The following is a 67392-nucleotide window of genomic DNA, read 5'->3' as shown; positions in this document are numbered from 1 at the left end:
GGGCCGTGAGCAATATGATAAGGGTTAGTTACCCTAATCCTATATACCCTTGGTTTGACTTGTGAGTGTTGAACTGGTGTGCTACAGCATTACTTAAATACGAACATACGATAGTCAGATATCCCCGCTTAATGACATAGAATTTAAGTGGTTAGATACTTCGGGATAGTCGGTTATACCCGCTTTGTGAAATTAGGAATAGAACAGGTTTGATATAGCATTAACAGTACTTACATGGGGTTATAGGAAATACCCGCTATATGACTATCCTGTACATAACTAAATGACATAAAGAATACAACTGATGTGATACGGCATTTCTTATACGAGCATGGGGTAGTACGGTATATCTCGCCTACAAAAATGACCTAACCCGTGTTGCTTAGAGCGGTCACGTGCCATGGTGTATTTTCCATACATCCCGAGTAATTTCCATACACCCCGATTAATCGAGGAGTCGGTTTCTAAGAGATATAATTGTTACACAGTTAGTAACTGATTGTGTATGGGATATACACCCTCAGTTCCCTACTCGAGCTTCGCTCTCATTCACCATCAGTAACAGTGTAACTAATACGGCATTACTTATATACGAGCATGGGGTAGTAGGATATACCCGCTAAGACTCGCTAGTATAGTACCGGCTTGACATGGCATTACTTATACGAGCATGGGATAGTAGGATATACCCGGTATATGACTCGCTAGTATAGTACTAGCGTGATACGGCATTACTAATACGAGCATTTGGGTAGTAGGATATATCCGGTGTATGACTCGCTAGTATAGTACCGGCTTGACACGGCATTACTTATACGAGCATGGGATAGTAGGATATACCCGACCGGCTTGACACGGCATTACTTATACGAGCATGTTATAGTAGGATATACCCGGTATTAACTCGCTAGTATAGTACCGGCTTGACACGGCATTACTTATACGAACATGGGATAGTAGGATATACCCGACCGGCTTGAAACGGCATTACTTTTACGAGCATGTTATAGTAGGATATACCCGGTATTAACTCGCTAGTATAGTACCGGCTTGATACGGCATTACTTATACGAGCATGGGATAGTAGGATATACCCGACCGGCTTGACACGGCATTACTTATACGAGCATGGGGTAGTAGGATATACCCGGTATATGACTCGCTAGTATAGTACCGGATTGACACGGCACTACTTATACGAGCATGGGATAATAGGATATACCCGGTATATGACTCAGTACTAGCGTGATACGGCATTACTAATACGAGCATGGGGTAGTAGGATATACCCGGTATATGACTCGCTAATATATTACCGGCTTGACACGGCACTACTTATATACGAGCATGGGATAGTAGGATATACCCGGTATATGACTCGCTAGTATAGTACTAGCGTGATACGGCATTACTTATATACGAGCATGGGGTAGTAGGATATACCCGGTATATGACTCGCTTGTATAGTACCGACTTGACACGGCATTACTTATACGAGCATGGGGTAGTAGGATATACCCGGTATATGACTCGCTAGTATAGTACCGGATTGACACGGCACTACTTATACGAGCATGGGATAGTAGGATATTCCCGACCGGCTGGACACGGCATTACTTATACGAGCATGGGGTAGTAGGATATACCCGGTATATAACTCGCTAGTATAGTACTAGCGCGATACGGCATTACTAATACGAGCATGGGGTAGTAGGATATACCCGGTATATGACTCGCTAGTATAGTACCGGCTTGACACGGCATTACTTATACGAGCATGGGATAGTAGGATATACCCGACCGGCTTGACACGGCATTACTTATACGAGCATGGGGTAGTAGGATATACCCGGTATATGACTCGCTAGAATATTACCGACTTGACACGGCATTACTTATATACGAGCATGGGATAGTAGGATATACCCGGTATATGACTCGCTAGTATAGTACTGGCTTGATACGGCATTACAAATACGAGCATTGGGTAGTAGGATATACCCGGTATATGACTCGCTAGTATAAGTTATAGCGTGATACGGCATTACTTATATACGAGCATGGGGTAGTAGGATATACCCGCTATATAACTCGCTAGTATAGTACTAGCGCGATACGGCATTACTTATATACGAGCATACGGTAGTAGGATATGCCCGGTATATGACTCGCTTGTATAGTACCGGCTTGACACGGCATTACTTATACGAGCATGGGGTAGTAGGATATACCCGGTATATTACTCGCTAGTATAAGTTATAGCGTGATACGGCATTACTTATATACGAGCATGGGGTAGTAGGATATACCCGCTATATAACTCGCTAGTATAGTACTAGCGCGATACGGCATTACTTATATACGAGCATACGGTAGTAGGATATACCCGGTATATGACTCGCTTGTATAGTACCGGCTTGACAAGGCATTACTTATACGAGCAAGGGGTAGTAGGATATACCCGGTATATTACTCGCTAGTATAGTACCGGATTGACACGGCACTACTTATACGAGCATGGGATAGTAGGATACCCGGTGTATGACTCGCTAGTATAGTTATAGCGTGCTACGGCATTACTATTACGAGCATTGGGTAGTAGGATATACCCGGTATATGACTCGCTAGTATATTACCGGCTTAACACGGCATTACTTATATACGAGCATGGGATAGTAGGATTTACCCGCTATATGACTCGCTAGTATTGTACTAGCGTGACACGGCATTACTTATATACGAGCATGGGGTAGTAGGATATACCCGGTATATGACTCGCTAGTATAGTACTAGCGTGACACGGCATTACTTATATACGAGCATGGGATAGTAGGATATACCCGCTATGACTCGCTAGTATAGTACTAGCGTGACACGGCATTACTTATATACGAGCATGGGATAGTAGGATATTCCCGGTATATGACTCGCTAGTATATTACCGGCTTGACACGGCATTACTTATATACGAGCATGGGATAGTAGGATATACCCGGTATATGACTCGCTAGTATAGTACAAGCGTGACACGGCATTACTTATACGAGCATGGGATAGAAGGGTATATGGCTTTCTTGTGATATATCGTTACTAATACGAACATTAGGTTTTAGGGGCTGCATTGGTATCAAACTACTAGATGATCATGCCCGTACAGTGACTTATGCTGGACGTTGACAATAAAACGGGTTTGCGTTGGTATCTAACTACTAGGTTATCATGTCCCAATAGACCCACGTGATTGGTGTTCATAATTATATGGGACTACCAGTGTTTCAATGTACATGTACTAGATAATCATGTCCGTATAGTGAATCTATGACTGGCGTTCTCAATAAATTGCCCAATATGGTTATCTATGATTTCATTGATAAACACTAGACTTGCCAATCTCGTTTTACAAGCTGTTAAACACTATTAGTCATATAAACCCTCTGCAATGTACCAGTGGTGAACTATAAACAGGCAAATGTGGTAGTTATCTTTCCTAGCAGACGCTCTATATAGCATTTGTCGTCTGCTGCAACAGGCAGTGGTTGTCTTTCCATACCGTAACTAAGGCTTCTAAGCACATAATGATTTGCAAAATATGGTCTGTAAAATTGGTTAGTTAAACCGTGTTTTAGTTATCATAAATAGCAAAATACGAACATGATGTGATCGTTTCTTGATATACAGAAATTATTATACCATTAAATTAGAGTGATGGTAAATTCGGATAGGGTGAATTTCAGATACACGTATATTGTGTCTGTAGTAATGAACCAAAACAGATGTTGCAGAATGCTATCGCATGTTGATTTGTTTCTATACACCACACACACGCACGCGAGCACACACACACACAAGTAAGTAAATATCATTAGTCATAACTGTGTTATTGTTGTACAATACTTGTCATTATAATCAGACAACATTTAACAAAAGTTCGTTGTATATACACGTGTGAAGGCGAAAGTCTTTTGGAGGGACTTGCCAGTGTGTGGATACTTATAATAATATTGCCACAGTTATATTAATTGAAATCACTGACGAACACATTTTTGAGGATGTTTATTAGTGTCAATACTTATACCACACAATAAATGTCATTTGAGATAACATTAATACATGTAATAACTTTTAAATTAAATAAATGCTCTAACGCTCAAAATCAACGAAAATTTCGTGAGGTATTTCGTAAAATAGAGATAACACCTAAACAATCGGTGTTCCTTATAGCAATAGCCACAATTTCAACGCTAGATGTGGTTTGATTACGTAGATTTTTGTATATACAAAATGCTCGTTTTTATTTATTTGTGAGACAATTAATTTCATTTTAGTTTCCCGCGAATATCTATTCATTTGACACACGAATACAATGTTAGTGTTTAAATCTAAGGTCTGTTATGATAATGCCAAAAATGTATTAATAATGATACTGGTAATTTATTTCTTTGTATTTTAGTTTTATATACAACATGTATAGTTTCTAATAAGTGCATTCTTTCAATTTACTATTCATGACACTAACTTAGAACTACGTTATAAACAACTACTTTCAGATTAATTGCTGTTATGTGTAACTGAAAGAGCAAAGAAAAAAATCTTTGTGTTGAATATAATAAATCCTTCAAACAATATGCATTTTTCCTTGTGATTTCACTCTCACTGGGAATCAAACCCAGATCTCCTACTTACTCAGTAAGTCGGCATGTTTTCTTTACACCATGAAAGCGTTATGTCGAAGGAAAAAGCTAATCATTTTGTACACAAAATATATTTAACGGATTCAATTTTCAAGTCTTTTTGCTACAAGTCTATATTTGACCCCATGGTATGGCTAGTTTTATGATGACAACATTGTGTTTAGTTCTACTACATGTACACAATGCTATACTGAATACCAAATATATATGCAGTCAGATTCATAGATAATTTTCCACATTATAATTTTATACATTTAAGGAAAACATGATACCACAAAGCAGGGTTAATTAAATTTGGACTTGCTCACAATTCACAGTCAAACTATAGAACAAGAGCCCTAAGGTGCTCAACTGTGACCAGAAAGAACTATTCTGAGAGGGTGGAATTAAGAATAATAAATGCTCTTGATGAACAAGAAATGTGTTTGTCAGAAACACTATGTCCCCTTCTGTGCCACTTTGATTTTTTAATATTTTTTTTTTACCTTTGACCTTGATGATGAACTTTACCTTTCACCACTCAAAATGTGTTTGTCAGAGACCCTTATGTGCCGCTTTGATTTTTTTGTTGTTGACCTTGAAGGATGATCTTGACCTTTCACCACTCAAAATGTGCAGCTCCATGAGATACACATGCATTCCAAATATCAAGTTGCTATCTTCAATATTGCAAAAGTTATGGCAAATTTTAAAGTTGGAGAAAACAAACACACAAACCAACCGACAGGGCAAAAACAATACTATAACACTATACGTGGTGGGGGACATAAAAAAATGTAATTTGTAGGCAAATAATCAATTTTAAACTTGACTTGCATTACATTACAGCAAATGTTTTGACAAACTTTTTAAAAAAGCACAAAATTTCAAATGCAACTTTCAGTGTTTACAAGCTTTTTTTAATTTGACATTTTGACCCACTTTTTGACCTTATGTGACCTTATGTGATCCAGTTTCAAAGTCAGCTGAGATTACATTGGGCCAAATGCTCTTATCGTCTTTCATGAAGAATGCACATAAAAGGGCCAATTGTGTGTTAAAAATGTTCTACTCTAGCAATGTAAGAAAAACTGCTGTGTCCAATGGCAGCCATGTTATTCTACAAACCGGAACCAGTTACAAACTTGACAACTGAGCTATCATTAGAATATTCCGACCAAAATTTATGAAGATTGGGCTAAAAATGTGACTTCTACAGAGTTTACAAGGTTTCATTATAGCCATAAAAAGAAAATTGCCTAGCGCTCTGGTGGATATGTTTTTTGAATAGACACAACAATTTCAAAACTGGATTGAGCAGTCATTAGAACAAATATTCGCCCAAAATGCATAAAGAGTGGAAAAAAAAATTGACTTCACTAGTGTTCAAAGGGTGTCACTATAGCTATATAAGGAAAACTGCCCTGCCCTGTTATATACAGTCATTTATGAAGTTCCATAACTGTTGTCCAAGGTTTAACAGTTTTCTCAATAGTAATTCCCACTATTTTTTCCACCAGTGTAGCTTATGATCAACAGTTAACTAGTCACTTCCACTGCACTTAGTTTAAACCTCTGAAACACATGGTTTACTGTTTTTCTTCATTTTTATACTTTTTATTACTTATTGCTTTTGAAATATCATCTTATATATAATGTTAGAATGTTCACATTGTATCTCCAATTATATTCTACAACACCAGTTCAAGACATGATTGAGCTGTACACTATAAATGTCGAGTGTACAATATGATGATAACATTTCTCATCTCTTCTTCTTGACAATCACTCAAATGAAAACACCGGCCCCTGTGGTACACATTCTTTTTGATCAGCATGTTTTGTCCACCAAACTGAAAAAAATAATCACAATTAAACATTTGAAAGAGAAGTTTAATGCCCCCACAACAATCTTTAGTTTCAAAACAATTTAAATGTCCAAACAAAATTAAACTTACATACCAAAGTGTGCAAGTTCAAATGCTTTTTACTTTTGAGCTAATAGAGTTATACAGGCAACAAGACATTTGCACATGGTGAACATTTGTGTTATTTGGATAAGGCATTACAATGATATAGTCTGAGCAGGAAGTATGACGCAATGCATGCCTCCTCAACCGCTCAACCATTGCGACTGCTAAATGATGATTTCATCTGAGGAGCTTCACAAAAATGAGCAAGGGCCATAATTCTGCCAAATTTGGGCCCATACATAGTTTATTCCTTTTAGTTGCAGATTTGAGGCGGATGTTTAAAATATTTAGTATCTCACTATTTATCTCTTTTTAATGGAACATCAAAACAACAAACATATTAAACAAGACAATTAAAGTCCTCTACTGGTAGGTATTTTAGCAGGATCGCAGGATCCACCATTTTTAGCAATATTTCTAGTCTATTTGTTGCCAAAGCAACCAGAATTCTTGATGTAGGAACAAAATGAAATGACATGCATAATATACATATTGCCATCTGTCCATGTTTGAAGTTTCATGAAAAAAAATGAAGAACTTTTAAATTTATCGCATGATCCAGAAAAGTATGTCAGACAGAAAGAAACACAGAGCGCAAACCATAAGTCGCTCTCCTGTTTCACCTGTAGGAAACTAACAAATTTTGATGATAATGTCAAAATAATGGTCAAGACAAGAAACTGATTAAAATACAAATTTAGGTCGCCCAAAGGGTGTTCTCATTATGTTATATAATATGCACAAACAGGGATTTCAGATAATCAAGGGGTCAGGACCATGGATAATTTATAAACCCTCATGTCAATTTCATGTGAATTGTCAGCCTTAAATCAGGGCAGTTTCAGCGAAAGTCACAAAACCATAACTGGCCACAAATCTCTCTTGCAACAATTATCGGCTCAAAGCCTGATTCCTTCCCATGCCATCAGCCTTTAAGGCAAGCACAAGATACTTTCCAGATGATCCTTTTTCTGAAGAAAGATAAAATATTAATACACAACACACTGTCTGCAAATCTGGAACATATCTTTGATAATTTAGTTGATTAATAAAGAGTAACAGTCTGGATAACCTGTATTATGCCAAAATCACTTTTGACCTCTTAGCTTGACCTTGACTTGTGCATAAGGGAGATGAATGATACACTGTGACTACTCATGGTGAACTGTGAACGCCTGTTGCAGGTGCCAATTAAAATTGATTGATGAATGAAGAGGTGACAGTCAATTGAAGCTGTATTATGCCTACATTTTACAGTTGATCACATAAGTGCGACCTTGACCTTCACACTAGAGATATTGGTATTGTTGGATATGCATCATCTCGACATGTTGGAGATTTGTTGTAATGTATTTGAAAATTGCATACTGAATAAGTTTGGAAACATCCACCATTAGTTAAAGAGGAAACTAAAACAAAAGCCTATGGACATTAAAAAATATGGACATACAGATAAACAGGCAGAGAAAAGCTATGCTTAATGCTTTACACTATGTTTGGTAACAAAAATGAGAAGCAACCATTAATCAGTTGACAAAACACACTGTGACGACAGACATGGTTGAACACGATAGCTCACTTTGAGCACTTCAGGCTCAGGTGTAGGGAGGGAAAAAAGAACATAGCTTTAGTTGCATTACATATGTATCACTTGCAAATGAAGGTCCGGTTCTACAGATTGGACTTAAACAAGTTCATGCCCTATATAATTTTGACATCATAAATTCAGCACATTTAGTATCAACTATAATAACTTTGGTAATATTAAAAAAATCGTTATTATAATTAACAACACAACCCATGTATCTAAAGTGAATTTTTGATGTCAATCTGCATGTCAAACATTACAAACCTCAAATTTAAGTTGTCACAAATAGTGATTTGGAATAACCCCAAATGGCTTATTTGAAAAAGAAGCATTCACTTTGAAACTGTTTAGCATATGATGAAAAATGTCATGTTACAAGGATTAAACAAGTTGTGTTTATGCCATAAAAGCCAACTTTGACAAGAGGGTTTATCTACTTTGCCGAGATATAATATCCACCTAAATTATCACAAAGTTCAAGGATTATCCAATCTAAACTGAGTTAGAGAGCAGAGGTTAAAATGGCCTTATTTTTATAAGGGCCATGATTAATTAGTGCTTGAAGCAATATGCCTGATTGTCAAACTCTGATATTATGCCCTAAAGCCTTATCATAAAGTTTTAATATGATCAAGTTAAAACTGTTCCACTTAGACGGCCGACATTGGTCTCCTCGGTAAGGAATGCCCCTCAAGGTGTTTGCATAATAAACGCTTGACGGAAGAATGTATAAATAGACAACTGCATTGATTGTTGTGACAAACATTCAACGGTGAATCTCACATTTTTTTATGATTTGAAATACATAAAAACATGTTTAAGATGTTAATTACCTTATGATATACCAGAAACCTACCAAAAAAACAATCTACAACAGTAGTCCTGAAGTAGTGAGTTGGCTCGTTTAATCCATTTCTGCATGGCAGTCAGACGTCCTTCTGGTATCCAACAACCTTGTCTGTAATCTGCACACCGAGGAAGCACTTCGCACAAGTCAACGTGTCTGGACTGACCTGATAGACCAAATCGCACAAGTCAGCTACATCTTTGGAAATATTTCAAAACAATTATTCTAATAAATATGTAAATATAAGGTCAACAACTGAAGATTTTTTGCCAGTTTCATCCGCAACAAAACAATATGGGAAACTAGAGCTTTAAATTTGTCATACAGATGTTCAAGGGTAAAAACCACAGTATTGTGTGATTCATTGGGGATTAGATCTTGCACATATACACTTTATGTTGATGGCAGATTAGTTTCAATTTAATTGTTAAAGCATGTGAGGTTAACACATTTCTACTTTTTTTTCACAATCACTACAGTGATTATTTTTGCTTTAATTTGTTACAGCCTGTGCCATTTAAATTGGGAAAATTAGCGCGATAAACAGTGAAATTGGGAAAAATAGCGTGATAAACCATGAAATTGGGAAAAATTTAGCATTATAAATAGGATTATAAGTAACAGAAGTGATATTGTTTTTAAGTGCGTGTTCAGGGAGTTTTCTAGAAAAGGAGTCTGGTCAAATTGGGATTTTTTTTAATCAATAAAAGTGGCAAGTTTGGGAATGATTTATGGACAAAAATGACTAAATTCAAGTTATATATTTTGTAAGAAGTTTCAAAAATAAAGTTGAGACCTAGATTTAAGAAATCATAATTAAGTTATATGAGACTTCTTTCTAAAAAAAAAAAAAAAAAAAAAAAAAAATTTTTTTTTTTTTTGGTAGTTGTTTTTTTTGGGGGAAAATTTTGGTCAGATTTTTGGGAAAAAACGTGTATTTTTGCGATTGGGAAGCAGCCGAAAATCGGCTGTAAATTTGAGCAAAAAAAATCACTGCACTAACAGACCAGTAAAGAGACATAAACAAATAAACATCATTATGAAGTATATAGTATGCTGAAATAAAACATTTATTGCTAATAGCCTTTATCAATTTAAAATAAATTGGCCTTGCAAACAGCAAATCATGAAATACACAGTCCTATTTATATGCATAATAAAATAGTGTGAACTGCTTATTTAATAAATTAGAATGTATTTTACAATCATTGTAAGTTCTCTATGAGAAATAACATTTTATTTTTGCAAATTTATATTATATTTATTTTATAGAAATGCCATGAAAATGTATTTTTTTTATTCTTGTTTATGTACCAGTAAAACACCAATTCATTACCGAGAAAGTAGTTGGAGCCTAGATGAACATACAGCTGCTTAACATCCATCTCCTGAAGGTCTCTCAACAATTCGTGGCAAAAACCTAAAAGATCTCCAGCAAATTGTGAACCTTTGTAAACATTTTGATTAAAACTTAATATTGCTAAACAATCATTAAATCTCAAGATTAAAGAAGAGTAGGACTTGAAAACTAAACGGATTTTCAAACATGAGCTGTCTCCGAAGGATGAGACATGCCCCCGAAGATGCTCTGATAATTGGAAGATGCTTTGATGGAAACATTATGTAAAAACAGGATATTTTAGATTTTTCGATGATTCAAGGGCCGTAACTCAGAAGTGTCTGGGTAAATTTGACTGATTATCAAACTTGACCTAGATGTTATTGCCTTTCACATTTTCATGACGCATAGTGAATTTACAATGACAATCGCAGGAGTTATTGGGTGGAAACGAGAAAAAACGCAGGAGTATCTGGGTCAATTTGGTCGTAAGCCATCATGGGGAACTTGGGGTGTGTGGGCATTTATTAGATGATCTTTCAAAAATAAGAATTTATTTTTTATTTTTTTTTGGGGTAGGGGGAGGGGATTTGGGGTGGGGCATGGGGTAAGGTGGAGTCCATTGTGGTGTGTCAGGTAAGTATTGTTTTGTCAAAGTATGATCATAAATAAAAAGTTATGGCAATATAAGCACATTTTTTTAATTTTACCATGAGAGTCAAGGTCATACAAATGTCAAGGTCAAATTCAACTTGCAAGGTACAGTACCCTCATGATAGGAAGAAAGTAATTGAAGTTTGAAAGCAATAGCTCTGATACTTTATAAGTAAAGTCGATATAAACATAATTTAACAAAATATTCAAAGTTACTAAGACAAAAAAGGGCCATTATTCCCTAAAAGTGCCAACAAGAGTTATGCAACTTGCCCTGTACAGTCCCCTTATGATAGTTAGCAAGTTTTATAAGTCTGAAAGCAATAGCTTTGATACTTAAGAATAAAATGAACCTAAACACAAAACTGAACCAAATTTGCATTTTTCTAGGTATAAAAAGGGAACATAATTCTTACAAAAAGCTTGTTACAGTTGTCTGCTCATGTTTATAGATTGCAATCATGTTGGTGAAGAAGTACTGTAAAACCATTATAATTCGTCAGACTTTAATTTTCGTCTTTTTCGTCCTTCGACCGATAGACCAATTCAAGATCCTAACGAACAATCATGTCCCATATTTGAAACAAATAAGACTGAATTACCGTAAGCATGAGGCATTTAAATCCAGCGTAATCCACGCATATACACAGGGCTTGAAATTAACACTCGCACACTCGCAAAATGCGAGTAAAAAAAAGATTGCAAGGTAAGTTATAAGCCACTAGTATTTTTTGCAAGTAAAGAAATAGTGGGAAAAAAAACGAGTTATATTGCTAAATGCATTCTACGGCATGCACGCTAAACCGTAGGTCAATTTTTTTAACGTCCAAATACCCATATGCGGAAGCGCGCACCTTGTTTGTAGACTGGTATACTTATAGTACAGATACCTGGATGGTATTAATACAAAGAACATTTAACAGTCGACTATTCACACTCAAGTTAAATCGGGTTTTGACACAAAGGGGTGTACATTATACAGTGTACTGACAACTGACATTTCCTGTAAAACGCGAATGCAATAAGGCTGTATCGAATGCATCCACTTCGTTTAGGTAGAATAGTGTTGATTAGCGCTAATTGTTAACAACTTTATTACCTATTGTGTGTATTGTGTTTTTCATTGGTGTTGCAGTTTATACAGCCAACACGCTGCGAATCCGGATTAAAGACAATACTATTAAAAATATAAGGGACAGTTACTATCACCTGAAATAACAGACTTGTTAATTGGCATATGCAAAACAAGGCCCACCTCTTGCAAGTGACTACCAAGTGTCACCCCTCTTTCCTCAGCACGAATTTTTCGCAACCGCGTATTACATGTATTACAAACAAATCGGACGCTTTTTTTTTTCAAAACCAGAAATGGATGAATTTAAGTGCTGACGAAATAGTCATTTTTTTTAAAGGACAAAATTTCGTGCTGACGAAAATAAATGGTTTCACAGTATGCAAAATATAAAAGCAATATAACAATGTACATTGAGAATATTTGATATGGTACGCAAACTTTAACATAGATTTATCAATAATATGCATATTCTAATTGAAAACAAGACATGTGTTTGTCAGAAACACAATGCCCCCTATTGCGCCGCTTTGAATGTATTTTTTTGACCTTTGACCTTGAAGGATGACCTTGACCTTTCACCACTCGAAATGTGCAGCTCCATGAGATACACATGCATGCCAAATATCAAGTTGCTATGTTCAATATTTCCTTAAGTAATCGCAAAACTTAAACCAAGGTTAAAGTTTCGGGACACACACAATGAATGACGGACAGGCCAAAAAAATATACCCCGATCTTTCGATCAGGGGGCATAAAAAGGGCCACAATTCTTACAAAATGCTTGTTACAGTTGTCTGTTATTGTTTATAGATTGGGGTCATGTTGGTAAAGAAGAATGCAAAATATGAAAGCAATATGTCAAGGGTAATAGGAAATATTTGAGGTGGTACGCAAACTTATACATTCCAACGCTCACGCACACGGGAACGCCGACACCAGGGTGAGTAGGCAGGGCCCTCAATCTATCAAATCTGCCGCCGAATTTCGGCGGCAGTCCCCCACCTGAAAAGTATACTTTTTTCCCCTTTTTGGGGGAAAAATTCCCCCCCCCAAAAAAAAAAAAATTTTTTTTTTTTTTTTTAAATAGAAAGATGTGTCTCATGATTATTATATCTCAATTCTATTTCAATTTAATCTTTTCAAACATACTTAATTATGAAAAATGCAATGAATATAGTGCAAACATGTAAAAATGAAATAATGAGAGAGTAAGTAAAAAAAATCCCCCAAAAAGGGAAATGCCGCGAAAATTCCCCCTCCTAAGGGCTGCGGACCCCTTCCCCCAAAGTAGTGTGAGGGCCCTGGTAGGATAGCTCCACTGTTTATATATCATATATAATAGTCGAGCTAAAAACCCAATTTTACAATGATTCAAGGGCCATAACTCAAGAATGTCTGGGTCAATTTGGCCCATTATCTAACTTGACCTACATGTAGATGTTATTGCCTTACACATTTTCATGAAGTTTGGTGAAGATCTGATGACAAATAATCCGGACGGACTGGCGGACGGACTATGACTTCAAATTTTTACAAGCATATTCGTTGAATTGATATCCCCCACCAAATTATTTTTGTGTTTATCCCTGGATATATATATGTTCGAACCCTATCAATTTCACTATACTGTAATTATTCTATGTTTTGGACACATTTTTTTTTTCGATTTAGATACGAAAACTAGTAAAAAATTACAGATGTCCGAAAATTTAGAGAAAACAATTAATGTCCAAAAATAATAATTATTTTTAAATAAATACAACAAATTAATGTACAATAATTGTATTGTGATAAACACTTCTCTTTCTGCTTCAAAAAGAAATACAACTTCACAGCTCTGCTATTTCTTGCCTGAAATGATATAGAACAAACAAGAGCTGTCACCATAGGATGACTTATGCCCCCTATAAACGCTTGGTAGTTATGAGCTTTTTTCGAAACCAAAACGCAGATGTCGAAACCTAAACGCTGACCCTAAGTTCAAGGTCACAGGATTCAAAATTTGTGTGCGTATGAAAAGGCCTTGTCCATATACACATGCATGCAAAATATTAAAATGCTATCTGAAGCGACATAGAAATCTAAACGCAAATTGTGACGTCCGGTCACTATATGCCCTCCTTCGGACGTCTTAGAATATCAAAATAAATCAGAAAGCCACATAAACTAGAGAGCCGACACCATGCTAAATCCTTGATAGATATTTTCTTGATACAACTTCTGACTTCTGACCAAGTTTGGTAAAGATCAGATGAAAACTACTTCAAATAGAGAGCGGACACCATGCTAAATCCTCGAAATGCACTAAGTGACCCTGTGACCTAGTTTTTGACCTGGCATGACCCATATTCGAACTTGACCTGTATATTGTCTAGATACAACTTCTGACCAAGTTTGGTAAAGATCGGATCAAAACTATTTGAATTAGAGAGCGGACACGAAAAGTGTGACAGACTGACAGACAGACTGACGGAAAAAGGGAAAACTATATACCCCCTTTTCTTCGAAAGGGGGAATAAAAATTAAAACATTCTGCTTCCGAGAAAGGACGACACTGTTTAAAATGCTGTTGGGTGTATCCATTATATTCTACAGGTGTATACATGGCTATTAAACAATAATGCTAATGTAATGTTATTTTTGCCCTCAGTCATGCATCCGACCGGTTGTATTACCTCAATCCGGCTGTAAGAATCTATGATCGAAGTGTCACAAGATAAGCAAAAACAGGGTCAAAGTATGTAGAATCGCGCGGTTAAACACATTGCCTGAAAATTAAGAGACTTTAATAATGGACAAAAACCCTGTGCTGTATGTCTAAAGTTAACAGTCACAAACATAATTATTTTTGCTAAAAAAGAGGGTGTCCGAAAACTTAAGAGTAATTACGGTAATCCAGTATAATTATCATGTGTATATTCAAAAACAAAGTATGACAAATATTCATAAAAACAGACCTCTGTCATTTTAAGGAAGTGCATAAACAAAGTGAAATGTGGGATGGGGAATTCCATTAGACCATGAATGGATCAAGCTAAGTGATGTGCGAGCATCGAGCACTGTTCATATTAAGAAATAACGAGTGAATTTAAATTTAGATTGAATATAAAATTACGCGACAGTTTAAGTGATATACTTAGTATTGACAATAACAAGAGGGCCTGAAAGGCCCAAAGTCGCTCAGCTGAGATTCAAAGGAACTGACCTCTTCTGTGCAGCCCAAGATGTAATTAGAACACATATTCTCACCAACTTTCATGACTAGTGAACATCCTGGCAGCCATATTTTTCAACAGACCAGAACCATTTTCATACACATCAAAGATATTTAAACAAAAATTCTGACCAAGTTTCATGAAGCCATATAAGGAAAAATGCCCAGCCCCCAGGTGACCATGTTTTTTAAGCAACTGGAACCATTTTCGAACTTATCTAAGATATCATTGGGACAAATCTTCTGACCAAGTTTCATAATGATTTGACAATAAAAGTGGCTTCTATTGCCATGCCCCCTTGGCGGCTATGTTTTTCCACCAACTGGAACCATTTTCGAACTCATCCAAGATATCATTTGGACAAATCTTCTAAACAAGTTTCATGATGATCAGACAATAAATGTGGCCTCTAGAGTGTTAACAAGCTTTTACTAAAGCCATATATATAGCCATGTAAGGAAAAAAGCCCCGCTCCCTGGTGGCCATGTTTTTATAGCAACCAAAACCATTTTCGAACTATTCCAAGATATCATCGGGACAAATCTTCTGACCAAGTTTCATGAAGATCAGACAATAAATGTGACCACTAGAGTGTTAACAAGGTTTTACTATAGCCATATAAGGAAAATTGCCATGCCCCCTTGGTGGCCATGTTTTTCCACCAACTTGAACGATTTTCAAACTCATCCAAGATATCACAGAGCTCCAGATAAGGGTCGTATTTTCGTAATTACGAATTATTTTCAAGTCTGTTACGTATTTATTTTAGAATCTTGACGTACCATTATGAATTACAAAATCAAGTTACGAATATATTATTTTTGCATCGGTTTGTATCTATTTTGATTGAGTTCTTTTCGCGCATGAAAGATCTTTTCGGTGCTTATATAGAATGGTTATCGGGTTTGTTTAACAAAGCACATTTTTTCCAATAAAAGCGGCGTGTACAGTCTATCTGTCAAAAAACAATGGCGGCGCCCAGAGAGCGTCCTAAAAAACTGCAAAGCGTGCAAAGCCACGCTTTTAACATATTGTTCGCAAAGTGAGCCGAAGTTGAATGTTAAGAAAGACATTATAGTAAAGATCTTATACGATGTTGTATGTTCAGTTGCCAACAAAGTTGGAAAAGCTAAAAAAAAAATACGACGGGTCCAAACTTAAACAAAACATTGAACGAGTGGAAGGGACAATTCACGTGGCTAATCGTTGAACAGATTGAAGGGGAGACCCGTTTTAATTGTGAAATATGTAAAAATTCATCGAAGGCATGCGATCTAAGCACAGTTTGGGCGTATGAAGGTATTTGAAAAATAAAATTGTATGATACTGAATAGACACTATTGAACTCGTATAAATAAAGTTGCTAGTATGTTTATTTTGATTTGTTGCATGAAAATAACCATTATTATTTATTTTTTGGGCATTTAGAAAAGTTAAGAATTATTTTCCAAAACTAAGTAGTAACGTTAAGAATAAAATTTCAGAGTTCTTTTTTAAAATCTGGTAGTACGTTAAGAATTTCACAAAACCTTGTCTGGAGCTCTGTATCATTTTCAAAAAGTCTTCTGCCTCTAGAATATTAACAAGGTTTTAAAATAGCCATAGAAGGAAAAATGCTCTGCCCCCTGGCAGCCATGTTTTTCAACCAAACGGCATCAGTTTTGAACTCGTCAAAGATATTATTGGGGTGAATCTTCTTACTATGTTTCATGAAGATCGGACAATAAATGTGGCTTCTAGAGTGTTTACAAGATTTTACTATAGCAATATAAAGCCATATTAGGAAAAATGCCCGCCCTTGGAAGCCATGTTTTTCAAACAAACGTAACCATTTTCAAACTCATCCAAGATATCATTGAGACCAATCTTCTGACCAAATTTCATGATGATCAGACAATAAATGTGGCTTCTAAAGTGTTAACAAGGTTTTACTAAACCTGAATTCAGCGGTCAGTCAAGGGAAATGATCAAAGTGACCGTTGTCCACAGGTGACCGTTGAATTCTGATCACAATTTTAAGAAGGTTGGTCAGTTGGTAGTATTACTACGTCGTTACCCCACCCAGTTGTTTGCATACAGTGTAAAACTAATGCTCATTGCATTAACAAATCATTATAACAGCATTAACTTACGCGTGTACATTGAATAATAGAGAATAATTTTAGATTGATTTAATTTCATATTGTTAAATTAAAAAATGACTTTATCAATGCTGGTATAATTGTTTACTCATGCATCTCATTCATTCAGTAAATAAAGCTTGTCACGTTCCGTTGACGTTACGTCCCTAAATGTCTAAAAAGCGGATTCGGTGTCATAAACCGATAGTACGGTGTAATTGTACCGTTCTAATTCAAAGAAATAGCGGTCATTTAATTTAGCGATAATTACTTTCAACAAGTCATAAACTCTGATATATTTTCTTTTAAAGATACCATCACAATTATCCCCGGAAAAGAAACCTTCTCAACACCTTATAATTTGTTTACTCGCAGCGGGCCGCTTTTATAATATCATAGACAATTACCGCTTTCAGACGCTTTAAACGCAAAATAGACGGACAAATAATGTGCTGTGTTTTTAATTTTCGCGACTCGAGACGACTGACGCGTGACCGTTGATTTCAGGTCAAACATGAATTTCGAAATGGAATATAGTGGCCGTTGGCCGTTATGGTCAGGTGGCCGTTAAATTCAAGTGTAATATAAAGTGTTTTTCGTCGGGGGGATTCCAGACTGACCGTTGTCTGCAGGTGACCGGTAAATTCAGGTGGCCGTTAGGTCAGTTTCGACTGTATATAACCATATAAGGAAACATGCCCCGCCCCCTGGAGGCCATGTTTTTAAAGCAACCAAAACCATTTTCGAACTAATCCAAGATATCATTGTGATAAATTTTCTGACCAAGTTTCATGAAAATCAGACAATAAATGTGGCCTCCAGAGTGTTAACAAGGTTTAACTATAGCCATATAAGGAAAATGCCCCAACTCCTAAATGCCATGTTTTTCAACCAACCGGCACCATTTTTAAGCTCATCAAAGATATTATTGGGATGAATCTTCTGACCATGTTTCATGAAGATCAGACAATGAATGTGGCCTCTAGAGTGTTACTATATTTTACTATAGCCATATAAGGATAAATGCCCCGCCCCTTGGCAGCCATGTTTTTCAAGCAAACGTACCGTAAAAGGTTGTGTTTAAGGCGCACATTTTTACCCCCAAATTTAATTTTAATAACTTGATGCGTGTTATGCACAACTACAGCCATGCCAAGACATTTTATCCCTGTCAGTTACCCAGTTACGGTAACTCACATCATTCTGTTCCCCGTTGTTTTAACTGTAACTATGTTAATAATAGTGTTATATTTACGATCTGAATATAGATGGACAAACGTTATAAAGTTAACATTAATATTTTCTATCTTTTTCAGGTACATACAGAGCATTGAAATCAAATAAATTTGAAGAAGAAAATGAAAAACAAAGAAGCCATTTTTATTTAAACTTTATTGTTTTTTTCCCAAAATATTATACCCAACTGTACTAGGGTTACACAACTTATTAAGGGGCACTTGTCGATTTACAATAGTATGCCGGCAAGGTCTTTCCCGATACATTTATTATTATTTTTCTTGCTTTTCAAAAGTGTTAATAAAATTGATGTTGTGTTTGTTTACACGTTTTCATACGTCTTGTCAAGATTGGGGTTGTGATTAACAAGCAATTTGCGTCACCTGTCAAATTTTGTGTAGCTGGGCTATTATCAAAACATGCAAACCGGCAAACGACTTCAAACCTCCATTGTTTGTTTAACGCCGGTAATGTCAGTAATGGTGTTGAGAAGTTTGAGTTGTCAAAGTCTCCTGTCAATTATAGAAGCTCGAAAAGAAAGCGTGAGATGGGAAATGTAAATAAAATGCGCGGTTGTGAATAAGTCATGTGTGAATAACCCCGTGCCAATACCAATAAAAAATTTCAGTGTCTTAGTTATACTAAGCACACTAATTGGTCCGCAATGTGTACTCCTCCATGATAAAATCGTGGACAGTTACTTTGGAGCCTTATGATGAAAACCTCGATGGTATCCTCGTGGAAATTGTGCATTTCATGCATAATTCATTTAAATCGAAACATTTACACGTAATATTATAATTTAAAAAAAACACACACAAACAAGTTGTATCTTTATCGTTATCGTCTTTAAGATAATTAATTATTGAAAAATAAAATAACACATGAGATTGGCAATATAAATTAAACAATTTTCAGTGAGCCTATGGTACGGAAATTTTGCCTTCCCGATATTTTTTCAAAAAGTTGATGCGCGCTATACATAAATGCGCTTTATACACAGCGTTTTACGGTAACCATTTTCGAACTCATCCAAGAAATCATTGAGACCAATCTTCTGACCAAACTTCACGAAGATTGGAAATAAATGTGGCCTCTAGAGTGTAAACAATGCAAATGTTGACGCCGCACAACGCATGACGGACAAAAGACGATCACAAAAGCTCACCATGAGCACATTGTGCTCAGGTGAGCTAAAAACGGTCTTTATGTAAATCTTTAATAAGAGTAACAAAAACTCAACAATTCCTTTTTATTATTAAATATGCTTGTTTCCATATATCATTTAAGGCCCTAAAAGCATTCAGGATATAATTTTGTAAAACCAACTTTGAACATTTTCACAGAAATAAAATGATCTTAATGTTCCCTGCAATGCAAAGTATTTTTGTACACATGAGATATTAATTTTTTTTTGTTAACTTGTCCAGCCTATGCCAGCCGGCTGTGCTCTTACTGCCTATGGAAAATCTTGATACATGTATATATATTATATATATATACCTCATATAATTCATTAATATTAACTGTATTTTAAAAAAGTAGTATTACCAGAAAATCGGGTTCAAAAGTAATTTCTTTCAAGACAGGATGGTTGGTGGGAAACGTCTTCAGGTGAAACTGAAAAACATCTAAAACAAAAAGAAAGTCTTGTATAATTTGAAGCACTATTAATTTTGTACATCTTAATACGATTGTGTTTTGACAGCCATAGTTATGCTGAGCACTAAAAACTAAAAGTAGGTCGACAAACAACAAAATGAAATCCAATGATTGCATCACCAAATCTTCTACATATCCTATAAATAAAATAAATATTTATATATAGACGGTTTGATACATGACACAACATCATGGGTGTCAAATGTCCCAAATTTGAAATCTGAATAATAAAGTCGGGAGTCTGAGGCCGTTGGTCCCTTACAGGTAGAGCCCCCGAGCCATAGTTTATTGTTCTTTTTATAGTCTTTTAGTTGCTATTTCTGGTGAGTAAAATTTGAAAATATTATTAGCCAGACCACCAGTAACACTCAATGTGTAATTGCCATTTTATATAAATGTTATAAAAAACATTGATAATAAATGTTAATCAACTAACAATACCATATCCGAAAACAACTGTCCAAAAATATATTCAGATACGTCTTTTGCAAAATGAAATAATATATGCATTTAGTTTGTCAGCAGGAAATGGAAATTTAAAGATGGGGGACATATGCAACATTTTGTAGTATGTAAGATTTTCAGAAAGTAGCCAAGAGGTTTGGTCAGTTACGTTTCATGTCAGTGTCAGCGGCTTACCAATCAGACAATAACTAGTGACCTGAAAATTAATAGGGGTCATCTGCGAGTCATGATCAATGTACCTATGAAGTTTCATGATCCTAGGCATAAGCGTTCTTGAGTTATCATCCGGAAACCATTTTACTTTTTCGGGTCACTGTGACCTTGACCTTTGACCTAGTGACCTTAAAATCGATAGGGTTCATCTGCGAGTCATGATCAATCTACCTATCAAGTTTCATGATCCTAGGCCTAAGCGTTCTTGAGTTATCATCCGGAAACCATTTTACTATTTTGGGTCACCGTGACCTTGACCTTTGACCTAGTGACCTCAAAATCAATAGGGGTTATCTGCGAGTCATGATCAATGTACCTATGAAGTTTCATGATCCTAGGCCCAAGCGTTCTTGAGTTATCCTCCGGAAACCACCTGGTGGACGGACCGACAGACAGACCGACCGACATGTGCAAAGCAATATACCCCCTCTTCTTCAAAGGGGGGCACAATAAAAAGACCTGGAAAAATCAATACCAAGCGCACTTTTCCAGCATGCCCAGGAAGCTATTACAATATTTGTTCTCACCCCCTTAAAATAAACCATTGGATTTACACTGATCTAAAAATCAATCCTGAACTCAAATTGGGATTTCCAAATAATCCGGACAATTGACACCCTTGCAACATGCATGGGTTGCTAAGTTACTAAATGTCCTGCATATAACAAATTCAGAATTTTTTTACCATCCAACTCACACAAATAGCAATTGCAAGATGATGTCCATTACAAACCTGTTTGTTATCATTCTGACGCAGGGCTTACTCTGCCATTCGCCAAATTAGCCAATGGCTACTAATAAGGAAATTTGGCTACAAAAAAAATCATTTGGCTGCAAGGTTTTCTGCATTATCACCCATAAAATATCCAAAATAATAAGAATTAAGACATAAAAAGGTAAATTTGGCTACAGAAAATGTTGAGCCAGAGGGAGCCCTGTGACATTTTTGTACTTCCATAGTATTTCAAATGTTAATGTGATTAAAGTACGCACACCTTATTATAGAAGGTATACCTAACATTATATTGCTTGCCGTGAACCATTCCCCCGGAGTAATAATCCAACAGATTCAGCACATTGTTTTTTGTTAACGTAACTATCAAAGATGGCTGTCCAATTGGCGTTGTTAACTTGTTTGTATGCCAATACATAGAGCTTGCACATTCTTTTTCAATATGTGGTTATGGACAACTGTAAACATAACTTCATGTATTTTAAGGGGCCTTTGCATGTTTTGGTAAATTGACAAAATAAAAAAAATGTTTCAGACTCGCACGTTTGTTGCAGTTGATATTTGTGAGAAAACAGTAATACTTAACATTAACAACCTGAAAATGATAAAGCGTTGCAAAGCGAAACAATTGAATAATTTGGAGTACTGTTGTTGTAGTTTATTTTGTGACATTACGAGATTATAGAAAGTATGAAATATTGTATGAGCACGGATGGCCGAGTGGTCTTAGCGTTATACTTTTACTCAAGAGGTCAGTGGTTCGAGCCCAGATGAGGATTACTTTTTTTCTTCTTTTTTACTTGAGCTTTTTAGATTTAATGTTTACATTTATAAATATAACGCATTTAATGACAAACTTCAATAAAAGCCAAAATCTGTTAAAAGGTCCCTTAAATACCAAGATGAGGATCAAGGAACCTTAAACATTTTATTTGTATTTCAGATATATACATGATTGCTTATTGGAAACAAAATGTTTGCTTGATTCTTTAATGACTTACAAAAATGTTTATCAAATCAAGTAGGTTCATCTTTTCTTCGCCTGTTGTCCCATCTGGGACATAGGCCGCCAACCAGATTCCTCCAGGCGTGTCTGTTATGGGCAAGTCTCTTAAGCTACCCCCATTTTTGGCCCATCTTGCTTAGAATCTGCGTCCAGGTCACGGCGCCTACTGTATTTGAAATAGAGAAGGTTGGATTCCATTAAATGTGATTTTACACACCATAATGAAAGACAAAATTACAGGTTTATTTCCATTCTATTAAAAATAACATGAATTTAAATTAAAACCAGCAAATATATGAATTTATTGCCTAGACCGGTGTATTTAATATAATGAAGGGCTGTAAAATTCTTACTGATATATGAGATCATAATTACTTTTTGTTAATATGTAGTCACTTGCTCAATAACATATTTTAGCATGGGCTATTTTTAAGTTGCATACATAAGAAAACATTGCAAAAAAACACAAGAGGAGCATGTATCCGAAAGTAAATTACGTCCGAAATCAGGAAAGTTAAGCATGTACGAAATTCGCCAAAACATCGATTAACTATGGTTTAAACAGAATCAAATGTAAAATGTGAATGATACATTAAACATTATCTAACAAAAGCATGCAGCTTTACCCAAAAAACAACAACAAGTCAACAATCGGCAATATGTTATCGATTGGTGAAGGCTTGCAAGAAGAGTATTTTCCAGGGGAAACAACTAAAAAAGTAATGCAAACGGCATGGGCATATTCAAATGGCTCACGCACAAAAGTTTATAATATAACAACAAGACATGATAAGGCTATAGATTGCGAAAGATTTTTTAATATTACTCAAAGATTCCTTTACTAAAGCCTAGATAATATGAAAGTCATGATCAATAAACTTTGACCTATCTTACTCAAACTTAGCGATTCAATGGTCATAACAACCTCGAAATAGCTTTTTCTTTGTGTCAACATTTCAATACAATTGTTGAGTTTTTTTGACGTAATAATGATAATACTATCCAAAGTCTCTACCTAGAATATTCATCATATTAAAATATCCAATAAATGTAGCACATTCTTTTCAAGCAAACAATTCAAACTGGCTAACAAGCGGTTATGCTCGGGCATGCGCATTGCAAGCCTATTTGGTTTGGTCCCGCCTTTTTCACCATATATGGTCATTTGAGCTTGTGGACGGCCGTGGACCATCCACCTACAGCATTGGAAAAGGTCATGGATAACGAGGTTAGATGACTTTATTTTTCTTTGAGGCTAAGACACGAATAACATCAGAAAACAGAAATAATATGAAAACTTGAGAAATGACTTTTGTGTTAATAAAAAGCGATATTTAATTTATGCAGTCTTTATTTTCTTTATTCAGTAGGAAATTTGTAATGTTGGCACCGTCTGACGGCCACCAGACGGACCGGCATTACAGTATATTAGCTGTAAACTCGGCCAGATATATCAACGTATTCTGCACATCTTTAAATAACATTTGTAAACATCACTTTAAATCGGAATGTATCTCTCTACATAAATATATGTATGGGACATGTTAACTTAAAGACTATTAACAGCTGCAAAGCGAACTCATCGGTTATTGTTCGTATGCCGAACAAGAAACTTTATAATTATGAATCATGATGCATACACGGTATAGAAATAAAAGACAATACCTTAATCGAATTACATATGCATATTGGTATGCTCTTGGTTTTTAACAATACTTAAAATGAGAACAATTCTGCTGTAATATGTGAGCATAGTACATTTAATAATTATCAGTGTGTGAAAATCGTGCATGAAATCACTATCAGCATGATCGAAGGCAATTATATTTTCAAGAAGAAAGAAAAATCACATAAAATGTCTTCACCAGGATTGTAACCCAGGTCATTTTGAAGTCATTCATGCGCGCTTTCTCTTAGAAATTCAGGTTTAAAATTCATAGTGTTTTAAAAGAGAATTTATTTTGGAAAAAGACATATGCATCAATGTATCGCTACATAGTGTAAATACACTTGATAAGTGTAACTAGTTTGATTGAAAAACTATCAAAACTCTAACCACTGTTATATATATAATTGTAATTAGTGTTATTTCACTTCTTCGTATAATTTTGACCTACTTTGGTTGCAACCACGAAATTCTACGATGGACGGACGGACAGATGGATAGAAGGATGGATAGATGGACGGATTGATTGATGGTTGGATTGATCGACTTCTAGAGGGGTGGATGGGTGGTTTGATCGGCTGATAGAGGGATGATGGATGGATTGACGGCCGGACGGGTGAATGGCTGAATATTTTAAATGGTTAAATGGATACTGTTGAACTAACTGTTTAAATAATAAATTATTCAATTTACAATATGCAATATATAAACCATGTTGGTAAGAAGTGTATAGTCATTATCGAATCATGAAACGTTTCACAACAAAGGTTTAGTGTGGATAAAAACATGAAATTTTGAATTTAGTAAGTACTATAAGATATTGGAACTTAAACAATATATTCCTATAACAGCTATATTTCTTATCAATGAATTTACTAGCTTGTCAGTCTTAGGTGTCATATTTTAACTTCTTGATAACATAGATTCATTTTTTCATCACATGTCGCGGTTTCGTTCAAGCCATATATAATCTGACACTTACCCATACCTTCCGCATTGTTTACATAGGTGTTATCATTGTTTTATGCTTTGCTTATTTCTTTTATTTTAAAATATCGTAATTTTTACTGACAAGTATGAATGAATGAATGATTTTTCTTTAAATTTTAATGTTTTGTGAATACTCATAGAAATAAATACAACGAGCATTTTATAAAAAAACATGTTCATAAATCAATAATTTTAAAGCTGACTGCAAGTTTTAAAATAAATATACCGTGCTAAAAGTGAAAAAGAAACCAATTTAACAGCACATTCTGTCAATATGCCAGTGGTTATTGCATTACGAGATCGGAAATTAAGGTAACGATAGAATTTAACACAGTAATTTAGGTTAAGGTAATTGTTTCAAAACATGACCCTGAACATTTCGTATCAGATATCGACGAAAGATCGATACAATAAACTGTAAAGTTGGACGGTAAGATCGATGAGTGTGCTTAAATAATATGTTAATGATGAGCTTCACTTCTTAAAGAAAGTTATTAGTTCAGTCATCGTATTTGCTATTAATTTTATCAAGTAGGGGAATTCATTTTCTTAAACAACAATAACACCATCTACAACAACAACATGATACGTTAAATAGCTACGGTAGTTATGTCTGTATATACTAAGGGAAATATATATTTAGTAAAGTTGTTATTAATGATTTATACTAATTTATATACTTAGATTTAATAACAAAATTAAATGACGAAAAATGGTCTTAACACATTAAAAAAAACCAATGCAATAATAATTTTACACTGTTTATCGCTGTACATACTTGTCTTATCACTGATAGAGTTCATTCGATCTTGCAAAAATGTAATTGATTTTTCTGTAGTCATTTTTGTGGAGCGTTACGTTTAATATTTCTATTTCCACATTGAAAGTATGATAAAAAACAATAATGTGCCATTCAGTATGTGAGAAAACATCTTTCTGTTTGCTTTATTAAGGAGTCATACTTTTAAGAAACTAAATATTGGCAACTTTAAATAAAGCTCAATGGGTCATTGTCGACCTGAAATGGCCCACAAATCACCCGGGGTGACTAGAAGCCGATTCATGTCACCCTAGGGTGTCTTCAAGCCGACTCCAGTCACCCCCGGTTGTCACCCTCGAAATCAGCATAAAGTCAACCTCGGCAACAATTTTACTTTTTCAACAAAAAATTCATGATTTGGTCATTCAGTTTAAAGATTTGTGTTTGAGAATCATTAAAACGAATTTTATCATATATGTATATAATATGTTCAAAAGCCATAATAGCCTATATTAGATACCTGGATGCGTTGCTGTTGGATTGAAACTACACGGGTGACTAGAAGCCGATTCTTGTCAGGCGGGGATGACTAGAAACCGATTCATGTCACCCTTGGTTGACATGAAGCCAATTCTAGTCGACCGTGGGTGACTAGCGTCGGCTTGAAGTCACCCCAGGGTAACATGAATCGGCTTCTAGTCACCCCCGGGTGACTTGTGGGCCATTTCAGGTCGACAATGACCCCATGAGCATAAATAAAGTCTGGTTGCATAGGTCTCTACACAATTGTATACATTTGAATATATTGTACATAGAATATTGACACCCTTGAACTGATACATACATTAATTGTACTACGTTTGTGAGGTTCTGTTTTGATATTTAAAACAATTAATCGATACTCAGCAAAACACATATATCATAATAGGTACAATCAGCATTAATATATGTTAACATAACGAGATATATTCAAAAAAAAAGTTGGCGTCTGATATGGTGATAATTTTCATGTTTCTTTTAAAAACACAACTTCATTACTGTTGAGATATGATTTGAAACAATAATCTAATGTTAGAATCCGCTGATGTTTCAAGCGGCGACAATCAGCGGCTTGGATGGAGTGGGTTTCGGGTTGGATGGTCTGCATGGACAACATTTGATGAGCAGATCCTTTTCATTGAATTTCTCGTCTTTGTCGGAATGTTTAGAATTGTGCATGATGTCCTATAGCGGGTTGTTGGCCTCTGTCTTCTGTATGAAGTTGAACTCATACAACTTAGGTGTGTTTTACCTTTAAAATACGTTGCTTTATGGGATCAAATGACGCTCTTCGTACTTGCTATAAATGGTGGCTGAAATGAAATTTGAACAAGGTCGGATGTACCGAGAGTTCATTAACATTTTGTTATTTAGTGTTTGTTGATATCTGCATGTTATTATTTTGCGTTTGTATGCACTTTGTTTTCAATTTTGCTGCTAAGCGTTATAACAATGTTGAACTTATGAAACCTCAATTGAACAATATTGTCCCATTACTTCTAATGCCATATTACTTCTATAAGTCAATAAATACCGTATAAGCATATGGGATTGTTTTTTGATCGCTGACTAAAAGGGATCATTTATTTTCAAACACGAATTGAACAGTATACGCGCGATGTAAACACTGTCTAGACGCAGATTAATAAGGTTTCATTAGTGCTCAAACGCTATTAAATTTTTATTAGAACACGCGAATGTTTATAGACTCAGATAAATATAATTGTATTACTTATTTGATGCAATTAATAGCGCTTAAACAACATCAATGTATTGACTAGATGCATAGGTGCTATAAGCTCTATAATGCAATGAAGACGTACGTATAAGCGCATGTGAATGTTAACTTGGCGCAGATCAATTGGAGTCCATAAACGAATTCAACCGAATGACCAAATTGTGAACGTTGTTTCGGCGCAGATTTATTGGAGCTCATTAGTTTTCCCACGCTTTGAAACGCGTATAAGAACATGCACAGATTTATGGACGTATATATGAGTAGAATATTAAATAAGTTATTTTATTCAATAAGTAGCGAATGAGCAAACCTAATATGTTTACTTGACGCAGATTGATAGGGTTTCATTAGCTCTATAATGCAATCAAGACCGTATAAGCGCATGTAAATGTTAACTGGGAGCAGATTTAAGGGTACACATCACTTATTTAACACGAATATAACCATATATGCACGTTGAGAGCAACGTTGTCTGGAAGCAGATTAATAGGGACTCATTAGTTCCCAAACGTTATTAAACAAGTGTAAGAACACGCGAAGATTGTTCGGACGCATATAAATAGAAGTTCGATAGTTATTCGATGCAGTTAATAGCGTATAAGCATAATCAATGTGTTTGCTCGACTGAGATTAATAGGGTTCCATCAGCACTACAATGCGATTAAGGGTATTTAAGCTCATATTAATGTAACCTGAGAACATGCCTATATGGACCAATCCACAGGTGGTTAGCGTGTGGCTATGATATTAATTAGGGAAAACATCATTTTGAATGATAAATAATCATATTATAACGAACATTCAACTTTTCTGAAAAAAAATCACTATCAAATATATGTATATATAACAAGGTATCCAACTCAAAATCACCCGAAAACGGGGTGCATCGTTTTGAACAGCCATAACTTTATCAATTGTGCAGCGATTTTCACGATCTTGGTCTTATTCAACGCAAAAATGAATTTCATTTCTAGAAATGTATATATCTTGTTATATTTCTACAAATGCTGCGTCAAATTTTAAGAAATAACACGATACACAACGTTGAATAAGACCGAGATCTTTTTTCAGAAATGTTTATTTTTCGTTATAATATGATTATTTATCAATCAAAATGATAATTTCACTAATTAATATCATAGCCACACGCTAACCACCTGTGGACCAATCACTTATGAAACCGAATTTAATCTTATAAGCACTTTGTGAACGTTGTCTGGACGCATATTAAATTAATAGGTGCTCATTGGTTCACCAGCGCTAGAAAACCTGTATAAGAACTTGCGAAGACTGTATAGACGCAGTTAAACAGAAGTATCACAATCTGCACTAAAAATATATAATCAGAACTCAATCTGTTGTGCTCGCCTGCATCGAATGCTAACTACACGAATCCTGCTTCATAACTTACGCTCGATTGGTCATTGTCGGTTCGGGTACTACTTAAATGTACCCCGGGTATGGAAAATATACTAAAATGTACACAATTGAGACTGTATCGGAGTTTTATTCCGGCCTAAAATTCGATTTCGTAAAACGCGCTACGGAATACGAAACAAAATTCCCTTTGAACAAAACCTTCCTCAACTTTCTTTTTGAGTATGAATTTCGATAATATACGAAATAATGACAAACATATGAACATTAATTAATTTGAAAAAAAAGCACACAACGACCAATTAAGCGTTAGATTTTCCGGGTACGAGCATAACCAGGGTGCAGAATCAACGGGGTTTTCAAGGGTTTATTCACAGGCTGGACAGAATGTAATCACACCGTTAAGAACTTTGCAAGTTATTGAAATACATTTGCAAAAATCTAAAGTGCATAAAAGCTGAATGGGCCAAGGTCCCCCCGGGTACTACTTCCCCGTACCCCGGGTACTTTGAAGGATACTTCAAAGTACCCGGGGAACGGGGAAGTATCCTTCAAAGTACCCGGGGTACCCCCGCAAGTAGTACCCGGAAAAAATTCGCACCCAAAATTTTTCGTACCCATTTGTTCGTACCCAAATTTTGTTCGTACCCAATTATTTTTGGCATAATTTTTTCGTACCCAATTTTTTTTCTACCCCAATTTTTTTTCCTACACCATTTTTTTTGCATAATTTGTAACTGCCCAAAGTTTTCGTACTTACATATTTTTCGTACAGAAAATTTTCGTCCCACAGTCTTTTTCGTACCCGAAATTTTCGAACCCACACTTTTTCGTACCCATATGTGAAAAAACGTGCGTAAAACAATTTTCGGTACGAAAACAATATTGGTACGAACATTTTGGTTACGAAAAAAATGTGGGTACGAAAATTTTAGGTACGAAAAAATGATGCCAACAAAATTTGGGTACGAAAAAAAATTTGGGTACGAAAAAAAAATTGGGTAAGAAAAATATGGGTACAAAAAAAAAACGAGGGTACAAAAATGTAGGGTACGAAAAAAATGTGGATATGAAAAAAATTTCTACGAAAAAAAATGTGGGTACAAAAATTGTGGGGACGAACAAATAATGCCCCCAAAAATTGGCAGGGGTTCTGAAATATGCTGTCCGAGTTGTCCGAGTCGTCAATTTCCCCTTCCGGACAAGCAGTTTTTGAAAGCTGACTTGTCCGGGGACAAGTAAAATTTCCGTGGTAATTTTTTTTCGAGAACGAAACTACTCTATTTTCCGAAAATCAAAAACGAAAGTTTATATAAATAGCTTATGATTAATCTGCGGACTGGCACACTTTTTCAACTCGAGGTAGGTTATTATCCGATAATAATTATTTAATGTAGTAAACCAGTCCACGAGTATATATAGCAACAGCAAATCACGCATAAGAAAACAATTTTAATAGTGAAACCAGCACACATGTGTATAGCAACAGCCAATCACGCATTAGATAACACTTTTCGTACATTGCAAATGGCCGCATACATGTTCTAACGACCTGCATTCGATTTTTATATAATAAAACCACTTCAACGTCAAGCCATGACGCTTATCAGACCAATGATAAAATCAGTTCGGCGTCGGAAAAGAAGAGAAAAGCCAAGTATGAATATGAAAAGTCAAGTATGAATATGATAAACATACGACGCCAAGCGGAAACGAGAATTTGATGAGTCTTGGCTAATTGATTTTGCTTGGCTTGAAAACGTTGCCGATGTGTGTAAATGTAAATTTTGTAAGGAGTTTCCTTTATTAGCGGATAATTATATACTTATAATTAACGGAGATTATTTTATTTCAAGTGAATTGTCTAGTCATGTTGAGATTATTAAATATCCGAGATGGTATCATGTGTGACTTAAACGTGATCTTATTATATGCACATCTTGCTTGTATTTTTTGTTCATGTGAATTTTCTAGTTAACTATGTTTATAATTTAAAATAGAAGTAAACAAAAGTGTATGCTTGTATTATTTGCTTAATTAGTAATGACCTTTTCCTTTATCTATCTTAAAAGTACGGACAAGAACTTCTTTGGTACGGACAAGTGAATCTGTGGGTCCAACTTGTCCGTGGACAAGTAGACTTAAAATATTTCAGAACCCCTGATTGGGGTACGAAAATTTTTTGGATACGAATAATAACTTGGTACGAAAAATTTTGGGTACGAATTTTTTCTGGGTACTACTTCCCCGTTCCCCGGGTTCTTTAAAGTATACTTCAAAGTACCCGGGGAACGGGGAAGTAGTACCCAGGGGGCCCTTGACCCATTCAGCGACACATAACCATGTACGATGAATGCAGTAAAATGGAATTTTTGAACAAGATCACATGCTTATAAAATAAAGAAATTCTGATGTATTTCACATTTCCATAAGCAGCATAAAACTGTCTTGAATGCACTAGTTGAAATTCTTAAGAAAACTTGTTTAAAAAAAGTTATTTGAAATAAAGCGCCAATTACCGTCGTCTATAAATGATAAATCCATTAAAGTTAAAAGGTGGAACACAAAAAAGTTGCATGATCCTGCATCCTGATAACTTACGAAATATATATTGTTTTATTTACATTCATATTTGAAAACATAGTTGATGCAAATGCAAGAAACACCAACATTAACTAATTTTCTATGCGCTGACTAATAGTTTCTTATCCGTTACCCGATCAAAATCGAGCCGCAAAGAAAACATCTCGCACTGTTCATGACGTAAAACACAATCTGCACTATAAATCTGTATTAAGAATCCAATCTGTTGTGCACGGCTGCTTCTAACATTGAACCAGTTTGGATTGTTTAGGTTACAGTACACTAAATAACCGTTTCATGAAGGGCAGTACTCTCTAAAAAAATACCATAGTTGACAGGAAGGCATGTTTTACACTTTTATCTATTATTCGGGTGTTATCTTTCGGAGATAATGGTATGGCATGAATAGGTGTTCACTACCGAATCCCTGAAATATGATAAACTTGAAGACTATAGTAAACCATCGCACTGAAAAAGGTTACATTCCACTAAGAAACGGCCGAAAAAAAAGTTGCAAAAACAGTCGATTTTGATTTGTGTCAAGTTCTTTCTTGCATTGAACATGACATATCTTTTTTATTGCATAAATTGATTCCTCTTAGAATGGCCTTAAAGAAAAGTATGGTTATGGGGGTCTCTATGTGCAAAATGTTACATTTATTTTGGCCTAAAGTTGTCGCTTTCACATTGAATTATATAGGGAAACTATTTAGTGTATTCCGACCTTTACATATATCTTTTGTACTTCAAGGTTCAAGAAAAAACGCCTGAATTGGCGATTTGTGTACATTTGGAGTGGACTAAGTTGATACATTTTTGTGAGTAATGATTGATATTAATACTCTTTTATATATTTCGTTTAAAAAGGATTTAGAACAATCTAAATTGAACCAGCGTCTGAAATAATTATTTTGTTTGAAATCGAAAGTGGATAATATTGGCGCAAATGTTGTAATCCAATGTAAGACGATAGTTTAAAGTTTCCGTAAATCTTTGTGATATTTATACTTGAAACCGACTTAAGTTTAAGTAAATGGCCACCTGTTAAGTTATTTACTTATAGATTTATTGGTGGGAGTGTACGCTCGTTAACAAGATGGTGTGTAATGTATGAGTCTGACTCATTTTGGTGTTCTGTAAATACAGTCCAACCTGTCCCAGCGACCACCCTTTAATAGAAACCACCTGTCCATAAAGACCGCACCGATTTCCCCCCGAACGATTTCAGATTTCCTCCCGAACGATTTCACTATATATTGTACCTGCGAATAAAGCCCACCTGCGAACAAAGACCAAGGACCGCCATTTTACATTCCCAAAATGTCCATTTTGATACCTAACAAAGACCACTTCAATCATAACAATAAACGATTTTGCAACTTTCAATAACAAAAACGGCCACCATGACGCTGTGATAGTCATGTGATAAACATATAACCAGTAGACTCGTCGGTCGCTATGGAGATATTGGCAAGTGAAAGTTTACTTCACTCGATAGCAGTTGTTTGTTTACTTTACACACATTGCTAATTGGTAGCCGCCTGCTTCTTTTATGCATTTATCAGTTTGTCGAAAGAGTAAGAAGTTGCTTTTGTATTTTAGCGACTCGTGATTAATGCACTAATTGCCGAAAATATCGGAAAAACCACTAATCTGCTTGTACAAATAAAGCTGACCCGTTCATAATCCTTTCAAGATCACACACTGTATCAACCGTTAAAGTAAGCTGTAAGCTATCATTGGTTGATATAATGGACCAGCGTTGTTTGTACTGGGGTGATTAGTGGGTTTTTCTAAACTCGTGCTTTTCCGGGATAAGTCTATTACAATGCCGATTACAAACATACATTTTGATATTCATTCCTTTCTTGAATTTCTCCGTGAAATGACGTGCAAAGATTATCGATACGGAATTTGTCAGTTCAAGTACATATTCATGTATGTCAATAGTTATTTATACATGATATGATTAATGAAATAAATAATAAAAACATAAGGAAATTAAAATAAAAAATATAAAATCAAAACTGTATTTTCAATCCTTTATGACATTATACATGCATTAGTATTCAACTATTAAAACAATAGAGCACATACATAGATAAGGTACCTGTTAAAATCCTACTAGCATATTTTGCAAAGTTTCAATCAACCCTGCAAATAAAGACAACCTGTGAACAAAGACCACAACGACCAAATCCCTTAAGTGGTCTTTATTGACAGGTTAGACTGTACGTTCAACACGTTATTTGCTGTTTTCTTTGTAAGATAAGATCACAGTTTATTATCAAGGCTTACACTGCATATAATGAGGACTGGTGAAGACATGTTTACAACGGTCTTGATTTAGCATCTTGAACGTTATTAATGAAATCAATACTTCTATCAACAACGACACACTTAGTAGGTAAACCAATCGATGCATTAATTGTCGACTTAATACTCAATATTATCACTGCATATATCCAACGAGTGGTACAGATACGTTTACACGGGCCTTGTTTTAATCGCTAAAACATTATCGATGTTATCAATAAGGTTAAACTGAATTATCAAACCAGACGGCTCATTTAACATCCGCGCAGAGACTAGACTGGTTCCGCGCATAGCTCGATATCAAATCCCTGCCTTTATAAACAACCAAGTGATAATAGCCAAGCAACGTGGTACAATAATTGCGTCTTACAGCATTGTGTACACACCGGTCGTACTGACAATAACGTAGTGACGTCACCATCTATGTATATGCGAATTGGCGAAAAAGTGAAATATTGGGAAAGGGTAGGTTTCAATGTCAAATTTAAGGGTAATAGGTCTTATTGTTCCCCCAAATTGCATAAAATCGTAAGAATATGACCATTTTCAAATGCGAAACTGTGGGGTCATGACCTCTTGTTGTTGTTGTGTTCTTTGTTACTAAGGAAGGACAACTGCGGTAGGCATATTGTATTTTGGGTTCTTTTTAAGCTGGAAGCTAGTAGTGTCGCGCTGTGAATTATTTCGCGAAAACCACCTCGTAACGAGGTATTTATTCATGGTTTGATGGGTTGTGCTATGTTTTGCGTGTAAAAATATCATTCCAAAAGCAGAATATCATTTCCTTTTGTTTCGTCCCCTGCCACTTTTGTACATGGTAAAAAGTTGATTTTGAATCCCCTGTTTGCGGCCTTGCCATTCTTTCACTTTTGTCAATAGTATCACCTGTACTGAATCCATATGCTCTTTTTTTTTTAAATCTTAAATCATAATGTAAGTTTCAGACTACTTGTGTGCAGTGAATGTGTTTTTATGATTGCAGGTTCGTTGTTTTCTGAATTGAGCGTGGTGGAGATCAAGAAGGCGTCCGGGGCTCCGAGAGAGTGTGTCTACCGTGATCTGCTACCTATAGATTGCGTCTTACAGTATAAATTATAGGTTACAGTATACTAAATAATCGTTTAATTTAGGGCTTTTCTCTCTAAAAAAATATAGTTGACTCGAAGACATGTTTTACACTTTAAACTATTGTTCTGGTTTCATCTTTTGGGGATAGTGGTAGGGCATGAATAGGTGTTTATACTACTTCATATCCCTGAAATATGTTAAACTTAGAGACTATAGTAAAACATTGCACTGAAAAAGGTTACATTCCACTAGAAAACGGCCGTATTTTTTTTGCAAAAACAGTCGATTTGGACTTTTGTCAAGTTCTTTCTTGGTTCGTACATGACATATCTTTTTTATTGCACAAATCGATTCCGCTTAGAATGGCATTAAAGAAAAGGTATGGTTATGGGGGTCTCTATGTTATAAATGTTGCATTTATTTTCACATAAAGATGTTGCTTTTCGATTGAATTATATAGCGAAACTTTTTAGTATATTATGACCAAAACGCAAACCAGGCACCATAACAAAGGAGCTGTATTTACATAACGCGTCCTTGGTGCAAAAAGGTACCACGTGACATTGAAATTAGAAGGCACATGGTACCTTTTTGCACCAATGGGGCGATAAAATCATAGTTTTTTGGGCGGGGTACTACGCGTTTTGGCAAATTTTACGTAATAAATGCGTTTGTCTCATAAATTTAAGGAGCATGTCGAGTTTAAAAAAGGAAAACCGGCTCTCTCCACGCAGAGTTGTTGTTTCTTGCTCACACACACACAATCACTGCCATCACAAACAAATCCTATCAGATTTGATAGGATTTTATTTTTGTTAGTTAAATATTATATTAGGAAAAGTAATATCACTTTATTTTGTTTTATAGGCTACTAACTAAAACTAAATTATCTTAATTATAAAAAGTAAACATAACAACGGTAAAATTATTGTACCATGTGGCTAGGTTATCATCACGTTGTAGGTTATGAAGGCAAGGATTAGATCCAGCTATGCTGGTTCCAGTCAAATCGGAGGTTTTATACACGGCATGGATTTTTTTGTTGTTGTAATTTTTACTTTTTTATGCCCCCCCCCCTCACCCGCACTGTTCGTCAGTCTGTCCGTCTGTCCGGCATTCCGTTTTCCGGAGGGATGTTGGCGTAACGCTTTCAGATATTGAGCTGATTTTTGGTAAGTGAGTTTATCTGCATGACATTCAGATGAAGTGAGAAATGTGTTCCGGAACATTGATGGCAAATTTATGGGCCTATATGGACTATACTCTATAATAACCGTTTTCCGGAGTTTTTTTTAACGCAAAACTTTCAGATGTAGAGCTGAATTTGGTATGTGAGTCTACCTACATGACCTACTGATGATGTTTTGTTCTGGTCCATTGAATTTTGCGAATTTATGGGCCTTTGCCATGTTTTTCTATAATAACCGTTTTGCGGAGGTTTGTTTTCGCAATGCTTTTAGATATTGAGCTTATTTTTGGTATGTGAGTCTACTTGAATGACCTAGAGATGAAGTGTGAAATTCGTCACAGTCCATTGATTTTTGCGAAATTAATGGCATTGAACTTGGAAATGTTCTCTATATTAACCGTTTATGTAGGGTTTTTACGCAACGCTTTCAGACATTATGCTGAATTTTGCTATGTTAGTCAACCTACATGGCTTTAAGATTAAGTGTGCGTTTCGTTCCAGTCCATAGATGTTTTGCTAAATTACTAAATTACGGGCCTTGGACTTAACAATTTTCTTTAAATTATCTTCGGTGTGGCTTAAAAAGGGGGACAATAGGGGACAATGTGTTTCACAAACGTAGATCTAGTTTAATATAGATTATTTTTTTAAGACGGAAGAAAAGAAAACGATACTACTTTTCATAACATATATAAAATCAAATCCTTCATTATGTAGATTATGTTTGTTTGCTCTCGGTATAATGCCGTGGAATGTCTTTCTCATTTACACGTGAAACAATATAGTTGCATATTTTAAAACATTTGAACAAGTGAAAATGTGCATTTTTTTCTACTGCGACAAGTCAAGGTATATTTTGAAAGGAAAGATATGTTCTTTGTAGTTGATGCTTTTTGTTAAGAAATCGACTTAACAGCGCCATGCTGTAATATATTTAATACGCAGAGGATTTTAAAGTAATTTGTAGAGGTTGTAACTGACCTTGTTAGTAGAAAAAAAATGAATAGGGCCGTGTTTCGGCCGTCTTGATCCGAACAGAAATTAGGTATTAATTAACATTTAAACACAAACAAACGTAAACGTATACAATCATATTTATGTATGAATACATTCCAATAATAAATAGTACAATTATAAATATTCAGATCAGATTCAGATTAGATTTGTCAATGGCCAGTTTTTAGTTGATTTTTAGCAAAACTTAACTGTCTATGTAACACATAATCACACTATTTTGATTATCACATCTGCATAATCTTGTTTTAAAGCAGTCGTGACCTTATTGAATTTTTTTTACAATGTTGGGTTTACGTGCAGTGCATTTCACAGAACAATATGCTTGAAACTGAAAAACTACCGATTACAATTAACATTGTGATAATAAACTTGTTACTGTGTTTATACCACCGTCCCAAATATTAACAAGGAGCTAAATGATACACATAAATTGTAAAACAGGAATGATACAAATAATGTATGATTAAATATATGGTATGTGCGCGAACAACATTCTACTCTTGTGTTATACGTGAGTTTGATTTTGTTTGAAAAACTAAATATATTTTAGTTTGGGTCAGTCCCTTATGTTTGACTTGTTCAAAACACAGATTGCATTTAAATGGGCATGACAACACATTTCACAACGTCATTTCCATGTTTTGCAATTCATAGTCGTTATGCATATTTATAGGCTCATTAGCAGCCCCAGCATTTGCAGTTGAAATCCACAGCAAATATTTATTGAAATCCAAAACAGCTTGAGTTGATTTGTTAACCAAATTACTGCATATCGTTGAGAAAATAATACGAGCCACAACGCCATAAGGTTACCAACTTAAATTTAGTAATTAAAGCATTTGATTTAACAAAAAAAGAGTTTGCTTTTGGGAGTTTACCTTTTTTTTCAGAAAAGTGAAGCTGTAAATTGTCGCTTGCTAGTTTGATTTTACATATATATAAAACTAATATCCTCGATATATTTTGGTTTTCAATTTATTAATATTGCTTAATGGTATGTGTGTGTCCACAATGCACCGTCATTGATGTTGCATTATGATGTTTATGTTCTCTCATTTTAGATGATGCGGTTTCTGTTTGACTTCTGGATTGGGTGCATACTTATAAACGGTAATATTATATCTTTATTGACTTAATATAGTGTCAATATATTGATCGTAAGCAGAGTCAACAGTTTGCAATATCTTTAAATAACTTTTTACGGTCAAGTAGACCCGTAAATTGTTAATAACAATTGCGTTATTATTTGTATGTCAGCCCTCTTACGCAGATTTCCTTTTAAGGCAGTGTCATATATTGTTTTAATGCATGCAAATTACCAGTTTAAGTTTTGTTGACAATAGAACCACAAATAAATGAAAATCGCAAATAATATTTTATATAAGAGGTCACAGTGACCTTAACCTTTGACCTAGTGACCCAAAAATGGGTGTGGCATGTAGAACTCATCAAGGTGCAACCACATATGAAGTTTCAAACATGTAGGTGGAAGCACTTTGATTTTAGAGCCTATGTTAAAGTTTGATATTAGAGGTCACAGTGACCTTGACCTTTGACCTAGTGACCCAAAATGGGTGTGGCGTGTAGAAATCATCAAGGTGCATCTTCATATGAAGTTTCAAAGTTGTTGGTGGAAGCACTTTGATTTTAGAGCCAATGTTAAGGTTTTAGCACGACGCCTACGGCGGACGGCGTACGGCGGACGGCGGAAGAGCTGGCTATTACAATAGCTCGGGTTTTCTCCGAAACAGCCTCGCTAAAAAAGGAAACCAATGTTAATAAAATGAACTATGAAATATTTGGGGGTTACAACACAAAATCATAGATAATGGTTATTTGGGGGTTATAACACACCATCATAGATAATGGTTATTTGGGATTTATAACACAAAATCATAGATAATGGTTATACCAGTATCTTTTTCTATTTTGTTTAAAATAATCGGCAAATATATTAATATTTACAGTAGAAAAAAATTGTTCCATGTAACTTCATTGAGTGCCTTTTACACTGAAATTCCCGACGCCCTTTGATGCTTTGCAGCAATACTTATCTTGTACAATTAAATGACAATTAATTATACCCCCACTAAACGAAGTTTAGGAGCGTTTATAGGAGTGTGCTTGTCTGTCGGTCGGTCTGTCGGTCGGTCCGTCCGTGTTCGCTCTCTAATTCAAGTAGTTTTGATCCGATCTTCACCAAACTTGGTCAGAAGTTGTTTGTACATAATGTCTAGGCCACGTTCAATCATGGGCCTTGTCGGGTCAAAAACTAGGTCACGGGGTGCGTTTTAAACATTCAGCACGTTGTCCGCTCTCAAATTCAAGTAGTTTTCATCAGAGCTTCACCAAACTTGGTCAGAAGTTGTATCTAGATGATGTCTAGTGTAAAACTAGTGTGTTGTGTCTCATTACAGTACGACAGGGAGGTCACGGCCTTCTAATGGTTTCCGACGGGAAAGGATCATCTATTGAATGTTCATCAAACTACGAAATCACTTTTAAATTTATCAGCCCAGTCCAAGGTGCATCATTTGCGATCGCAGATTGTGATGCAGTAATTAAAAAATGTCTTTTGCTTGTTAAAGGTCTTGAAAACACATATAATATTTCTTACACTGGACGCGGAGGAATTCTGCATATCAATCATATAGGTAACGACACGTATGGAACATACGAATGTTGTGAAACGTACCACCCTAGCATTTATGTGACCGTGGACATTATTCCTCGTTATATTGATGGCGGGGATGAAAATATTACTCGTTGTGACCATAATTATATTTTAGTTTTATTAATGTTTATATATATTTGTTTGTGAATTTATTCTGTTATAAAAGGAAAAAACATTATATTCATTATAGATAATCATCCTGTATGTAAACTATTAAGGGACATTTTTATAATTTTGTACTCAATGTATTATGTCTATTTGTGTGTATTGGCAATACATGTATTCTGTTCAACCACATGTTTGTTTGTTTAATGATTTTACTTATATTGACATGTTTAATATGTTAACTTTTATGTAAAAATTTAAATAGACAATAGCAGTTTGGGAATGACATCAAAGTAATGCGACATACAGTTATTAACTTACAAAAAACAACGAATAATGACATCATGGTTTTTATAGGAAAAACATGTTTGCACTTGCACATTTGTTTGCACAGATAGAGAAAATGGACCTTAAAAATGAAAAGAGCATGTCATTTAACATATGTCATTTAACATATGCATACCAAGTTTCATGAAGATATCTCAATAAATAAAATTTTTACAATAATTTACACTGAAACATCATCTGTGTCGGTGCCGCGAATTCCTGCGAAATCAGTCTTCTAGATACCAAAAGTGGCAAAATTTTGGGGAAAATTCGGAACTTTAAAATCTCAAAACTTAAGATGTAGTAGAGATATTTGAAAAATTCAAAGTGTTTTGAGTTTGTGTTAATGAGTTCTTTCATTATATATGCAATAAAAAAAACATTATGGTATAAACATTTTTTAGCTGGGGATGCTACATTGATACGAAAACACTGTACAAGTTTTAATGTGTTTACGACCCCCCCCCCCCAACCTCTCACACATATATTTCATGGGCATAATAAAAACAAACAAGAGGGCCATGATGGCCCTGAATCGCTCACCTTACTAACCTGCTACATCAACTTAAATTCTATCAGACCCATATACAATCCCAATCCAGATTTCATTAATAAATACATTCTGACAAAATGAAAACTGTGACCTCTTTCATCTACACAAGGTTTTACTAGAATTGGCCCGGTGACCTAATTTTTGACCCTAGCTGACCCATATACGATCCGAAATCAGATATTATTAAGATAAACATTCTTAATCAATGAGTACTCAACCCCTATCGTAAATGAGCAACGTACGAATAAGTTTAGAATCATCTCCCCTTGAAGTTGAGAAAAATATGAAATTACGCTTACAAGATGTAACAGATTTTTTACAACCTACACAGTTCTGTTCCATTTATGAAAACTGCACACGGATGCCAGTAAAAGCAAGAGCTCCGCATAACGGGTGCCACGCTCGGCTGCGAAAGCTTGTCAGACATTTTTTTTAGAGGTCACAGTGACCTTGACCTTTGACCTAGTGACCCAAAATGGGTGTGGCGTGTAGAAGTCATCAAGGTACATCTACATATGAAGTTTCAAAGTTGTAGGTGGAAGCACTTTGATTTAAGAGGCAATGTTAAGGTTTTTGTTAAAGTTTTATATTAGAGGTCACAATGACCTTTGACCTAGTGACCTTAAAATGAGTGTGGCATGTAGAACTCATCAAGGTGCAACTACATATGAAGTTTCAAAGTTGTAGGTGGAAGCACTTTGATTTTAGAGCCTATGTTAAAGTTTGATATTAGAGGTCACAGTGACCTTGACCTTTGACCTAGTGACCTAAAAATGGGTGTGGCGTGTAGAACTTATCAAGGTTCATCTACATATGAAGTTTCAAAGTTGTAGGTTGAAGCACATTGATTTTAGAGGCAATGTTAAGGCTTTTTATAAAGTTTTATATAAGAGGTCACAGTGACCTTAACCTTTGACCTAGTGACCCAAAAATGGGTGTGGCATGTAGAACTCATCAAGGTGCAACCACATATGAAGTTTCAAACATGTAGGTGGAAGCACTTTGATTTTAGAGCCTATGTTAAAGTTTGATATTAGAGGTCACAGTGACCTTGACCTTTGACCTAGTGACCCAAAATGGGTGTGGCGTGTAGAAATCATCAAGGTGCATCTTCATATGAAGTTTCAAAGTTGTTGGTGGAAGCACTTTGATTTTAGAGCCAATGTTAAGGTTTTAGCACGACGCCTACGGCGGACGGCGTACGGCGGACGGCGGAAGAGCTGGCTATTACAATAGCTCGGGTTTTCTCCGAAACAGCCTCGCTAAAAAAGGAAACCAATGTTAATAAAATGAACTATGAAATATTTGGGGGTTACAACACAAAATCATAGATAATGGTTATTTGGGGGTTATAACACACCATCATAGATAATGGTTATTTGGGAGTTATAACACAAAATCATAGATAATGGTTATACCAGTATCTTTTTCTATTTTGTTTAAAATAATCGGCAAATATATTAATATTTACAGTAGAAAAAAATTGTTCCATGTAACTTCATTGAGTGCCTTTTACACTGAAATTCCCGACGCCCTTTGATGCTTTGCAGCAATACGTATCTTGTACAATTAAATGACAATTAATTATACCCCCACTAAACGAAGTTTAGGAGCGTTTATAGGAGTGTGCTTGTCTGTCGGTCGGTCTGTCGGTCGGTCCGTCCGTGTTCGCTCTCTAATTCAAGTAGTTTTGATCCGATCTTCACCAAACTTGGTCAGAAGTTGTTTGTACATAATGTCTAGGCCACGTTCAATCATGGGCCTTGTCGGGTCAAAAACTAGGTCACGGGGTGCGTTTTAAACATTCAGCACGTTGTCCGCTCTCAAATTCAAGTAGTTTTCATCAGAGCTTCACCAAACTTGGTCAGAAGTTGTATCTAGATGATGTCTAGTTTAAAACTAGTGTGTTGTGTCTCATTACAGTACGACAGGGAGGTCACGGCGTGGTAATCGTTTCCGACGGGAAAGGATCATCTATTGAATGTTCATCAAACTACGAAATCACTTTTAAATTTATCAGCCCAGTCCAAGGTGCATCTTTTGCGATCGCAGATTGTCATGCAGTAATTAAAAAATGTCTTTTGCTTGTTAAAGGTCTTGAAAACACATATAATATTTCTTACACTGGACGCGGAGGAATTCTGCATATCAATCATATAGGTAACGACACGTATGGAACATACGAATGTTGTGAAACGTACCACCCTAGCAATTATGTGACCGTGGACATTATTCCTCGTTATATTGATGGCGGGGATGAAAATATTACTCGTTGTGACCATAATTATATTTTAGTTTTATTAATGTTTATATATATTTGTTTGTGAATTTATTCTGTTATAAAAGGAAAATACATTATATTCATTATAGATAATCATCCTGTATGTAAACTATTAAGGGACATTTTTATAATTTTGTACTCAATGTATTATGTCTATTTGTGTGTATTGGCAATAAATGTATTCTGTTCAACCACATGTTTGTTTGTTTAATGATTTTACTTATATTGACATGTTTAATATGTTAACTTTTATGTAAAAATTTAAATAGACAATAGCAGTTTGGGAATGACATCAAAGTAATGCGACATACAGTTATTAACTTACAAAAAACAACGAATAATGACATCATGGTTTTTATAGGAAAAACATGTTTGCACTTGCAGATAGAGAAAATGGACCTTAAAAATGAAAAGAGCATGTCATTTAACATATGTCATTTAACATATGCATACCAAGTTTCATGAAGATATCTCAATAAATAAAATTTTTATAATAATTTACACTGAAACATCATCTGTGTCGGTGCCGCGAATTCCTGCGAAATCAGTCTTCTAGATACCAAAAGTGGCAAAATTTTGGGGAAAATTCGGAACTTTAAAATCTCAAAACTTAAGATGTAGTAGAGATATTTGAAAAATTCAAAGTGTTTTGAGTTTGTGTTAATGAGTTCTTTCATTATATATGCAATAAAAAAACATTATGGTATAAACATTTTTTAGCTGGGGATGCTACATTGATACGAAAACACTGTACAAGTTTTAATGTGTTTACGACCCCCCCCCAACCTCTCACACATATATTTCATGGGCATAATAAAAACAAACAAGAGGACCATGATGGCCCTGAATCGCTCACCTTACTAACCTGCTACATCAACTTAAATTCTATCAGACCCATATACAATCCCAATCCAGATTTCATTAATAAATACATTCTGACAAAATGAAAACTGTGACCTCTTTCATCTACACAAGGTTTTACTAGAATTGGCCCGGTGACCTAATTTTTGACCCTAGCTGACCCATATACGATCCGAAATCAGATATTATTAAGATAAACATTCTTAATCAATGAGTACTCAACCCCTATCGTAAATGAGCAACGTACGAATAAGTTTAGAATCATCTCCCCTTGAAGTTGAGAAAAATATGAAATTACGCTTACAAGATGTAACAGATTTTTTACAACCTACACAGTTCTGTTCCATTTATGAAAACTGCACACGGATGCCAGTAAAAACAAGAGCTCCGCATAACGGGTGCCACGCTCGGCTGCGAAAGCTTGTCAGACATTTTTTTTAGAGGTCACAGTGACCTTGACCTTTGACCTAGTGACCCAAAATGGGTGTGGCGTGTAGAAGTCATCAAGGTACATCTACATATGAAGTTTCAAAGTTGTAGGTGGAAGCACTTTGATTTTAGAGGCAATGTTAAGGTTTTTGTTAAAGTTTTATATTAGAGGTCACAATGACCTTTGACCTAGTGACCCAAAAATGAGTGTGGCATGTAGAACTCATCAAGGTGCAACTACATATGAAGTTTCAAAGTTGTAGGTGGAAGCACTTTGATTTTAGAGCCTATGTTAAAGTTTGATATTAGAGGTCACAGTGACCTTGATCTTTGACCAAGTGACCTAAAAATGGGTGTGGCGTGTAGAACTTATCAAGGTTCATCTACATATGAAGTTTCAAAGTTGTAGGTTGAAGCACATTGATTTTAGAGGCAATGTTAAGGCTTTTTATAAAGTTTTATATAAGAGGTCACAGTGACCTTAACCTTTGACCTAGTGACCCAAAAATGGGTGTGGCATGTAGAACTCATCAAGGTGCAACCACATATGAAGTTTCAAACATGTAGGTGGAAGCACTTTGATTTTAGAGCCTATGTTAAAGTTTGATATTAGAGGTCACAGTGACCTTGACCTTTGACCTAGTGACCCAAAATGGGTGTGGCGTGTAGAAATCATCAAGGTGCATCTTCATATGAAGTTTCAAAGTTGTTGGTGGAAGCACTTTGATTTTAGAGCCAATGTTAAGGTTTTAGCACGACGCCTACGGCGGACGGCGTACGGCGGACGGCGGAAGAGCTGGCTATTACAATAGCTCGGGTTTTCTCCGAAACAGCCTCGCTAAAAAAGGAAACCAATGTTAATAAAATGAACTATGAAATATTTGGGGGTTACAACACAAAATCATAGATAATGGTTATTTGGGGGTTATAACACACCATCATAGATAATGGTTATTTGGGAGTTATAACACAAAATCATAGATAATGGTTATACCAGTATCTTTTTCTATTTTGTTTAAAATAATCGGCAAATATATTTATATTTACAGTAGAAAAAAATTGTTCCATGTAACTTCATTGAGTGCCTTTTACACTGAAATTCCCGACGCCCTTTGATGCTTTGCAGCAATACTTATCTTGTACAATTAAATGACAATTAATTATACCCCCACTAAACGAAGTTTAGGAGCGTTTATAGGAGTGTGCTTGTCTGTCGGTCGGTCTGTCGGTCGGTCCGTCCGTGTTCGCTCTCTAATTCAAGTAGTTTTGATCCGATCTTCACCAAACTTGGTCAGAAGTTGTTTGTACATAATGTCTAGGCCACGTTCAATCATGGGCCTTGTCGGGTCAAAAACTAGGTCACGGGGTGCGTTTTAAACATTCAGCACGTTGTCCGCTCTCAAATTCAAGTAGTTTTCATCAGAGCTTCACCAAACTTGGTCAGAAGTTGTATCTAGATGATGTCTAGTTTAAAACTAGTGTGTTGTGTCTCATAACAGTACGACAGGGAGGTCACGGCGTGGTAATCGTTTCCGACGGGAAAGGATCATCTATTGAATGTTCATCAAACTACGAAATCACTTTTAAATTTATCAGCCCAGTCCAAGGTGCATCTTTTGCGATCGCAGATTGTCATGCAGTAATTAAAAAATGTCTTTTGCTTGTTAAAGGTCTTGAAAACACATATAATATTTCTTACACTGGACGCGGAGGAATTCTGCATATCAATCATATAGGTAACGACACGTATGGAACATACGAATGTTGTGAAACGTACCACCCTAGCAATTATGTGACCGTGGACATTATTCCTCGTTATATTGATGGCGGGGATGAAAATATTACTCGTTGTGAGGGCAAGCAGAACACAGGTATGTTAATCTTGTGATTTTAAAAATGACTTTTTATAACATAAACTCTCATATATCTAGTATGTCATAAATATGTTCTCTGCAACTAAAATATACATTGTATGTACATGTTTACGATATTAATTCTTGATATTTGTTATTATGCACGAAGTATGAACACGTTTGCTTAAACTAAGCATGAAGTTATTTTATAAGGATATTTTTCCTATTTTAGAAACGTCTCCCATCCACATCCACGTTGTCATTGTTACTACAATTTTTATCACCTCGATCGTCATCTCTATCATTTTCGTCTTATGGAGGAGGAAAGGTAAGACAAAAACTCACAATTTAGAAAATGCACGCAACGCAAATTTATTGTTTCCTACTAAGGCAGTCGGATAAATATAATTAATTATGTGTTAAATTACTAGAAATTAATTAAGAATAGAAGGGAATACATTAACATGTGAAGGAATAGTAAAGAAACGATAGCATTACATTTTCTAACATTATATTCTAAGTAGCCTTTCCTATACCGTTAATATGTAAATATACGAACATGAATATTGTGAATGCAATACATATGCGTAGTATTTAAAACATTATTAGGATCGGACGCGTGTTCAAGCATTATTCCAGCGCGTGTTCAAGCATTATTCCAGCGTGTGTTCGTGCATTATTCCAGCGCGTGTTCAAGCATTATTCCAGCGCGTGTTCAAACATTATTCCAGCGCGTGTTCAAGCATTATTCCAGATGAAACGTATGTGCTTTTTAATGGTTTTTTGTGTAGCGCACACACATTAACATGATTGTATTTTATTAAGGGATTAATTGCAGTAATTTTACAATCGATTAACCCACGGTCGTGTTTTTATCGGCCTAAGTTTATTCAAGTTAGTTTAAACATATTTTATTTCAAGAACAATCATATTATATACAAAATACGCATACACAGTTACCATTGATTTACATGTTCCGAGAATGGATAAGAACGAAAAACCAAGTCTTGTATAGTTCTTCTTCGTACATAGTTTTTGCAGGATTGTAACATTACGATTCAGTAGGTGGTTATATTTTTGAGTTAACGTACAATAAGGCATTTTAAACAAAAGAAAATTGTTATATAGAAGGAAAAAGTTTAAAAAAAGAAACATAATGTAATACAATTAGAAGAAGCGAAAAAAAATACAAGGAGACCGTGAACGGACGAAGGAAGCTAATGAAACGTGCCGAATTGTGTGAAACACAGATGTTTGAAAGATTGCTTTTTGTTACTTTTGATTGCATTCTAATTTGATGTTTTTATGTTGTGATGTTTTGACTTTATTCAAGATAAGCCCCTTAACGTTAATGTAATATTCTTATTGATCGTGTGAACCACGCAGACCAACAAAATCTAGTATTCATCAAATAGGGAAATCTAGCATGTAATTTATGCTTTATCCTAAGTATCAGATTAATGTTTGTTAGCTATACAGTAAGAAAGGCCAACAGAAACTAATAATATAACAACGTTATTAATAAAGAAAAAATATTAGCTCACATGAAAATATTCTTTATGCTTTATCAAATGAGTTGTTATTTTTTAGTTTTAGCAAACCTGATGACCAGATCCCCCAAATCTGTATTTGAGGTAAAATCATTTTATTTCTTAAACTAATGCATGTGTTGCATGGTATTCCATATTCCCGTCTCTGTCCATCCGTTCGTCCGTCCATTTGATTTATTGTCGCCCGTAACTGTCAAAGAACTGTTGTTAGAGAGAGGAAACAAAATATAATTAGCAAGTGAACATTTAAACCTATGTATTTTCCATCATGTATTCACAAAAATGGATGTATATAGCCTTTTTCAGAAAACATGTTGCTTTCGATTTAATTACCCAAGTAACTGCACAGGTATTACCGGTAGCCAGCACATACTTAAAAGCACGTGGCCTTGCGCACCGGGGTGACAATTTCGACATTGGTACCTTTATAAATAATTCATACAAAAGTGCCAATTGTTTTACACGTCACAACAATACTATGCCTAATTTTATTCTAATATAACTATTAATGAAATCTTTTATTGCTATACATTTAAAATAAAATTTTGGTATTGGTTGTGGGTGTGCAAGTAGTTCCAGTGGTGACGGTTTTGGCAGTAGCAAACGTGTTAGTGGCAGTTGTGATTTAAAATAATGACTGTCAATTTTTCTGATGATGACAATCATGGATGGTAATGTCAAGTTGATGATGAAAAATGATTAAAATGTTAAATTATAAATGCGAGTGAGGTTGTCGAAGTTATGATTAAAATGTTAATGATTACTAATGATAACGGTGAAGATACTACTGACAAAAACCATGAACATGAACATTATAATATTGTTGAAGATGATGATCGTGTTGAGTTGTATGATATTGATGATGTTGATGAAGATAATGATGATGTTGATGATTGATGATGGTGATGGTGGAAATGATGATGATGATGATGATGATGATGATGATTATGACGACGACTACGACGATGACGATGATGATAATGATGATGATGATGATGATGATGATGATGATGATAGTGGTGTTTTTTGTTTGTTTATGTAATGATGTGAATGAATGATGTGAATGATAAGGATGTTTATGCTGATGGTATCGATATTAAAGAGATGATGGTGAGCTTTCTAACACGTGACTTATTTGTTTTTAATTTTGTAAACTAGTTAATTTTAATTTAGATATTTAGATATAAACGCGTAAAACGTAGTTGTATTATGTGCTTTTCACAGTTCATTTATTGCATAAGAGCTATCAAATATTATGCATCTTTACCATGGCAGTTCATTATTGTAGAGGCCAAGAACTAAACCCAAACTGCCACCTAGCATTACATGGGCAAGCCTATATGAAAACACCGATGAATAACCCTTTTCACACAGTAAATATAAACTCAACTAAATTTTTACTTTTTATTAAAGGACCTTATAACATAAAAACATAAAAAATGGTTCTGGCATATAATGTCTCGACTCCAAGCAGCAAGGGCCACCTGCGAACATGGCAAGCCCAAACTAACTGCAAATAACTAACTGCACAAATAAATTGTATATGAGTGCTGACTCCGGGTGACGGCCATCAGCACTCCCAACAAAATCATATATATTTTCCCCAAAAAATGTGCCAGGTAAAAAGCGTCCATCCGGCACTGATTGCCAAGGAACTGTTAACTTCAAGCGACTGTCGACGAACCCGAGGTGTCCGAACTGCCCCATCGGAAGTGGAGTCGTGACCGACCTGTATCCGACGTTTGGTACTCTGCGTCTACACGGCAAACTGAAAAACGCAACTCAAACCAGCAGAATATGTAATATACTAAAACCAAATCTAGTACGGAAAACAATCAGTTTCCCCTTATGTAATTAAAATTAATGTGGACAGGCAAATAAAACTTAAAATAAATCTATATTTACCCTAAGCCTGACCAAATTTTTAAATATATAACGGACGCAGTAAAGTGTGACAGAACAACACTGTGTAAAAGCAAACTACATGGGTTGGGTGGGAGGGGAGAAAATTTACAACCTTTTGTTTGTGTAGATAACAATGAGAAAGAAATTTTTAATCTGTAAAATTCGCTACTTCGGTTAAAAAACACCAACAATAAGAAAACTGAAAAACCAGCCCAGCAGTGGCCCAACAATAAACAGGTCTATTATTTAGTAATAGACCATATTATTGTAGAGGCCAAGAACTAAACCCAAACTGCCACCTAGCATTACATGGGCAAGCCTATATGAAAACTCCGATGAATAACCCTTTTCACACAGTAAATATAAACTCAACTAAATTTTTACTTTTTATTAAAGGACCTTATAACATAAAAACATAAAAAATGGTTCTGGCATATAATGTCTCGACTCCAAGCAGCAAGGGCCACCTGCGAACATGGCAAGCCCAAACTAACTGCAAATAACTAACTGCACAAATAAATTGTATATGAGTGCTGACTCCGGGTGACGGCCATCAGCACTCCCAACAAAATCATATATATTTTCCCCAAAAAATGTGCCAGGTAAAAAGCGTCCATCCGGCACTGATTGCCATATGGCCACCCAACAACGCTGACCCAGCGGCCCAAATGCCCCAACCTCGAAACCAGCTGGGCCAGAGATGATGGGTGGCCACTGCCAAAGAACTTTGGCTGCAGGGCGGATGGACGCATGCTTGGAGTCGGAAGCAGTAAACTGTAAACACAAGGCAAAGATATGAATAAAAACTAGCAGCAAAAATGCATAAAACCCAGCAGAAAAAAAATTGCATAAAAACTAGCAGCAAAAAATTGCATAAAAATTAGCAGCAAAAAACTTTCTTTTTTCTTTTTTCATACATATGAGTAAGAAAAATATGCATACAAACTAACTGCAAATATCTATTTTTGGACTCAATAGCAAAACCAACATACATAATGTTTGGGATTTAAAATTGTAAGAACCCCCAAATTTGTGCATCTAGAACTTCAGTAATGGATTGGTGTATTATGCTTTATAAATTTTTCAAGCCCTGCAGACATATTAGAAAGAAAAATATCTGTACCCAGAGTTGACAAGTGGACTCCGTCCTTCTCAAACAAATGTTCCTCAAATTTTCCAAAGTCAGAGTTGGCCAAGTAATGCCCTCCACATGCCAAAGCCCTAGATGAACCATGACTATTAAGGCGCTTTCTTGCTTTGTCCATAGCAACTTTATTATCAGAATATCTCCAATTTGACCTTGGAAGCACTGCAGACCATACAATCTTAACACTTGGAAATATAGACAGTATAGTCCTGAATAGCTCGACAATCAATTTTCGAAGGTCCACCAGTGACCGACGACCAAGATCATTACCACCTAAATGTAACACAATATAGTCTGGAGAATTACCCACATTGGCAAGCGAAAGAATTTTTTTCTTTGATTCTGCAAGTGTTAACCCACTGTACCCTTGCCACCAGATGATGTTGGGTTCAAGGCAGAGGTTGGCCCCTTCAGGTCGTAATCTTGCTGCTATGAAGGCTTGCTTGATTATTGATGAACCCAGTATCCAGATGGTTTTCCCTAAATACAACTTGGTTTTTGATAGTCACATGAATCTAACTATATGAACCATACCTTTTTAATGGGGGTTATTTATTAGGCTGGGCATGACAACAGGAACAGGACGAACATATGTTTGGTAGGCATTGAAAGCCCATCTGCCTGCCTGTTTAATGATCTCCACTGAATAGCCTAGTTGGGAAGCTGCAGTTGCTGCTCGAATTCTGAAGGAGTGGGATTTGTAAGACCCATAATTTAGACCCAAAAGAGAAACCGTTTTCTTAAGAATAGCAGAAAATTGGTAACGAGTAATTGGTTGTTTGTTAAAGTGCAAAAACAAGGGACCAGGCCCTTGAGGACGAACATGAAGATACTGGTTAAGACACACAACTGGGCAAAATTCACTGTTTGACCTAGTAATTTTGAGCGCTACCCCTTTGCCCAACTGATCAGTTTTTGAATGCCGGATTGAAATGATTACCCCATTGTGATCAAATTGTAAATCTTCTATTGCCAACACCGCTGCCTGTAAAATACTATCACCTTTTTTAGGAACAGCTATTTCGCCCACTCTTAGAAAACCGAAAAACGCTAGCATAAAAGCTGCAGTGAACAGTTTTGCTTCGTAGACACTGGAACACACAATATTAAGTTTGCTTACTATCCCTTGCAGTAACGAGAGGGTAATTGGAAGCCTATTATCATGTGTTTTCTTATCTTTTTGCATTCCTTCCACCATTTTTGAAACAATGAACTTTTTGGTAGGGTCAACAACATCAAGCAGCTTGCAATGAAAAGCTATAGAGCTTAAGTATGATTTTGCTGTTTTGTGGGATAGTTTCTGTAGGGATAGCCATGCTACAAATCGAACCACCTGTTCAACTGTAGGCGGCCAGGCATCTGACAAGCCGTATTGCCTTTTAAACTCAGAGAATCTCTCTAACCCAACGATGTATGCCTTTTTTGTATTAGCAGCAAGGGAATTGTCTAGCAATCTATTAGCTTCTTGTTGCAGATCATCAGTAAAAACTCCGGCGGGACTGATTCTGGACTCGCTTGTGCCTCTGGTGCTAACTGTTGTAACCTGTGAAACTGTTTACGAGAAATTGCATCAGCAATGTAATTGGACTTTGATGAAATATGTACTGCTTTAAACACCACCGAGTATTTCATAACTAACAACACAAATGTTCTAACCAGAAACATCAAACGTTTCGACTTGGAAGACTGTTTGTTGATCACTTCTACCAAACCTAAATTATCAATATGAAACTTAATCTTCCTGTCCCTCAAAAAGACCCCCCAGAGCCATATTGCCAACAAAACAGGGACCATCTCTAAAAATGTTATATCTGATAAAATAGGTTGGCCTTGCCATTGAACAGGCCATAGGCAATAGGCCCAATTACCTCCAAAATAACAACCACAGCCAAGAGTAGCACCACCTGCACTATCAGTGTAAAGATGAATGACAGAGTTATCCAACCATACTTTATTTGGAATATGTACAACGCCATTAAAATCTTCAATAAATTGAATCCACATCAGGATGTCTTCTCTCATTTCACCATTAACTCTTATCTTATAATAGGACTTTTTTAAGCCACACATAGCATCATAAAATCGGCGCAAGAATGCCCTACTTGCTCTTACTGCTTGACTACAAAAACTCAACTTCCCAGTCAAAGACTGCAATTCTTTTAACGTAAGTCTCTTTTTTACTAGACAATTTTGCAAAAGCTTCAAAAGTTCTTCCACTTTTTAGCAGGTACTCTAACAGTCATTTGCACAGTATCTAATTCCAGGCCTAAAAATGTCAGTACTGTTGTTGGGCCGACCGACTTTTCCACCGCAACTGGGACTCCCATTTCGGTGCATACTTCCTCGAAAGTAGAAACTAGCATGTTACAATTATTTGACCCAGCTGCACTTCCAAAAATAAAGTCGTCCAAATAATGATCTAAAGTTTGAATTCCAGTTTTGAAACTTACTAGCCAATGTATAAAAGTGGAGAATGATTCGAATAAAGCCGGAGCAATAGATAAACCCATTGGTAAGCATTTGTCAACATAATACTGGTTGTTGAACTGAAGCCCCATCAAGTGAAAGTCCCCTGGGTAAATAGGCATTAAACGAAAAGCCGATTTAATATCTCTTTTTGCCATCATTGCTGACGTACCTAAACTAAATAACATGTCAGCCACTTTGTCAAATGATGTATATTTAACAGAAATGTCTTCCACACTAAAACCATCATTGACACTTGACCCATTGGGATACGACAGGTGTGTAATTAACCGCCAACCCCCGTCTGGCTTCTCTAAAATGCCTAATGGACTTACTTTTAAATTGGAAATTGGTGGGACTTTGAAAGGACCTGAAATTCTACCTAAGGAAATCTCTTTGTCAAGTTTCTTTTGGACTTCTGAAAAATGCACTTTTGTTGAAACCAAATTATTCGCTGAAGAACCTAGATGTGAACCCTTATAACCCAGCTTAAAACCTTGCTTGAAGCCATTACTGAGCACAGAAGCTACTTCTTTATTTGGATATAACTGAAGATATTTAGAAATCGTAACAACATTGATTGGCGACTTGCCAAGAGACCAAACTGAGGTATTAGTATCTGCTAAACGGGCCCCGGAGCCCCTGAATTGGGCCTCTAGGTCGGAACGTGTAAGCTCTAGGCCTGTACGAGGTCTGGGTGACAGCCCCCCTGACAGACCCTCCTCCCAAGGAACTGGTGTTGCGAGGCTTGAGATGACATACCCTGGAAGGATGGTCGGAACCACAAATCATACAAGCATGTTTGTAATTGCAAACTGACCGTAAGCATCTGGTATAATTGAAATCATAACATTTTCTTATAAAATTCCCTGTATCATGAACTGGCTGCCTTGGAGGCCCCATACACAACAGCCAAAGCTCCATATCAATCATTGCCCACGAATTCGCTGGGTTATTACCCATTCTCAACCTAAACTGTTGATCATAAGATCTCCAACCCTCAGTGTGTCTTGCTGCCCCCAGCCTTATAGTGTGCATATACTTTAAGAGATCTTGCATTTTAACCGGATGAGCACTTAAATAAATGCTTGAGAAAATGAGGAATGCGTCAGTCCATTTAGCTATGTCCACAATGCTTTGTTTCATGTTGGGCTTTACCACTAATTCACCCGAATTATCCAAAACCAAATGTTTTCCTAAATCTTCAGGAACTACCGGGGCCTCCAACAAACATGCCAGATCTACATATTGGCCTGATATTATTTTGTCTTTAATTGACTGAGGAACATGATCACCTAAAACAGACTGAAAACTAGGAATCATGCCTGGTAAAAAAATATCCTCACTAAAACCATTACCCGATTGAACAGCCGGATCTGGCTGGTTTGCTGCAGGCTGCATCTGGTCGCCCAGTTGTTGACTGAGAGGCAGCTGGTCGGGTTGATGGCCGGACTGTTGGTTTGAAGACCATTGGCCGAGTCGATGGCTGGGGGTGAGAGGCAGCTGGACAGGCTGTTGGTTGGGAGGCAGCTGGACAGGCTGTTGGTTGGGAGGCAGCTGATCGGGCATTTGGGTGGAAGGCAGCTGACAGGGTTGTTGGCTGGTGCCAGGTAGGTTTTGGCTGGGATGCTGGTGTAGTTTGACCGACGGACGGCGCCTTTTCCGGTTTCGCGTTTCCATGTGTGCAACAAAATAAACAATACAGATAATAAGTAAATACCGAAAAAAGCCATATTTGGCTTATAGCTAACCCACTATAATAATTAACAAACCATTTAGAGATTTATTGCATATGAACTAAAACGTGACTCAACAAACTGTCTTGGTAATTATAAATAAATGCGCCATAAGACCACCTCTTAACTGCAGTAAGTACCGACTATTGCCGCATTGCCACAATTAAGTTCCTTTTACTATTGCTACATAAAAACCAACAGTCATTTAAAGTGTTTATGATAAACCTGAACATAGTGCCCGCCCTACTTGAATCTGAAGCAACCCACTCTCCAGAAATTGAATAATAACGCTAACTATATTTTGACATTTTTGTGCTGACCAAAAGTAATATGTTTAACACGCCACGGGAATTCCTTTATTTCGATTGAAATTTACCCTCTTACTGCCAGTTAGATATTAGCCTATTTTCAGAAAATAAGTATAACATGGTTATTTCACTGAATACACGAATGCATATCAACTACGTTTTCTCATAAAGCTTGAAATTGTTTTTGCTCTTACTACAATTGCTTAGATCAGACGCCATGTGACCGATCCACTTTTTCCCCACCACTGTACAGAAATCCGTAAACTACAGCCCGTAAACTCAGCATCCATCATAAATATCACAAGAATTGCTAAGAAACACCTTTTAACTACCGGCTTCTAACTTTATTTTACATATTTAATAAACGTTTACTAGAATAGATTAGAAATAATTAAAGGAGAAAATTTACAACCTTTTGTTTGTGTAGATAACAATGAGAAAGAAATTTTTAATCTGTAAAATTCGCTACTTCGGTTAAAAAACACCAACAATAAGAAAACTGAAAAACCAGCCCAGCAGTGGCCCAACAATAAACAGGTCTATTATTTAGTAATAGACCATACTATTTGATTGGTTCTGTAGTTCAAAAATCGGTTAAATCTCTTTTCCTTTCTAAACAAACGTTTTCGGTTTTTTTTTGTTTAAGGACTACTGATAAATGAAAAGCTTAGTAAAGGTCAGCCGAAAAAGAAATATTGAACAGGGCAAAACAGCTTGAATGTAAAGCTCATCATCATTAACAAACATGTACAAAAACAACATGTGAATACACACAATACATTATTTCAAAGATAAATTAATTATAACAGTAAGTTTGTCGTAAGAATGTAACATTGATCATACTGTCACTTTGTTGACTTAATAAAGTATCAAATATTTTAACAATTGCAACTCTTATTACATAATTGTATTCTTGTTTTCGTGTATTTTTTTTAAGTTCATTAATATTTTATTTTCTGGAAAAATAAAGCTTTTCAAACGAAACATTACTACTTTTCTTTAAACTATTGTGTTTGCTCTACTGAATAAATAACGTTAGTGTCTCTAAGATACATTTCGGACCTAAGCGTAAAAGCTCAGACACTTTATATTACTTTTTGCGTTAAATACTATAAAAAATATATATGTTGAGTCATGCATTGATTTTTTACTTGCTCCAAATATGCATACACGTACCATTTGCTAATGAGAAAGAACTTACACAAAAATAAATCTACAATGGTAATATGGTTTTCTGGTAATACAATTACGTCAATAGTGTAATTTAAAACATCATGCAACGGCATTTCCAGGCCATGATATATTACAATGAAATAAATACACATCCGATTGTAAATAGGATTCTACTGAAAATTGTGTACATTTGATACAATCATTCGTATAAAGACCACAACCAATTCATACTGATTGTAGGGAAATAAAAAATATTTGGCCGATCCGTCTGCACATGGGCAAATTTCTTTGCGTATCAATTGACACGAGAAAGTAATAATCATAATTGCTTAGAGTAAGATAATTTCTAAATAATTAATTTGTCTGTAAATACAAGTATTTTTCTTTATGAAATAGTATGTGAACTTGTGAGTAGTTCGTGGACTACAATGTCATATTTAACATTATTTCATTCTAAAGAAAGTTTAATTGTAAAGAAAGATAACGTAATTTTTATAATAAAACCACAGAGACTTGATCTGAAAAACAAACACACAAACAGCCATAAAATCGCTTTTATTCTGTGCTGATCCAGATCTGAACACACACACACACACTTTAAGTTGGTGTTATAAAAAATACGAACACAGGATTCTGCATCGGAGAAGTCGTCACAGTACATGTACCTGTAAAGTAATTATTATAGGGTAGTTATTTAGGATGAAACTGTAATTATATAATATAAGTCAATGAAAGTTGTTTACTCATGTTGAATAGATTCGTTATTGATTAATTACAGAAACTCAAGATCAACCGATGTGTATGTATTTCGAGCTAAATAAGGTCCATTAGTGATAGAGGCTGCATTATGTGATATATGTGTCAAGAACGAAAATATTTTTTTATTTGTGGCGTGGTCTTGTGGTGTCGGGAGTACCCGGAAGAAACACAAAACTGCCCGGTATGGTGGTCACCGACCAAAGTAATATGCTGCCGCGAACGGTGATCGAACCAATGTCGCCTTGTTTAGTGTACCAGCTCTTGCGCTAACTGGACAGTCAGATCTGTCGATTTCAGTATACGATCGTTTTTATCCTTTAACGTATTAACAAATAAAACATATAATTCATTACTTTCACTTGCAAGTCCGCAACTATTGACACTATTACCACTCATGAAATGGTACAACATAAAGTCTTCTGTGAGTCTGACATGTTTCTTATAATGGGAATCGACTTATTTTGCCAAAGTAAGATTATTGTGTATTAATAACGTACTGTTTTAGGAAGACGAACCTCACACACTGGTTCACTCGGATGATGCAGCTGATGTCCTACAACAGGTAATTTACTTTTAACAATATCGCATTTTGTTTCGTAATCAGGGTAATACTCGATCTATATATGGATGGTCTATATATAAAACTGCCAATCATACTTATCAACATTTCGAATTAAAACACGAGTATCGAAAAAACAATCTTTTCGTTCGAGATTAAATGAAAATGAACATCGACGAATAATTATGTTACAACGCGTTATGTGTCAGACCGAAGAAATCCAAGAAGTCAATTGTATTTCTTTTGATGTTAAATTTTAAAAAAATCAATCAAATACATAAGGTCTCTCCAAATAAAGAATGCTGACTTGTATTTGATGTTATCTTATATAAGGTATACGTTTGTTATGAATTAATTTGAACATACGTTTACGGGTACATAATATACGCGTGTACATAACATATTTGATTCATAAACTATAGCCGTTTTTTGTGTCTTTGTTGTCGCCAGTAGAAAACATGTTTCCGAAACAATGCGTCTATATGTAAAAGTTTGTTGAAATTCTTTAATATGAGTTAAGAACACTTCTAACTCGTTAAGTCACTCAAACTTTCATTAGCATCATTGAAAAAAAATGCCCGAAATGTATGTAGAACTTTAGAATGGATAACTTGTTGTCAAAATTAATTAAAAGTCAATATAAGCTTAATACAAATAAAACACAGTATTGTTATAAATTATATGTAGTATTAATGTTTTAGATGACGCTAGTCGAACATACATACAAGTTATCAAGTTAAACGTTATTTTAATCATTGCTTTTTTGTTGATATTAACATATCGTTTGACTGTTTTGAAACCGATGTGTTGTGTTAATGATCAAAGTGAGTCAAAACACTTTTCGTATAAAAATAAGGATATTTTGCTTTGATATATCAAACTTTGGCGATTAACTCAGCGTGTAAATGTTGCATATTTCATATTGGTAATATATTTTATATAAACAGAAATCGCGCAAAAATTCATAACAAACACAAATAAATAGAGGATATTTGTTGGATTCGGTGGATTATCGATTTTAATTCACGAGTGATCATAGAAAATAATATTTTCACGAGTGGCGCAGCCACGAGTGAAAATATATATTTTATATGATCACGAGTGAATTAAATCGATAATCCACCGAACCCAACAAATTTTCTTTTTATTTAATGCCTTTTTTCACAGTTTATATACATTGTTAATGTGTTTAGCTAAAGAATTTCGCTGGGAAAATGACGTCATTTCGTAAAAAAAATGACGTCATTTAACATAAACAGTGAAAATTATCGATAATTTTCACTGATAATTTTCATTGTTTGAAACAGTGAAATTATCAGTTTTAATTCACTGATATTTCTCTATAAACCACAGGAAAGCATAAAATAAAAGTAAAGCATCTCGGGTTGTCGACTTAAAACTGATGTCATTTGTCGACCAAATAATATGAAACGAGAATTTCGTTAATGTTCTCGCTCGACAGGACATTTCCCTCATACCATCTTAATTCCATCGTAATATATTATGCATTATTTTAAAACTTTAAAAAATGCCCCCTTATTTAAATATGGTAGATTTTGACATGATACCGGGGGCACATATTAGCTCTCATAAAGAAACGTTGAGTGTCTGTGGTAACTTTTTGTTCTTAATTAATCTTCTAAGTCCATATGTTTAAAATCTTATTGAAACCTTAATTATTCATCCAAAATGCTAGGTCGGCCGAATTCATGACTATTTGAGTAAAGAAGCGGACATCGTTCTTCTGTACGCCACTCGACCGCCCACCCATGCGCCCGCCCGAAAGCCCGCCTGCCGATATTGTTCGCATATTACATCCCGCTTATTAGCTAGACTACATGTGTACTTAAAGTGAAATTATGGGCATTTTTCACCGTTGAATTCAGCTGAAGAGGAATTAACAGGTCAAAAGAGTTAGTTCAAATGTGGTAACTGACCAGTTGCCTGCAACTCATCTTGCTACAAGTTGTTTATAAAAAGTATATATTATATTCGATATTTTACATGACTGTCCCAGTCCTCAAAGTCGAGCGGAACTGTCTTTCTATATGGATCGGATTTATTGTTCGTGTGTCGTACGAATAGATATCGTTGCTAGAAAACGAATCATTTCTGTCGTCAGTTGTCAAACAAAAGTACCGTTGATATTCAAATGCATTATTTTTTTCTTTTCGGGATATTGTTTTAGTATGTTGATGCTGCATTAACACATATAAGTGTATATACATATGAAGTGAAAACACCAAAAATAAACAACGGTTGCGATAGACACCTATAAACATAGCGTATACTGTTAGATGCGTCTGATGTCACTTTAACGAACATTTTGAGCAAAGGAATTCACCCAGGCGACGCTATCGGCGTCTGCGTAATTCGTATTTCATATTGAATAACCATAAACATATGTGTTCAGTGTCGTTGTAAAGATTCCCTGACTACCAATACCTATAACAATCAGCTTTTTATTTGGTAAATGCATCTCTGTTGTGATCATACACGGCAAGATAACTTTTACGTGCAAGATAAAATATAAGTTACGGTTTGGATTCAACAAGTACATGTCTGTGTTACTACTGCAGACAATCGATTGAATATTACACATCTCTTCGTTATTATGCGAGTTCGATAAATAAGGCCCATAAGTATGATTTCGTTTTTGTACTTGCACAATTAAGATATATAAATATATATGTCCTTATATATGGTCACTTACTGAGGACCTAAACTCTGACCCTTCAATGTAGGCGGTATAATTCCCTTCCTTATTTATGAAATGTTTGCATCAGTGTGTGTTTCTGAGCAATAACTTTCGTTTGCATTTAAAAGCTCGATGAAACTGGATGCACTAAGCCAGTATGAAGACCCACCACTTTTCGCTTTTTGGGTCAAGGTTTCTGTTTCTAAAACAAGATACGTTTTTTGTAAATAAATTTACTTAGGACGGACTTAAGTTTTGATAAAGGTATGTTGCTATAATATAATCTGAAGATAGCGTACATGTATAGATGGACGGGCATTGAGTTTTGGTCCGTTAGGTAAATGTAATTATTACTAATTTTTGGAAAAAAAATTCCCCTATTTAACTTTATTTTAATATGAAGTGTTGTGCTAAAATTTGGTTTTAAGTTAACTTATACACTCTTAGCTTGGATTGCTTGTGGGGACAATTACGTCAAAGTCACTGTTACTCAAAATTAGAAGTCAGTTTCTTCTTATTAACTTTTAGTTGCAATATAAGTGTATGAAGTTTAAATGCAATTGGAACATTATAATAAAAAATGGAAAATTCCCTTTCCAACTAAATTTTTTATAATCGTATCATCAAGCTTTGTCATCATTTGTGTGGGCTTAATACATCGGCTAATAACGATAACCAGAGAAAATATATGAAGGTCAGTTTGCATATATAAATGCTGCACTGATCAAAATAAGAAGGTCATGTATTTTATTGATACGTTGACATTCTTAATGTTCTGTGTTTCAGAAAAAGGAGTTTACAACGCGAGCTTTGCGAAAAGGTAATAATATGTTATTGACCTTAATATGCCTGTAAGGGTACATCATCTTAATTAATGCCGTGTATAAAAAATGAAGATTATTGGAGAAATATTTCCAAATATTTATTTCAGTAGCTTAATATTTGGTGGCTAAACTAAGGACTGCATTTGTACAATTTTGTTTTATTTTTTCTTATTTTGTTATATTGTTAATACAATCTGCCTTGTTACCAGTCATCATTGTAAATAATCAACAGGAAGAGAAAGTCATAGCAGAAAATGTTTAGTTTAGTACTGGAGCATGCTATTAACATACAAGACGTATTTTGAAAATGCTTTACGTTTTCAATCCACATGGTTATGTGCGTTCCTAAGCAATATTAAGCAAACGTGATTTTCAGATACTTCGAGATTACTTATTTAAAACACCTGGCACTGGACCTGGTCATCTAAGTCTTACCGCGAAATCAAACAACTATCGTCAATATATTTATCAACTGTAATTATTTACTTGTCAGTATGATAGAAATTACAGTTTTCTCTTCGATTTATATATAACTACACTGTTTTATTTATAATGCAGTTATGGAACATACAGAGACCGCTCTGCATGAGGTAAGTAACTTCTTAAGTATGGGTATGTTTATGTCTATCATATAGCAAAATAGTTATTATCATGTAATGTATTATTTAACTGTTTTACTTACATTATGTTGTTCATTTTCAAAATTAATATGTTAGTTTTATTATAACTATGTAGCTTACTGGTACTTACACAATGAACATTGACTAACTTGAAATATCGAAGATGTAAATACTAATGAAGCTTATTTACTTTTTTGTATTTATAGTTGCCAACTATAAGTGAATCTGTTTCTCGGCGGGGTGATTCACACCAAACATGTGCACATGTTGTGACGACTGTTGAAGCTATTGAAAACCAGTGTAAAAGTATAACTAAAAAACTTAAAACCGTCAGAGAAGCATATGCGGGTAAAGATGTCACACGCCTAAAACGTCGAAATATCGAAGCGCTATAGTAAATGAAGACAGACGAAAAAGGTACGAATGCCACATAATAAACTGATCTTACTGTAAAGTGATACTCGCGTTGTGATACATAATGTACATATGTTGAATGGTACCATTCTGTGGGGCTATAGATTTGTTTAATTTTTAGCGAGGTTGTTTTCGGAGAAAACCCGAGCTATTGTTATAGCCAGCTCGTCGTCCGCCGTCTGCCGTCCGCCGTCTGCCGTCCGCCTTAGACGTCGTGCTTAAACCTTAACATTGGCCATAACTTTTTAAATATTGAAGATAGCACCTTGATATTTGGCATGCATGTGTATCTCATGGAGCTGCAAATTTTGAGTGGTAAAATTTCAAGGCGAACATCATCCTTCAAGGTATAGGGGCGCAAAAAACAAAGTCAAGGGAAGTAATAAGCTTTAAATGGACATAGTTATCTGACCTGCACATGTATATATTTTTGTTAAATAAATTAAAGCGGCGCAGTAGGCGGCATTGTGTTTCTGACAAACATATTGTGGTAAAAGGTCAAGGTCAAGGTCATCCTTTACGGTCGACGGTAAAAAATACAAATTTAAGGGAAGTAATAAGCTTTAAAAAGGGAGATAATTATTCAATATTGAACATAGCCACTTTATATATTTTGGCCTGCATGTGTATCTCATGGAGCTGCACATTTCGAGTGGCCAATCACAGTCACGGTAGTGGCTTTTAATTATTTGTAACTAAAAATAGAGATTTGTTAGAGACAATTATTTTCAAGGGAAGTAATTTATATAATTATAAATCTCATATTATATATTTTATTACCAATAATTGAAGTTCTTTTCACAGTTACTGTACAGATTTATTATTTTGATTATTTATAACTCAAATGATTGATTTGTCAAAGTTTTTTTCAAAATGATATAATTAAAATTTCTGTGATGTTCATTACAGACCTGTGGACTTATGTCCATAGATACATGATAAACGCTATTCAACATAAATACATTTCTTATTTTGTGTAAACGTATAAATTACGTTTATATGTCACTATGTGTATACAGTTTTTACTGTTATATATGCTCAATATCTATCTATTTTATAACACCCTTTATAAACGCTCTATTCTTCAATAGTACATCTTGAATCTTTTTCCGATATCCTCGCTGTAAATGTCACCACTTATATCTATATCCAATAACATTGCGGTACGTAGTTTATAAACCTGATAGCTTAGTCTCCTCTCTACCTGGTTTAAATCAATTTATAAATATTATCGGTTTTTCTAGTCTAACACTATAACATTGACGCCGCCATCTTTTCTTTAATCTCACAATATGAGTTATAAACTAGAACATGGAGTTTAAAATAGAAAAAATAAATATAAACGGATTTCGATCCAAACAGAAACAAACGTTCATTAAAGATTATATATCAATTAATAACATTAAAATATTATGTATACAAGAAACTCATATTGATAATTATAAAATGTCTCAACAAATAGAAAATTTAATATCAAATGAATACTTTTATGTTTGGAATTTTTCCAATAATCTCTCTTGTGGATGTTGTATAATCGTTACTGACACGAATATTAAATGTTCTAAATTTCAACTTGATTTTGATGGTCGATTTATTTCTTTAGATGTACAATACTTAATTTATTCTTTGAAAATATGTAATATTTATGCACCGAATAAGCCTGGTGACAGAAATGAATTTTTTGAATCAATAAAACGTTATTTAGTATCTTCAAATTAATTATTTTAGGAGATTTTAACTTTATTTTAAACACAAAATTAGATAAAATAGGGGGTACATCAAATAATATAATAAAAGGTTGTAAAGTTTTTAAACAAATAGTTGAAACATTTAAAATAACAGATATTTGTAGACATCTTAATCCAGATAAAGTAATAACAACTTGGAGTAGGAAATGTTTAACAGAATCTATTGCATGTCGTTTAGACAGAATATATATCGAAAATTCAATTATTGAAAACTGTAAAAACATAGATATTATTCCGTGTCCATACTCAGATCACGACTTTGTTAGCCTTACTATAAATTAAGATAATAATAATACAACTTATAGTATAAATATTGGTAAATCATACTGGAAATTAAATAATTAAATTTTTTAAGATGAAGATTTTGTCACAGCATTCGAATTTTACTTTAAAATTATCAGTTGAACAGACAATATAACTTAAGAATGGTGGGCCAATTTAAAAATACAAATTAAAGAATTTTGTATTGATTATAGCAAGTCTAAAAATAAAAAATCTTTTGATGATCTCAAACAATTAGTCAAGCAATATAAAAATTGTATTGACATTTCGGAAAAAATATATATCAAAGATAAATTAAATAAACTTCAAGATAATTTATATGAAGGTGCATATATAAGAAGCAAAATACATTTTTTAAATAATAATGAAAATTCAAGTACATTTTATCATTACAAGGAATTTAAAAATGGTAATAACAAAATTATAAACCATATTATTGATGGTGGCGTAGATAAAAATCTACTTATGAAATTTTAAATTCGTTTAAAACTTTTTATGAAGAACTATATACAGAAGAACAAGTTGATATATCCTTAAATGAATTTTTTTTAAATAATCTACCTCAAATATCAAATGATGATAATAAGATGTTAAACAGCCCTTTATCATATAGCTCTAAAAAATATGGATCATACTAAAAGTCCAGGAAGTGATGGGTTAACTTCTCTTTTTTACTTGAAATTTTTTCATTTATTTGGGAATATCTTATTACATTTATACAATATATGCTTTGATTAATGTTACATGTCAGATTCACAAAAACTTTCATACATTACATTATTATGTAAAGACCCAAATAATAAAACATCAGTTAAAAATTATAGACCGATTTCTCTTTTAAATATTGATAGATCAATTTTATCTAAAATATTAGCAAATAGATTAGGTAAGGTTTTAGACTCGATCATTGGTATTTCTCAAACATGTTCTATTCCAGGTCGTACTATTTTTGACAATGTACATTTAATTAAAAACATTATTGATTATGTTGAGCAAAAGAATATAAATGCTTGCTTTATTTGTCTAGACCAAGAGAATGCGTTCGACAGAGTTTCCTGTCCTACCTATATAATACACTTGTTTCATTTTGTTTTTCAGATACATTCATAACTTGGATTAAAATTTTATATAAGGATATTAAATCGTCCGTAATTGTTAATAGTCATATATCTGATCCTTTCTCATTATTTCGTTCTGTTCGTCAAGGTTGTTCATTATCACCTCTTTTATATGTACTTTGTCTTGAACCATTTGCTAAAATAATTCAAGATGATAAAAATATAAATGGTATACAGACACCAGGAAATAAATTTCATGTTAAAATGTCATTATATGCCGATGATAATACATCGGTGTTAACAGATGACAAATCTATGTTTCATTTCTTTCGTCATGTTTCTGATTTTCAAAAAGTTTCAGGTTCTAAAATAAATTATAATTAAAGTTTTGGATTGTTTTTAGGTAAGTGGAAAAACAGGTCTGACCATCCATTTGGCAAATCATGGGCGAAAAATGTTAAATTACTTGGATATAAATTTGGCTATGATTTAACTGATGATGATATGTTCAATGAATCGTATATTAATTTCTCAAATACATTAAATTTGTTGTCTAATAAATGTATGTCTTTTCAAGGTAAAAGTTCTGTTTTAAATGCATATGTAGTATCAAAAGTTCTGTATTTTGTTCAATGTCAAATAATTCCGAGTCCCTATATTAATATGATACAAAAAAGTTGTTTTAAGTTTATATGGTGCAGCGTTTACGAACAAATAGCTCGAAAAAAAATATTTTTAGATTTTACTCTAGGTGGGCTTCGAGTACCTAATGTTCAACAAAGAATTAATGCATTTTATTTATCACACTTATTCAAATTGTTAAATAATTATAAATCTCCTTGGGTATATTTTACAAGGTACTGGATAGGTATGCAACTTAGAAAATTTAATCCTTTATTACATAGTAACAGTGAACCCCACAGAGAATTTATTCCGTCTTTTTATATTGAATGTTTAAAAGTATTTCATAAATTTATAAAAGATGGTTCAAACTGAAAATTTTTAACAGTGGTCTGTTAAAGAAATATATGCATTTTTAATAAATCCAAATAATGAATATATTCCAAGATGTAATAAAGAATTTCCATTAATTAATTTTAAAAAAACATTTAGAAATATATTTTCCACGATCCTGTGTGTAGAAATACTTGTTTTAAATTAGCACATTCTGTTGTATATGTAAATAAATATTTATATGATTAAAAGTTTAACCAAGCAAAAAAGAAATGTACTTTTTGTAGTTGTGACGAAACTGTCCAACATTTATTTGTAGATTGTTTGTTTACCTCCCCTTTAAATAAAACTGTTTTATATTTAATTGATATACTTACGATTGAAAACATTAATATTAATTCTAAATGGTTCCAGTTTTTTTATGTAAAAAATGTTGGAAGCACTGAATTAAAAAATGTTTATTTAATATTTTTGTCAGAATCAAGACATATTATTTGGACATGTAGGAATTCCGTCAAAAACGACAAAATATTAATATCTCCCTTAGACTTAATTATTAAATTTATAAA

General features: G+C 34.8%; 2 long non-coding RNA genes across 3 annotated transcripts; one reads left to right on the top strand and one right to left on the bottom strand.

Moving 5' to 3' along the window:
* Positions 1-10414: 10414 nt before the first annotated feature.
* LOC127867877 (uncharacterized) lies at positions 10415-32298 on the bottom strand. 2 transcript variants are annotated; one of them, XR_008043778.1, is made up of 4 exons: positions 31886-32298; positions 22792-22962; positions 20269-20348; positions 10415-10498 (listed from the first exon to the last, which is right to left on the bottom strand). It is a non-coding gene; the product is annotated as an uncharacterized LOC127867877 (long non-coding RNA). The 2 variants fall into 2 exon arrangements; XR_008043779.1 differs by lacking the exon at positions 31886-32298 and adding an exon at positions 23691-23750.
* A 358-nt stretch (positions 32299-32656) lies between these two features.
* LOC127867876 (uncharacterized) lies at positions 32657-40508 on the top strand. The gene is made up of 4 exons (XR_008043777.1): positions 32657-32767; positions 35248-35363; positions 38601-38649; positions 39957-40508. It is a non-coding gene; the product is annotated as an uncharacterized LOC127867876 (long non-coding RNA).
* Positions 40509-67392: the final 26884 nt, after the last annotated feature.

This window comes from Dreissena polymorpha, chromosome 2 (assembly GCF_020536995.1).
Source record: "Dreissena polymorpha isolate Duluth1 chromosome 2, UMN_Dpol_1.0, whole genome shotgun sequence".
NCBI classification, from domain to species: Eukaryota; Metazoa; Mollusca; class Bivalvia; order Myida; family Dreissenidae; genus Dreissena; species Dreissena polymorpha.
Note: the sequence above shows the minus strand (reverse complement) of the source record. Positions and strands in the feature narration are given on the sequence as shown.